The sequence below is a fragment of the Oncorhynchus gorbuscha genome, linkage group LG13, assembly GCF_021184085.1.
Source record: "Oncorhynchus gorbuscha isolate QuinsamMale2020 ecotype Even-year linkage group LG13, OgorEven_v1.0, whole genome shotgun sequence".
Lineage (NCBI taxonomy): Eukaryota > Metazoa > Chordata > Actinopteri > Salmoniformes > Salmonidae > Oncorhynchus > Oncorhynchus gorbuscha.
This window is the reverse complement of record NC_060185.1, coordinates 53308155-53359921: the sequence shown is the minus strand read 5'-3', so window position 1 is coordinate 53359921 and position 51767 is coordinate 53308155. Positions and strand designations below refer to the sequence as shown.

The following is a 51767-nucleotide window of genomic DNA, read 5'->3' as shown; positions in this document are numbered from 1 at the left end:
TCAATCCAATTGAGAATCTGTGGTATGACGTAAAATTGCTGTATATCAGTGGAACCCATCCAACTTGAAGGAGCTGGAGCAGTTTTGCCTTAAAATTGGCAAAAATCACAGTGGCTAGATGTGCCAAGCTTATAGATACATACCCCAAAAGACTTGCAGCTGTAATTGCTGCAAAAAGTGTCTCAAAGTATTGACTAGTTATGCACGCTCAAATCCTGTTTTTTTGTCTTATATTTTGTTTGTTTCACAATAAAAAATATTTTGCATCTTCAAAGTGATAGGCATGTTGTGTAAGTCAAATGATTCAAACCCCCCAATCAATTTTAATTCCAAGTTGGAAGGCATCAAAATAGGCCGTCATTGTAAATAAAACTGTCCTTAACTGCTGCCGTGCCTAATTCGTTGAAGGTAAAAAAAAAAAAAATGTAAGCCTACCTGTCCCCTCCCATTTAGAGACCATGTGCCCCCCCCCCCCAAGGTGATTTTTTAAAACATTTTATTTAACCCTTACGTAACTAGGCAAGCCAGTTCAAAATTGTAAATAAGAACTTGTTCTTATTTAACTAGGCAAGTCAGTTGAACGAATTCTTATTTACAATGATTCATCACTAGGAACCGAACAATGACGGCCTTCCCCGGCAAAACCCTAATGACGCTGGGCCAATTGTGCGCCGCCCTATGGGACTCCCAATCACGGCCGGTTGTGACACAGCCTGGAATCGAACCAGGATCTGTAGTGATTCCCCTCAGCACTGGGAGCAGCTCCTGAACGTGGGTGTGTTGACACCTACGTCCCAGTGTTTGAGGACATAGCAGGGCTGTCAATGGAACAACCACCTTGCTGGGACAGGCAAAGCGATCTGGAGGAGTTCATATGACAGCCGACCACACGACAGGCTAAGAAAATAAATTTAAAATGTACAAGAATTATGGTCAAGATCACTTTTTCCATTGTAAGAGAACTGTGCCAGGGAATAAGTGTTGTGTTTTTATTCAAGCATGTGTTGCATAGTAATTGAGGGTAAAGTCATTCCCTGTCAATGTATGTGTTGTCAGTGTTGTGGACTTCAGAATGGACAGCAGAATGTACTGTAGGCAGAATATATGACTATATTTAAGCACCAGTATGATTTTACAATGTCAAAACATGTAACATTAATTAATACATTATGTAGTGACTCAGTTCGTCCTGAGGGGTATTCATCACTAGGAACCAAACAGAACCATAGAGGGAGGGACCTACCTGAATTTCTCCAATAGAAAACGATTACTGTTTGCAAATGTACCCATACTGGCACAGGCAATGCTTTACTTCTGCCACTAAGAAGCACTGCTGTGTCAAACATCCTATCCCTCCCATTTCTCTTCACCAACTGTTGCATTGAAATAGCCCGGGAGGCAGTCCGGTTCCCGAAACGAATGCAATCACTCTTTAAATGAACCCCCTGTGTCAAGTGACTGACGTAATCTCATTTTTACAGGTACACCAATATGTAGAGAGCATTGAAATAATCGACTAAAATAAGTTCATATTGACAGGTCTGTAGGGAACCATATTCACATGCGCTTGCAGTCCACAACTTTCAAGAACTCAAATTGTGATTGATTATGCATCGGTTTAGAATTGTCACAAAACATTGAGTATTTGTCGTTTGGTAGATACTCTATTGATACATCTTCTCTAGATTGTTATGGATACAGGTTCCATTTTGTCTGAATAATAAAGTAATGAACCATAGAGAGCAGATCAGACCTGGCAGATGGATTATTAAAGCGGTTTAATTAGTATGGTGTTATGATTGAATAGCTCTTAAAACACCTATTTATAAGTTAGCAATGTAACAGGATGATTTAAAAAAATATATATATATTCTGAATTTCTTAGATAAATCAACTGGGTGGTTTGAGCCCTGAATAGCTAACAGTTGTGTTATTTCAGACCGTGTAGCATGGGTATGACAACACATTTTTACTGCTCTAATTATGTTGGTAACCAGTTTATAATATCAATAAGGCACCAAGGGTGTGTGATATATGGCCACTATACCACGGCTAAGGGCTGTGTGCGTAAGAACAGCCCTTAGCTGTGGTATATTGGCCATATACCACAAACCCGTGGTTCCTTTTTGCTTAAATACTTTACTTGGTTGGAGATTGTGGGGAAGAAGCAGCAGAGAGACCTGGAGCCAGCTGCTGCTGTTGTAGAAATCATTGTTTTTGTGCTGATGGTTTCCCATGCTGACATAGATATGGATGTTTCCAGGATTGTCTTCATTCGGGCACGCAACAGGAAACATTTTGCAACAGAAAATGGGCATTTCTTATAGGACAAGTCCACGTAATCCCTCCCTGTTTCAGACTGTTTTATTTAGTTTGGTGCCTAATGAACAAGACCAGGGGTGTCTGAAATGACACCATTTTGACTAGTTGCCAAAATACTACACTATGTTGGGAACAGGGAGTCATTTCAGCTTCACCCCGGGTTCCACTGACAAAAGAGATGCTCCCTCTCCTTCCAAGAACACACATGTTCAGGAGAAAAATCAATCCATATGCACTTGAAATGTATCCTCGCTCTCTCTCTCTCCCACTCAATCACATAAAACACATGCACACATATTCAACACGGATTAAGAAATCAATCATTTTTGTTAATTTTCTGATGTACATATTCGGCCCTAAACTGATATTACTAAGAGCTAAAAGGATGTAGCATTATTCCAAGATGGCTGCCCACATGGGGTTAACAGGGCACAGCACCCCCACCTTCACAAGATGGACTATCCTCCTTGACTATAAGTGAACCAAACCAGCTCCAACTATTATGATGAGGAAGGTTGGGAGTGGGGAGGCCGGAGCAGTTTGAGTATACAGAGTGCACGCACAATTGACATTCCATTTGGACAGAGTTTGCACTCCATGTAGCCTAAAACCTGCCTGCTTCAGGACAATAGACTAGAGTATGTCACTTTGAACTGCCGGGCCGAGCTAAATGGCAAACAAAACACAAACGGTGGTGTGGGGGAGCAGAGAGGATGATGGGAAAGCAGCCAGTAAAACTCAGTTCTCACTCTGAGGATGATGATTGGCAGTCGGGAAATAGAGAGTGGGGGGCTTTAGGTTATTGGGGTTGAAGTCAATTGGTAACTTGGCATGTCTGTCATAGTTGGCGTAATGGGCAAGTTGCCTGGGGTGGTAGGTTTTGGAAAGTCCTTCCTGTCCCTCACAGGTAGCCCTCCTTGCGGAACTGTTCCTGCAAGATATCCCGGTACTCGTCAAAGCCCCCCTCCACTCGCCGCACGTTCCCGTGCTCACAGACCCACAGCTCTCTGCACACCATCCGGATCAGACGCTCGTCGTGAGAGACAAGGACCACCCCACCCTGAGGAGAGGATAGAGTTTAAAAAATGGGCATATATGCACATTAAAACTTCCAAGTGTTCAAGTGCTATCACTTCCATTGATTGTTAGCCAAATTAAGCTTGTAGTGGCTGTTTAAAGAAAACCGATTTCATGGATAAGTTCTCCAGATTTACTCTATTGATTAACATTGTGAGCTAAATAAAGACATTTTCTCAGCAACCTCTAGTTTAATTAACAAGCTTACTTTGAATTTGTTGAGCGCCTTCGCTAGCGCCTCAATCGTTTCCATGTCCAGGTGATTGGTCGGCTCGTCAAGGATATAGAAGTTTGGGCTGAGAGAGAAAACATGAGTGAGAGACAAATTATAGCTGCAAGCAGCAATGAAACAGGATGCTGGTTTATGAGCAGGCTGAAAGAGACAGCTGCATTGAAGCATTATACATCCTTGTACATGTAACAATTCAAAATACTGTGCAAGTGTTCACTAAATACACTGCTCAAAAAAATAAAGGGAACACTAAAATAACACATCCTAGATCTGAATGAATGAAATATTCTTATTAAATACTTTTTTTCTTTACATAGTTGAATGTGCTGACAACAAAATCACACAGAAATCATCAATGGAAATCAAATTTAAAGGCGGAGGCTGTCCAACTTTGATGTAATGTCCTGCTGCTGGGTTGTTGCCCTCCTACAACGCCTGGGCATGCTCCTGGGCCTCCTGAGGGATCTCCTCCCAGAACTCTAAAGCATCTGCCAACTCCTGGACGAAACATGAAACGTCCTCTAAGCACAACCCCCACCCTGTTTCTGACGTCTCCTGATGTACTGTACTGGCCTGTCTCCTGGTAGCGCCTCCATGCTCTGGACACTACGCTGACAGACACAGCAAACCTTCTTGCCACAGCTCGCATTGATGTCCCATCCTGGATGAGCTGCACTATCTGGGCCACTTGTGTGGGTTGTAAGACTCCGTCTCATGCTAGAGTGTAAGCACCGCCAGCATTCAAAAGTGACCAAAACATCAGCCAGGAAGCATAGGAACTGAGAAGTGGTATGTGGTTATCACCTGCAGAACCACTCCTTTATTGGGGAGGGGGGGGGGTCTTGGTCTTGCTAATTGCCTATCATTTCCGCCTGTTGTCTATTCCATTTGCACAACAGCACGTGAAATGTATTGTCAATCAGTGTTGCTTCCGAAGTGGACAGTTAGATTTCACAGAAGTGTGATTGACTTGGAGTTACATTGTGTTGTTTAAGTGTTCCCTTTATTTTTTGAGCAGTGTATAATAAATTATTTAGGGCGTCATGAAATGACTGACGTAGCAATTATTTCTTTGCAAACTTTGTTGGGACTAACAAACGCCGTAATCGCCAAATCTCTTGAAATGCTAGCTGTTGGAGGTTTTTATATTAACACCTGTTTTGAAATACACCTTCCTACTAGAGTCGTCAAGAGCCTTAATCAGTTTAAAGGTGATACAGCGAAGACAAGTTATTCATATTTTTTTTTTTTACAAAGTTGCCATTTTCTCTTCCATCTTTTGACATATTGCTTTTCTCAAACTTTGTAAAGACATACATTGAGTTTGAGTCAAGTCAACCGGATATATGGTTCATGAGAAGATTTGATTTAAAAAATCTAACATGTTGGAAAATTCAATATGGCGGACTTCATGGGTCCTTGAAGCAAATTTGTTCCTTATGAGAAACACTGATATACCAAATTCTGTGGTTATATGTCAAACGGGGTGGTGGGGCTGAGCATTAGACTTTGAATACTTAATACAACGCCACCTAGTAGTAGTGGTTTTGATATACATTGATACCGACAAAGTCTAATTTTTTTTGACCAATCGGGCATTGAGCTATTCCAACAATATTATTAGGGGTGCTTCACTGCCAGCAACCCTAATAATAAATTCTTCGGCGGATTATAACCATCTCATGAATAGGATCTTGACACTTCTCAAAATGAATAGCGTTCTCATGTCCTCTCTCTCCAGTTCTGTTCCTAGTGTTATCACTTCTCTAAATGAATAGCGTTCTCGTGTCCTCTCTCTCCAGTTCTGTTCCTAGTGTTACCACTTGTCTAAATGAATAGCGTTCTCGTGTCCTCTCTCTCCAGTTCTGTTCCTAGTGTTATCACTTCTCTAAATGAATAGTGTTCTCATGTCCTCTCTCTCCAGTTCTGTTCCTAGTGTTATCACTTCTCTAAATGAATAGTGTTCTCATGTCCTCTCTCTCCAGTTCTGTTCCTAGTGTTATCACTTCTCTAAATGAATAGTGTTCTCATGTCCTCTCTCTCCAGTTCTGTTCCTAGTGTTATCACTTCTCTAAATGAATAGTGTTCTCATGTCCTCTCTCTCCAGTTCTGTTCCTAGTGTTATCACTTCTCTAAATGAAGTGTTCTCATGTCCTCTCTCTCCAGTTCTGTTCCTAGTGTTATCATGGCAGTATATTTCTTATTTACAAGGTAAGTTGGTTGAAAACAAGTTCTCATGTACAGCAACGACCCGTGGATGAGTTACAGGGGAGAGGAGAGGTTGAACAAGCCAACTAGAAGCTGGGGATGATAATTAGGTGGCCGTGGTGGTATGAGGGGCCATTAGGGAATTTAAGCCGGACACCGGGTTTATCACTACAACTCTTGCAACAACTACCATGGGTTCTTGAAAAGGCCACAGAGATGGTTTAGCTTCGGAAGGATAGAGAAATGTAATCCAATTATTAGACATCATGGTCAAGTTGTATACTGCCAGGAACAAGGACGTTTTTTCAACTCAACTAAAACCAATTTACTACAATAAAATTACCATCTGACATGGTGAGAAATCATGTGTGAAATATTGCAGTCATGAAGTGTAATTATGAAAAGGCATTACCAAGGCATGGTCATCTGAGCGAAGGCCACCCGGCTCTTCTGCCCTCCTGACAGACTGGCCACCGGCCGAGTTGCCAGCTCACCGGTTATCCCATAGCCACCCAGTTGGTGCCTGTACTCCTCCTCGTTACGACCTGGGAGGGAGGGACGAGGAGAGAGCGAGAGAGAGAAAAGGGGTTACAAATGAAAGATTGCAGGGTATAGATGGGTTGGTTGTTAAGCAACATTGGCCCAAACAGACAAGGTTGGTTTAGATTGTTGTCAGCACGTAAAATAGATTTAGTCTCCAATGTTTATTGAAAACAAATACATTTGCTCACTTCTCTCAAATACATCTTTACAGTTGTTGGTTAGCTAGCTAGCAAATTTGAGTCATATTAGCATATAGTGACAATCAAAACACCTCAAGAACAAGATAAAACTAGCTGAAAAGAGCTACCTACGATTCCTCACGACAGCTTTATGTCATTTTTGCGAGCTATCTGGCCATCCAGAATCACAACACACTGCCTTTTACACCATTGAAGCGTGTGCATTGTCTTTGTGACGTTGTCAGCTATGCCATCTACAGGGATCCGTAACAACCACCAGGGTCGTGTTCATTAGGGTAGGCAACAAAAAAACAGGGCATTTCTTATTGGACCAAGTCCAGGTAGTCATGTTCCAATCAGTTTCCTTTGCATTGGTGCCTAATGAACACAAGCCCATGCTTTGATAGTAATAAGTATTTGTATGTTTTGGTGGTGGTGGTCACCTGGGAATTTGTTGAGTAGCAGCTCAATTGAACACACATTGAGGTCCAGTTGATCCACATGGTGCTGACTGAAATAACCGATCTTCAGGTTCCTGAGCGAGAAAGGGAAATAAAGCTGTCGTTTACTTCCCTGCACGCACACCCACCGAGACACACACTAGCAGCAGAGGAACATGGCTGACGTCAAGCATGGAACCTCACCGATGGGCATGTCTGATGCCGTTGACAGGTGTTAACTCTCCCATCAGTAGCTTGAGCATGGTGGATTTACCCGCCCCGTTCTCACCCACCTGAGAGAGAGAGAGAGAGATCGACTGTAGGTACTACTTTAGCAGTTGGAAGGTTGCACAGAGCATTGTCTGTGGAAGTGTTTCACAGATTTAAAGTACAGTATTAAAGGATGCACAATATATCAGTGACCCGATGTGGGGGCGAAGATATGTTCTTACTAGCCTTATGAACATAGCAACTTGTTTGCAGTTCAGATCTGTGCTAGGATGGTTAAAAATAGCCATAAAATGAAAAAAAAAAAGTCTGAATCAGTCGATATTGCAAAGAAAATATTGGCATCAACCCAGAATGATCACATCTGTGCACCCCTAACTATTAGCAGTGCATGTGATTTAGAACTAGTCATCAGGATTGAGAGCAGTGTGATTAATACGTACGATGCAGATGCGAGACTCCAGGTCTGCAGACACAGACAGCTGTGTGAAGAGGCGCTGGTCAGTGTTATAGTAGAACTCCACCTCATCCAACTGGAGCACCGGGGGAGACAGCTTCTCAAAGTTATCAGGGAACCTGTGGACAGACGCACGTACGCACGTTAGCGCTCAGATTATTATGAGAATTGAAACCTGACTTCATTCGGGAAAGGAGGAGCGGTCCCTTACTTTAAGGTGACTTCGGTTTCCTTCTCCAGAGGTTTGAGTTCAGGCCTGCAGGAGACAAGAGAAGAGTAGTGAGGGAATGGAAGACGGATGACAACAATAGATATTCTTTACAATGACCATTACCTGTGCACAGACAAACAAACACGCAGAGGTCATCATGCATTGGCAAGACAGAAGTTATCCCTTACCTCACCTCGCTCATCAACTTATCCCTGACCGCTGGCTACGTCCCTTCCGACTTCAAGAGAGCGAGAGTTGCACCCCTTCTGAAAAAACCTACACTCGATCCCTCCGATGTCAACAACTACAGACCAGTATCCCTTCTTTCTTTTCTCTCCAAAACTCTTGAACGTGCCGTCCTTGGTCAGCTCTCCCGCTATCTCTCTCAGAATGACCTTCTTGATCCAAATCAGTCAGGTTTCAAGACTAGTCATTCAACTGAGACTGCTCTTCTCTGTATCACGGAGGCGCTCCGCACCGCTAAAGCTAACTCTCTCCTCTGCTCTCATCCTTCTAGATCTATCGGCTGCCTTCGATACTGTGAACCATCAGATCCCCCTCTCCACCCTCTCCGAGTTGGGCATCTCCGGCGCGGCCCACGCTTGGATTGCGTCCTACCTGACAGGTCGCTCCTACCAGGTGGCATGGCGAGAATCTGTCTCCTCACCACGCGCTCTCACCACTGGTGTCCCCCAGGGCTCTGTTCTAGGCCCTCTCCTATTCTCGCTATACACCAAGTCACTTGACTCTGTCATAACCTCACATGGTCTCTCCTATCATTGCTATGCAGACGACACACAATTAATCTTCTCCTTTCCCCCTTCTGATGACCAGGTGGCGAATCGCATCTCTGCATGTCTGGCAGACATATCAGTGTGGATGACGGATCACCACCTCAAGCTGAATTTCGGCAAGACGGAGCTGCTCTTCCTCCCGGGGAAGGACAGCCCGTTCCATGATCTCGCCATCACGGTTGACAACTCCATTGTGTCCTCCTCCCAGAGCGCTAAGAACCTTGGCGTGATCCTGGACAACACCCTGTCGTTCTCAACTAACATCAAGGCGGTGGCCCGTTCCTGTAGGTTCATGCTCTACAACATCCGCAGAGTACGACCCTGCCTCACACAGGAAGCGACGCAGGTCCTAATCCAGGCACTTGTCATCTCCCGTCTGGATTACTGCAACTCGCTGTTGGCTGGGCTCCCTGCCTGTGCCACTAAACCCCTACAACTCATCCAGAACGCCGCAGCCCGTCTAGTGTTCAACCTTCCCAAGTTCTCTCACGTCACCCCGCTCCTCCGCTCTCTCCACTGGCTTCCAGTTGAAGCTCGCATCCGCTACAAGACCATGGTGCTTGCCTACGGAGCTGTGAGGGGAACGGCACCTCAGTACCTCCAGGCTCTGATCAGGCCCTACACCCAAATAAGGGCACTGCGTTCATCCACCTCTGGCCTGCTCGCCTCCCTACCACTGAGGAAGTACAGCTCCCGCTCAGCCCAGTCAAAACTGTTCGCTGCTCTGGCTCCCCAATGGTGGAACAAACTCCCTCACCACGCCAGGACAGCGGAGTCAATCACCACCTTCCGGAGACACCTGAAACCCCACCTCTTTATGGAATACCTAGGATAGGATAAAGTAATCCTTCTCACCCCCCTTAAAATATTTAGATGCACTATTGTAAAGTGGCTGTTCCACTGGATGTCATAAGGTGAATGCACCAATTTGTAAGTCGCTCTGGATAAGAGCGTCTGCTAAATGACTTAAATGTAAATGTAAAAATGTAATCCTTTACAATGAATTGGACGTTCAGGCTGTAATTGCCAAGGGAGCACGACATGAGAGAAAGCAGGGTGGGGCGCATGTTATCTTATTTTGAAATAGACGGTTACTCACAGTTTTTCTAAGAGCTTCAATTTGCTCTGCACCTGTGCCGCTCTGTTGGCGTTGTATCTGAACCGGTCGATAAACACCTGGCACACAGAGGGAGGGGATCAATCCACAATTATAATGTATAGTAATAAGACACTATAATATATATTCTAATAGGCATATCAAGATCTAAAATAAACAAACACTAATCAGCAAAGATAAATGCTGAGAAAGTGCATTGTTATTACACTTGCCATAGGGCTTTTAGTTTGTCTGTATGTACGCAGGACGGTATGTTTAAGCCAGTGTGTGGGCTCCTAACCTGGATGTGCTCTCTGTACTGAAACTGGGCCTCGTACTCCCTCTGCTGGTTCTTCAGGCGGTCCTCTTTGGTCTTGACAAAGTTCTCGTAGTCGCCGCGGTAACTCTCCAGCCGCTGCGAGTGCAGGTGGATGATGTCAGTCACCACGGCGTTGAGGAAGTTCCGGTCGTGGGACACCACCAGGATGGTGGTCTGCCAGGTCTGTGGGGGGCGGAGGAGTTAAACAGGCCATATGGAAGTTGAACTTGTTGCTCATGCTTTATCTCTCCATCCTCCCAATGGAGGATTCGTTCACTTCAATTCACTGAAAATAAGTGGTATAAGAAATATGGTGCTAACTCCACCTAGCCAATACCTCCACCAATCCAATGTAGGTTTGTAGGAAGTATTGAACGAGTGCACACAATTTCATAAGTGGTGAAAGCAAACAATCCATTTGAAGCTAACTATATATGCGTCACTGATGGGTGTGCCCCTCCTGCCAATTTAGCAGAGCCTCTTTTTGTTGTTGCCGGACCCCTTTTTGGCTCAAGAGCACCCCCAGAGGCAGAAGTTGACAGCAAATCAGAATTACCCACCCCAATCTAGCAATGCAAACTTCCATTTGTTCCTATTCTTCACCCTTCTCCCTGAAATGTCCACTCATTCACACCCCTTGCCTTGGACTGGTGTAAGAAATATGACGGAAAGCCCCTCTAGTCCACGCTTTCACCAATCCAATGCGTTTAAATACTGTAGTAAGAATGTGCACACTTTGGGGAGAAGGGAACCCGATTTGATTTGGCATGCAATGTTAAGTGTGTCGGTAAGCAGGAGTAACCTACCTGCAGGTAATTCTCCAGCCAAAGAATGGCTCGGACATCCAACATGTTGGTGGGCTCTGAGAAACAAACAGACAGAAAGACAGAGACAGTCAGTCAAAAGGGCGTTTTGCACTGACTATTGGACACCGCCAAACTGTTCAAAGATACTCAATACAAAAATACTTAATGTGGTTTAATCACTCACCGTCAAGTAACAAAAGATCAGGCCTAAAAAAAGGAATGAAAAATACACACATTATTTGGAGAGTTGAAGCTAGCCTTACAACATTTAGCAGAGCCACATTTGTCTTCATAAACTGTCTGCTGAATTGATGGTCTATAAATTGAGATCCAGGAAACAGCTCATAAGAGTTATAAATGTACATCAATATTGTAATATCTCTGTCCTTGTATTTTAATTGGGTAGACTGTCCTTTGGATAAAATAAGTGACAAGGAGAAACTCACTTGGCAAAGAGAGCTCTTGCCAGAGCTAATCTCATCCTCCAGCCTCCAGAAAACTCCCTGTGAAGAGAACAGAGAGAGATCAATCACACACACACACACACACACACACACACACACACACACACACACACACACACACACACACACACACACACACACACACACACACACACACACACACACACACACACACACACACACACACACACACACACACACACACACACACACTTACTTGGTTGTCTGCGTTTGCATTTTAGGAGAAAAACCTAAACCACATAGGATGATTGAAGCTCTGTGTAAAAGAGAGAGAAACATCAATCAATCATCTCATTAAATCAGAAAATGCATACACCCTGGCTACAATTCTACTGCATAGTCATCGGTTTTAGAAACACCATTGACAATATGTATGAATATAAATGAACTGCTAATAGTGATGCACAGATACTTTCCTTGCAAAAAACAAAACAATAGTTAATGAAGACAAATGTGGCCTTCTGTTGAATTGATGGTCTATACATTCGTCTATAAATTGAGAAATTCCTTACAAAAAAACCCCCGGTACCGATATTTTCTTAGCCAAACCCACCCAATACCGATATTTTCCTTGACAAAAACGCACCCCACCGATACCGATATTTTCACTGACAAAACCCCCCCCGATACCAATATTTAACATTTTTGCGGCCTTTTAAGCATTCCAGTACAGATAAATAGTTAACACACATGGACGCAGTGGTCTAAGGCCCTGCATTTCAGTGCAAGAGGCGTCACTACAGTACCTGGTTCGGATCCAGGCTGTATCACATCCAGCCATGACCGATTGGCCCAGCGCGTCCGGGCCGTCATTGTAAATAAGAATTTGTTCTTTATTTAACTTGGCAAGTTAGTTAAGGTTACACACACACTACCCTTAACAAAAAGTTATTTTGTTGGCATTTACATGTGTCTCCATTACCAGTAAAACATAATCAAAACCTATTTCTTTCACTTACTTGGTGTGCTGTTTCATTGTTCAGTCGTTTCATTCTCAACCAGGATTTCTATGGAACGCTGTTTGGGTCTTTGTGTGTCAAAAAATATACTATTTAACACTGTCAAATAACAATATTTGACATGTAAAATAAGCTTGTTGACCAATTAAGACCTGAATATGACTGCACGTCACATAATACATTTAACGCGTTCATACATGTTTTACTCGTATTTCATATGTCACAACGATTCATCGATACGTATGCTATGATGCTGGTAAAGTTGTCTCGCACACCTACAGTACTGGTCATAAAAGAAAGATAGCTTCCCCAAAAACGTAGCAAAACAACAATCTGTTTCAGTAGCTATAGCTACCTAGCTAACTATATAGCTAGGTGTCATCTAAAATAACCCTCATTTATAAGACAGTTCATATTTGATTAATGGTGGTCGGACCCATCTATGTTAAATTAGCCACATTAAGGATTAGCCACACTAGTGGACTTTGCAGTTAGCCTTCAAAATAAAAGTTTGGCACAAGTTTACTATTTGTATTAATTTAATTTCACTTTTATTTTGAAGGCAAACAGCAAATTCCACTGCAAGCCTAATCCTTATTGTGTCTTGATTCACAACAAAGCTAGCTGGCTGCTTATAACATTAGCTTTGGGCAATTTTCATGATCTGAAGTTCATTTTCAATAGGTGAACAACAAGTACCTACCAAGCTAATACTTAGTCACAAGGATTCCTAAATCATTGCTAGGAATAATGAAAATGACAGTTTCCACTGGTCATTGTTTACAGGCTGGATGTATTGGTGCCCCAGAAGTTGCAGTCAAACAAATAATTTATCAACGCGGTATTGTAAACACATTGTTCGTGGCCAGTGTGTGCTTGTTTGCAGACTTTTGTTGTACAGCTTTGACAGTGCTACTGTATCTTTTTTGACAAGCAAAGATTCAAACGGTGTTCCACAGTATGTTGTGAAGCTAATAGCAGTGACACTATTACTATAGGTAGGGTGACAACTGAAAAATAGCACACTTGGTAGTGTGTACCGGTGCTCGTTCAGTCGGCGAAAGCAGACATCACCCACGACAGAGAACGGTTGATTGTCAAGGGCAACGAAGTCCATTATCTTGGCATTAATGGATTTCGCCTTTGAGTTGTCTCGCTGAATTGTTCATACTCTTTCAAATGACTGCTGGACTTGTTGACTGCTCAATCCACACAGCAGACATTTTGTGGGCTAGGTATGGAATACTATGTGGTAGTGGTGGAGTAGGGGTTTGAGGACACACAGTGTGTTGTGAAATCTGTAAATGTATTGTAATGTTTTTATAATTGTATAAACTGCCTTAATGTTGCTCGACCCCAGGAAAAGTAGCTGCTGCTTTGCATTGTGGGCTGTGTAGAGCAAAATTTGACGTGGCGTTATTACGTCACGTTATATAGGTATGCACGGTAGCTTTGACATCGATTTTTAACATGGCTGTTAAACTTGTCATCTGCCAATACCGATGTTGGCATTTTTAGCTAATATCGTACGATTCCGATATGTTCAGCGATATATCGTGCATCCCTAACTAATGTAACAAACACAGATATATTATATACAGACATGTTAAGTGTGGCTCTTTACCGGGCAGGTGCCTTGTCTGCTTCAATCTCCTCCAGTTTAGCATAGATCTCCGACAGTCGAACAGTTTCCATTCCTTCAGCACTAACATGGAATAGAATAAACTGCGAGTTAAGTGACTATTGCAGTTTCAAATCTAAAATTCCTGCATCAATAACATTTAAGTCTGCCAGGATTGACTCCTTCCAATATCAGCCCTCCGTTGCCAACTTTGGGGAGAATTTGGGCAAGTAAGACTGACGTACGTTCCGTTGGCTATGCGCGCATTGAGCAGGCGTTCCTCTGTCAGGAGACCCTCCCGGACCGTGTCGCTCTCCAGCACACTCTGAAGTGCCCCTGTGTCGTCTCCAGCGACCTCCTGCTCCACGTGCAGGATTGTGATGTGGGCAGGGACACGCAGGCTGCGGCTCGCCAGCATCTTTAGCAGTGTGGTCTTCCCCAGGCCGTTACGGCCAATCAGGCCATAGCGGCGACCTGTTGACAGAGACAGCTCCGCCCCCTGCAGCAAAGACCTGGAAATACAGAGCGAGAGAGAGACAAGTTGCTTGCATATTGCTTTATGTTAGAGACTAAGAAGTGTCTCTCGCCTACTCTGTCTCTCTAGTATTAAGAAATTACATACAATTGTAATTACTCAGTTTGTGATTTATTTAAACATGCACTGCTACTCACCATTTTATATCAGGTAGTTGTGTTGAATTCTTAAGTCATTTGCAGAAAGTAGCGACCATAACCACAACAATGCCTTTTACATGCAAGGTAAATACCGGTGGAAATGGTGTTCAGCTAACAACATTGCATGATGCTAATTAGAATGAATCACCTGCTGGATACAGTAGGAGAAAGCGTAAGTATGGTTTCATCCCAAATGGCACCTTATTCCCTATATGGCGCACTACTATACTTTTGGCCCTTGTCAAAAGAAGTGCACTTAATAGGGATGGGGTGCCATTTGGGACGAAGCCTAAGGGTTAAACCCTCACCTCTCGCCAAACGACACATCAAAGTTCTCGATGCGAATATCGTAGCTGCGATTCTTCCCGGACAAGTCGACGCGACTGTCTTTCTTGCTACTGGCCTGGCTGGCTGATGCCTCCTCCAGTACCCTGAGACAAACAGAGACAGAGGGGATAAAGACAGAGTGAGACAGACACAGAGGGACACGAAGAGATAGAAGTACAGTTGAGCAAATACAGAAGAAGGTGTAAGAGGGAGAGAGAGATGAAACATCAGTCTGACAGTATTACCAAACTTCATCACACATTGGTGAATGGAAAAGTGTATTTTGCTATCGCAATACCAAATCAATGATCAGTGGTGTAAAGTACTTAAGTGAACATACTTTCAAGTACTACTTAAACCATTTTTTTGGGGGGGGGTCTGTACTTTATCTACACACACACACACACACACACACACACACACACACACACACACACACACACACACACACACACACACACACACACACACACACACACACACACACACACACACACACACACACACATATATATATATAGTACCAGTCAAAAGTTGACACACCTACTCAATCCAGGGTTTTTATTTGTACTATTTTCTACATTGTAGAATAATAGTGAAGACATCAAAACTATGAACATGTGGAATCATGTAGAAACCAAAACAATATTAAACCAATCAAAACATTTTATATTCTTCAAAGTAGCCTCTCTTTTCCTTGATGACAGCTTTGCACTCTTGGCATTCCCTCAACCAGCTTCACGAGTTAATCACCTGGAATGCATTTCAATTAACAGGTGTGCCTTGTTAAAAGTTACTTTGCGGAATTTCTTTCCTTTTTAATGGGTTTGAGCCAAATCAGTTGTGTTGTGACAAGGTAGGGGCGGTATACAAAAAAATTACCTCATTTGGTAAAAGACCAAGTCCATATTATGGCAAAAACAGCCCAAATAAGCAAAGAGAAACAGCAGTCCATCATTACTTTAAGACATGAAGGTCAGTCAATGCAGAAAATGTCAAGAACTTTGAAAGAGCAGACTCAAACCATCAAGCGCTATGATGAAACCGGCTCTCATGAGGACCGCCACAGGAAAGGAAGACCCAGAGTTCATTAGAGTTACCAGCCCTTGAAATTGCAGCCCAAATAAATGCTTCTCAGAGTTCAAGTAACAGACACATCTCAACATCAACTGCGTGTCCTCATCAACTCATGCATTAACTCATGCTCTGGAACGCGGAATCCCCAAAGACATGGTAAATCTTCCAGAGGCCCATCCTCAGTAGAACACACACAGATGAGCATTCTAACAACCCCTTATTCTGTTTCATAAAACAACCGTTAGATGCAATAACAGCAATATAACAATCTTGTCATTTCCACAATATGATTCCAAATTTGAGATTTCTGGTTCCAGCCGGCGTGTCTTTGCGAGACGCTGAGTAGGTGAATGGATGATCTCCGCATGTGTAGGCACGGAGATGGTGGTGTGGGGGCTTTGCTGGTGACCGTCAGTGATTTATTTAGAATTCAAGGCACACTTAACCAGCATGGCTACCACAGCATTCTGCAGTGATACGCCATCCCATCTGGTTTACGCTTGGTGGGACTATAATTTGATTTTTTAACAGGACAATGACCCAACACACCTCCAGGCTTAGTAAGGGCTATTTGACTAAGGAGGAGTGATGGAGTGCTGCATCAGATGGCCACAATCACCTAACCTCAACCAATTGAGATGGTTTGGGATGAGTTGGACTGTAGAGTGAAGGAAAAGCAGCCATCAAGTGCTCAGCATATGCTGGAACTCCTTCAAGACTATTGGAAAAGCATTCCAGGTGAAGCTGGTTGAGAAAATGCTAAGAGTGTGAAACGCTGTCAAGGCAAATAGTAGCTACTTTGAAGAATCTAAAATATATTTTGAATGAGTAGGTGTGTCCAAACTTGACTGGTATTGAACATACGTTTTTTGTTTTTGTGGAATGTACAAAAAAATGTATACATACGAACGACAACTTACAGACACATACAATGACTACATATCTTCTGCCTAGACCCGCATGTTCACCCCCCCATCCCTATTGCCTGCATTATCCTGTCACTTGGCCTTAAATTATACCAACTTGTTTTTCCTCAGGCTATTTCAATAAGAAATCCTTAGATGTTTTCCACTGTGTCAATGATGGCGGATTGATTGACGTCTACGTTTTTTATTAACCTTATTTTTTTCTTCTCAGTGATGAGAAAAGAATCGTGCATCTCACTACCTCCCCTGTATGTAATGTCTTGAAATATGCAGACAGATGGATTAAAAGTACATTTACACTAATATTTCTAGCTCCGCTCACAACTTTCAAACTTAATAGCATTCCCAGATAGCATGGATTATTGAGTTATTATTAGTCTTACTATAGACAGGACTCTGCTGTTGTGCTGTAGAACTAGGTTTCGTATAATATATTCTATACATTAGTTTATACTGAAATCATTTAGTTAGTTATGCTCCAACTTCCACTCCATTTTGTACTAACATCAGTTCTTTTAAATCTTGGTTCCAATCATTTACATTTTTTTCAAATAGGTTGTCAGTTGGATATGCTCTCTGCAAGGTTTAGTATATCTTCCCTATCATATGAACATCCTTTACTTACTCATAAGATTCCCTCAAGGTTGTTCTGATGTCCAAAAGATTGCAAATCGAAATTGTGTTGCAATTTAAGTTTCATTGTATTCCAAACCATCTACACTGAACAAAAATATTTTAAAAAACATGCAACAATTTCAAACATTTTACTGAATTAGAATTGATAAGGAAATCCGTCATTTGAAATAAATTCTATGGATCTATGGATTTAACATGACTGGACAAGGGCACAGCCACGGGTGGGTCTGGGAGGGCATAGGCCCACCCACTGGGGAGCCAGCACCAACCAATCAGAATACATTTTTCCCTACGAAAGGGCTTTATAACAGAGAGAAATACTCCTCAGAACCCCCACCCTATCCCACCGGTGAAGAAGCCTGATGTAGAGATCGTGTGCTGGCATGGTTACATGTGGTCTGCAGTTGTGAGTCCGGTTGGACATAATGTAAAATACTCTGAAACGATGTTGGAGGCAGCTTATGGTAGAAAAATGAACATTAAATTATCTGGCAACAGCCCTGGAGGACATCCCTGCAGTCAGCATGCCAATTGCACACTCCCTCAAAACTTGAGACATCTGTGGCATTGTATTGTGTGACAAAACTGCACATTTAAGGGAACCCTTTTATTGTCCCGGTACAAGATGCACCCGTGTAATGATCATGTTTAATCAGCTTCTTGATATGCCACAACTGTCAGATGGATTATCTTGTTGTAATGCTCACTAAGAGGGATGTAAACAAATTTGTATGCAAAATAAAGAAATAAGCGTTTGGAAAATATTTCTGAGATGAATTATTTCAGCTCATGCAACCAACACTTTATATATTGCTTTTATATTTTTGTTCAGTTCAAAATTACTTTTTACATTTTGTCATGGATTTTTTTAAATTTCCTGTTACAAAGTCATTTACGGTTTCCATTCCTTTGGTTTTCCATGTGAACCAATTTAAAAATGGATGAATTCTGAAAAGCTATCCAAGGATTATTCCATAAAGTTCTGATTCTGGTTCTTGTAAAATATATTTCATTTTCTTCCATATTGTTATAATATTCTTAATTAAGAAGTTGTTACTGTTCTTTATCCTTTTTATATATTTCACAACTTTTACTTTATTACATTCCCAAAGACAATAATGTACTTTTTACGGCATACGTTTTCCCTGACACCCGAAAGTACCTGTTACATGTTGAATGCAAAGCAGGACAAGAAAATGGTCCAACTCACACTTCTCAAGAGAACATGGAGGACTCCTAAACAGAGAACATCATCCCTACCGCCTCTGATCTTGTGGACTCTGATCTGGCATTCCTACCGCCTCTGATCTGGCAGACTTACGAAACACAAATGATTCATTTGTAAATGGTGTCTGAGTGTTGGTGTATCCCTGTCTATCTGTAAAAATAAAAGAATGTGCCATCTGGTTTGCTTAATATAAAGGAATTTAACATATCTACTTTTACTTTTGATACTTAAGTATATTTAAAACCAAATACTTTTACTCAAGTAGTATTTTACTGGGTGACTTTTACTTGAGTCATTTTCTATTAAGATATCTTTACTTCTACTCCAGTATGACAATTGGGTACTTTTTCCACCATTGCCAATGATAAACTGTTTGCATAGTCTTCGGGTATAGATGAAAAGCATATGAAACTCACAGTGGATTAGTTGTTTTTTGCGAATCCCGTTCATTCCTTCTCCCTTGTTTTTGCTTCAGCTTGGCTTCGGCCTTCTCTAGCTTCCTCGCGTCCACAGTCTGAGGTGGTGTGTGTGTGGAAGAAGACAAAGTGGATGAAGTTGACAGGAGAACAACATAGCTACAGGGCTGACTTGAACCTTCGACAAAAAACATAATACACAAGAAGCTACAATGCTACAAAAATTATTCTAAAATACTTTACTGTATTCTGGCCCCTCTTCATCATCCAGATCCCTTGGACATCGTTAGTGACAGATACTGAGGCGAGAAAGACAGAAGGAGTGGAATGAGACGCAACAATAAGTCAGGGAGGATATTAAAAAGACATGGGAGAGGGGTAGGAAGGGTAGAGAAAATAGGAAGTACGAGCAGTAGTGGACGGGAAAGATGTATAATAAAAAATGAAATATTTTTTAAAAGGCTAAAAACAGAATACATGTCAACGGGCTACCAAAATTAATATCAAACATTGACCGTAAAGCTAACAAAGAGGAATACCTAAGTCCCCCTGCAGACAAGGGACTCACCACACTCTGCAGATATCTGAGACAACCGCACCGGAGCGTCGAGCAGCACTTGCTTTGAAGCGGCATGGCCGTTACTCCTGATGAAAAAAACAAGTATATTTTTGATGAGTCAGCAAGCGGAAATACATAAAATATTAGCTTTTGGTGTGTGACAATTAGTCTTTGTGTTGTATATTGGTTGTGAAAGAGGTCTCTGGGTCCAATCTCCACCCGGCACAGCCAGATGAGGACTGGTCACCCCTCATAGCCTGGTTCCTCTCTAGGTTTCTTCCTAGGTTCTGGCCTTTCTAGGGAGTTTTTCCTTGACACCGTGCTTCTACACCTGCATTGCTTGCTGTTTGGGGTTTTATGCTGGGTTTCTGTATAGCACTTTGAGATATCAGCTGATGTAAGAAGGGCTTAATAAATACATTTGTTTGATCAGTGTTAAGGTTGTGTGTGTGTGTGTTGCACTTACAGTTTAAGAGTGTTGAACATCTGCTGACAGATGTCCCGAATGTCATCCTCGTTTTTACAGTCAGCCGACGACCCCTGCAACAGCCCTCCAATCGCATCATACACCTCCTCTCCATCCTCAAACTCCACCCCTCCACAGTCCAACACACCTATCACAGAGGAATGCCACAGGCTAGAAATCAGAGGAGCATTTAGAAGGATGCAGCTTTTAGAGCCTTCAGATAGAGAAATGCTAATCATGTGGCCCTCTGACATGTAGAATAAGGAAACACGTTGGTTCTATTAATTAATTCTCCCCAATTTCGTGGTATCCAATTGGTAGTTACAGTCTTCTCTCATCGCTGCAACTCCCAAATGGACTTGGGAGAGGCGAAGGTCGAGAGCCATGCGTCCTCCGAAACATGACCCTGCCAAGCCGTACTGCTTCTTGACACAATGACCGCTTAACCCAGAAGCCAGCCACACCAATATGTTGGGGGAAACACTGTACACCTGGCGACCGGGTCAGCGTGCATACACCCGGCACGCCACAGGAGTCGCTAGTGCGCGATGGAACAAGGACATCCCTGCCGACCAAACCCTCCCCTAACCAGGATGATGCAGGGCCAATTGTGCGCCACCCCATAGGTCTCGCCAGTCGCGACAGAGCCTGGACTCAAACCAGGATATCTAGTGGCACAACTAGCAACTGCGATGCAGTGTCTTCGACCACTGCACCACTTCATGAGATTTCTAACTGCAGATTTCAGCTACTGAACATGGCTCAGGATCAATCTTACCTGTAGATTCTCAGACAAAGTAACACTACGCAACATGTTATCATGAAGCAGTCTTGTAAGCAGCTAGACTTAGCCTGGTTCCAGATCTGTTTGTGCTCTTGACAACTCCATGCGCTGGTGTACAAAGATTTTTGGTGTCCATTACTGGGGGTTACAGGAAAGCCACACACAAACCACAGGCATATATTTTTCACCTCAAGTTCAGTGGGGCAAAAAAGTATTTAGTCAGCCACCAATTGTGCAAGTTCTCCCACTTAAAAAGATGAGAGGCCTGTAATTTTCATCATAGGTACACTTCAACTATGACAGACAAATGAGAAAAACAAATCCAGAAAATCACATTGTAGGATTTTTAATGAATTTATTTGCAAATTAAGGTGGAAAATAAGTATTTGGTCAATAACAAAAGTTTCTCAATACTTTGTTATATACCCTTTGTTGGCAATGACGGTCAAATGTTTTCTGTAAGTCTTCACAAGGTTTTCACACACTGTTGCTGGTATTTTGGCCCATTCCTCCATGCAGATCCTTCTAGAGCAGTGATGTTTTGGGGCTGTTGCTGGGCAACACGGACTTTCAACTCCCTCCAAAGATTTTCTATGAGGTTGAGATCTGGAGACTGGCTAGGCCACTCCAGGACCTTGAAATGCTTCTTACGAAGCCACTCCTTCGTTGCCCGGACGGTGTGTTTGGGATCATTGTCATGCTGAAAGACCCAGCCACGTTTCATCGTCAATGCCCTTGCTGATGGAAGGAGGTTCACACTCAAAATCTCACGATACATGGCCCCATTCATTCTTTCTTTCACACGGATCAGTCGTCCTGGTCCCTTCGCAGAAAAATAGCCCCAAAGCATGATGTTTCCACCCCCATGCTTCACAGTAGGCATGGTGTTCTTTGGATGCAACTCAGCATTTTTGTCCTCCAAACACGACGAGTTGAGTTTTTACCAAAAAGTTATATTTTGGTTTCATCTGACCATATGACATTCTCCCAATCTTCCTCTGGATCATCCAAATGTTCTCTAGCAAACTTCAGACGGGCCTGAACACGTACTGGCTTAAGCAGGGGGACACGTCTGGCACTGCAGGATTTGAGTCCCTGGCGGCGTAGTGTGTTACTGATGGTAGGCTTTGTTACTTTGGTCCCAGCTCTCTGCAGGTTATTCACTAGGTCCCCCCGTGTGGTTCTGGGATTTTTGCTCACCGTTCTTGTGATTATTTGGACCCCATTGGGTGAGATCTTGCGTGGAGCCCCAGATCGAGGGAGATTATCAGTGGTCTTGTATGTCTTCCATTTCCTAATAATTGCTCCCACAGTTGATTTCTTCAAACCAAGCTGCTTACCTATTGCAGATTCAGTCTTCCCAGCCTGGTGCAGGTCTACAATTTTGTTTCTGGTGTCCTTTGACAGCTCTTTGGTCTTGGCCATAGTAGAGTTTGGGGTGTGACTGTTTGAGGTTGTGGACAGGTGTCGTTTATACTGATAACAAGTTCAAACAGGTGCCATTAATACAGGTAACGAGTGGAGGACAGAGGAGCCTCTTAAAGAAGAAGTTACAGACCAAATACTTATTTTCCACCATAATCTGCTAATAAATTCATTAAAAATCCTACAAAGTGATTTTTCTGGATTTTATTTTTTCTCATTTTGTCTGTCATAGTTGAAGTGTACCTATGATGAAAATTGCAGGCCTCTCTCATCTTTTTAAAAGTGGGAGAACTTGCACAATTGGTGGCTGACTAAATACATTTTTGCCCCACTATGTTAGAAATGTCCGTTTCTGGAAAAAGGCATTTCTAAGATGCTTCTTCGTTCTCAATTCGGTGAAAAGGGTGTCACCAAAAACAGGTTAGTTAAATTGATGGTGGCAGTTTCTATGGTTATATCACATATAGCATTGGCTTGCGTAACTTCTAACTTCCTTCATACTGTACAAAGAGACACAAAAATGGTATCCACAACTTCCTCTGACTACGGTGAAGAAGATAAAGTAGGGCCCTATGAGTTCCGTGATGCAGAAAATGGGGACGGAATCGCGGAATTTGGTCATAAAAATGGAATCAACAGTAAAACGTGGAATATTGAAGAATTTTCCAAAATTTGTCTGAAATGTATTAATAATCACAAGTAGGCCTAATTATTGTAGTAACCAGCCAAGTCGCCAAAAAAACTAAAATTCAACCCTAACCCCTAAATTCAGAGCAGAGCAATACCCAAAGGAATATCATGAGTCAGGGATAGGCTGTTTTGCAAATTGTCAACATACTAATGATTGGAGGCGTAAAAATCCTTGTGAGGACTACTTAAAGTCTAAAGCCCATGTGAAAACAAGGAAAAGCACCGTGTTAAAACAACCATTACCAGTGTAATGAGCATCAGCAGATTCAAGACGATCATTTATTCAGTACTTTGTGACTGTGTTCGCCGAGTCTGACATCCCCTTAGAAAAGCTTCCAGTGAAGCATTGCAAACAGGGAGGAGCGTAGCCCGAAAATCACAGCAGCCTCCGTCAAACTCACCTGCCCCGTATGTTTGACCGACATATGACTGCCGTTCGACAGAAGATCAGCGGGAAGAAGTTTGCGGTGGTTGTTGACGAGACAACAGATGCAAAGGGATTGCAGCGTTCTAAACATTGTCATTGGTGAGTTGAACTTAACCTATTAATATACAGTTGCAATAACCTACATTTACATTCTGCAATGTGAATTGTCCACATGCAAATTGTGTTATTCCAAACGACGAGCTACCGTGGTGAAATATAGTAATGCATTATGTCAGCAGCAGTCTGCCTCTCCATCTAGCTAACTATCGCTGTATCAATATTGTGTTAACACTTCATTTAAATAACACTTATTTAACACTTAACACTTATCACAATATTATTTTAGGTTAAAACAAAGTTGTTCCTTATCTTTCATTGCAGGTGTTGAAAACCAGTACTTTCTGGCAGATGTCATTTTCATGGACAGATGCAACTACTCAATGTTCTCCCAAGCAACACTAGCCTCCCTCCACAGCAACGATCTGAATCTGAATGATGTCTGGGAAGTGGTCACAGATAATGTCTCCTACTGCCTGAAGACATACAAGGAGGTTCTGATAGGAGTGATGCCCAACAGTGTCCATGTAACCTGTCTCTGCCATGTCATCAATCTGGTGGGTGAGACCTGGCAGCGCTACAAATACTTCTCTGAAGTTGCATCTCTTGTGACATGGATGAGATCGGTCTCCTTCAAGAAGCCTGCCAGAAAGAGAAGATAGGTGAGCTTCCTCATTATGAAGGAGTTTGTGCAGGCCAAGGCTCCTCCTGAAGCAGTGACCTCCAGATGGAATAGCTGGTTTGAGGCAGTGAAGTACCATTCAGAGCATGTTCATCTGTAGAGTTTTTGTTGGCAGAAAAGTCATCATCCCAGGCAGTTACAAACATCCTCAGTCAGCTGGAAAGGCCCTCACTGATAAGATAACCTTCCTCTCGGACAGCTGCTCCAAACTGAAGACAGCTCTGTCAATCCTGTAAGGAACCCAACGTCCCACAGCAGTGTCTGCTTACAATGTCATGGAGGACCTGGGCTCTTACCTAGTGAATGGAACGGAAAAAACATGTGGGTATGGAGCCAAGACAGATGAGCTATTGAGAAAGATGGGGATTGGAGAGAGGAGGGAGGTGCTTGACCATCTCCATGATGCATTCCACTTGGCCTTCAAAGTTGTCAAAGCACTGGGACATACATCCAGCCAGAGAGGTCTACAGGCTGGCTAGGGTGTTCGATCCTAGGCAGGCTCCAGCCATGGAAAAGCAGATTGAAGTCTACACACAACTGAAACCCATGGCAAGCCCTTCAACAGAGCTCAGTGAAGAATGGATTGCCTATCAGCACTGTCCAGGGAGACCTCATATGCTTTGGAGCTTGTTGATTACTGGAGGGGCCTGAGTGCAAGATTCCCAACAGCTGCAGAAGTTGAAGTGCCCTACAGTCAGCTCAGTCGACTGTGAGGAGATCCAGCAAATACAAGACTCTACTCACAGACAAGCGAGGCTCTCACCGAGCTCAACACAAAGTGGCTGACAATCATGTACTTCAATAGAGATGTCTGTGATAGATGGAAATGGACAGACGTAGGAGCTCATAAGATAGTCCCATAGAGTTTGCCTATTGCTGCATTATTTCCTAGATTCTTGCATGAATCTTTATTTAATTGTAAATGAAACACTTATGTGAAGCACTTTATGTTACAAAAACAATGAATGCAAGTTACACAAGTGTAAGTCTTGGTTTTGCCTATTTCTTGCTGCGTTGTTTCCTAGATTCTTGCATTACTTTTTTCATTTATAATGAAACACTTAGTAGAACTCTGTATTGAAGCACTTGCCTTGATAAAAAGAATAGTGCAATGTATTGCATCATTACACATTTGCTGTTATATCTTATTCAATGTTTGCTGTTTTATTTATTCACATTATTAGACACACTATCTGATGATCAAATGTGCGTAAATCACAGAAATCAGAAAAAAATAACAAAAAAAGGTAATTTCGGGGGAAAAAAAGGAGTTCATAGGGCCCTAATAAAGGGCCTTACTGCCAAAATCCTGAATAATCCCTTTAAACCACATTAGGAGCCGTTTTGGGTGTAGTTACCCATGAAGAGTCTATGCCTGGGGGGTTCTACTAAGCAATATAGAATTGTTTTATGGTCATACGAAGGTTATTTTTTTCTATTTCATTTGGAATTTTAAGACCCCTTATAGTATCAAAAATATCTATATTTTAACTCCTTATTTTTGGCACTAAACAGTCCCTTATATACACTTCCATTAATTTTTTCAACTGGTACCGGGGACTTTGAAATGAGCAAAACAACCGACATGTACATTTTTGTGTGAGTCTCACCTTTGCACAGAATGGTCATATTAGTGTGTAATCCAAACTATACGGACGCTACAGACAGAAGTTGGCAGATCGGCTGTACCGACTTCAGATGAGTTCCAAGACGCTCCAGACGATTTTGTGAGAATACTGATTTTAATGATGTTTCATGGTCTGACAAACACCACTCTAGCTCTGCGAAATAGGCAGATGCAGTGAATTGAGACGCAGCCAATGCAACAAAAAAAAGACAGACTACATGACCAAAAGTATTTGGACACCTGCTCGTCAAATCTCTCATTCCATTAATATGGAGTTAGTCCACCCTTTGCTGATATAACAGCCTGCAATGTTCTGGGAATGCTTTCCGTTTGCCACAAAGTCCCATCATTGGAACTAAGGGGCCTAGCCCAAACCATAAAAATAAGCCCCTGACCATTATTCGTCCTCCACCAAACTTTATAGTTGGCACTATGTATTCGGACAAGTAGTGTTCTCCTGGCATCCGCCAATCCCAGATTTGTCCAGTGAACTGCCAGATGGTGAAGCGTGATTCATCACCCCAGAGTACTCGTTTCCACTGTTCCAAAGTCCAATCGAACTTTACACCACAAATGCCGACACTTGGCATTGCGCATGGTGATCTTAGGCTTGTGTGCAGCTACTCGGCCATTGCTCCCGAAGAACAGTTGTTATGCCGATGTTGCTTCCAGAAGCAGTTTGGAACTAGTGAGTGTTGCAACCGAGGACACAACTCGGTGCTCCCGTTCTATAAGCGTGTGGCCTATCACTTCTTGGATGAGCAGTTGTTGCTTCTAGACGTTTCCACTTAACAATAACAGCACTTACAGTTTACTTACAGTTTACTGATTAGAAATTGGACTAAATTACTTATTGGAAAGGTGGTATCCTTTGACGGTGCCACGTTGAAAGTCACCGAGCTTGTCAGTAAAGCCATTCTACTGTCAATGTTTGTCTATGGAGATTGCATGGCTGTGTGCTCAATTTTATACACCTGTAGGCAACGGGTGTGGCTGAAATAGCCAAATACACCACTTTGAAGGGGTGTCCGCGTACACAGAGCATTCGGAAAGTATTCAGATACGTTAGACTTAAATTAAATTCCTCAATCTACACACAAAACGACATAATGACACTGCAAACAGAGGTTTAGAAATGTGTTCAAATTCATTAAACACACAAATCTGAAAACGTTTTTTACATAACTATTCAGACCCTTTGCTATGAGACTAATTGAGCTCAGGTGCAACCTGTTTCCATTGATCCTCCTTGAGATGTTTCTACAACTTTATTGAAGTCCACCTGTGGTAAATTCAATTGATTATTTGGAAAGGCACACACCTGTATATATAAGATCCCACAGTTGACGTGAAAGTTAGAGCAAAAACCAAGCCATGAGGTCGAAGGAATTGTACGTAGAGCTCCGAGACTGGATTGTGTCGATGCACAGATATGGGGAAGGGCACCAAAAAAAAATCTGCAGCATTTAAGGTCCCCAAGAACACAATGGCCTCCGTCATTCTTAAATGGAAGACGTTTGGAACCACCAAGACTCTTCCTAGAGCTGGCCCCCTGACCTGCCTGAACAAACTGGGGAGAAGGGCCTTGGTCAGGGAGGTGACAAAGAAACCAATGAACCCAATGGTCACTGACAGAGCTCTAGAGTTCCTCTACGGAGATGGGAGAACCTTCCAGAAAGACAACCATCTCTGCAGCACCCCAATTAGATGTTTATGGTAGAGTGGCCAGACGGAAGCTACTCAACAGTAAAAGTCACATGACAGCCCACTTGGAGTTTGCCAAAAGGTAAGAAACAGGTTTCTCTGGTCTGATGAAACCAAGATTAAACTCTATGGCCTGAATGCCAACATCACATCTGGAGGAGACCAAGCACCGTCCCTATGGTGAAGCATAGTGGTTGCAGCATCATGCCGTGGGGATGTTTTCCAGAGCCCGGACTTCAACCCGATCGAACATCTCTGGAGAGACCTGAAAATAGCTGTGCAGCGACACTCCCCATCCAACCTGACCAAGCTTGAGGATCTGCAGAGAAGAATGGGAGAAACTCCCCAAATACAGGTGTGTCAAGCTTTTCGCTTCATACCCAAGAAGAATAGAAGCTGTAATTGCTGCCAAAGGTGCTTCAACAATGCGCTGGGTTAAGGGTCTGAATACTTATGTAAATGTGATATTTTTGTTTTTACTTTGTCATTATGGGGTATTGGGTGTAGATTGATGAAGGGCCTCTGTCATAACCGCCATTTGGAGCCAGCGACCAGATTTTTGGATTAAGCATTAATTGGCTTTTAGTCTAAATTAGTTCACGGAGATAAAGGCATATTTATTTTTATTTGAACCTTTATTTTTAACTAGGCAAGTCAGTTGAGGACAAATTCTTATTTTACAATGACGGCCTACCCCGGCCAACCCCTCCCCCAACCCGGATGACGCTGGGCCAATTTAACGCCCTATTGGAATCTCGACCGCGGACGAGACACAGCCCGGGATTGAACCAGGAAAGGTTGTGACACCTCTAGCATTGAGATCCAGTGCCTGAGACCGCTGCACCACTGGGAGACACCACTCGAAAGTTTGGAAGTGTAAGTGTATACTCGTCAGACGTCATGATAGTTTATCAGTGTCCACCAAATTTGAGGGTTGAGGGTGTGTCTTAAGTGTTTGGACCACACACCATGACGTCTGACGAGTATTCACTTGTTGGGCAAGGGGCGAGGAATTTATTTTTTAAATGGACCGCCCTTGCCAGGACTGCTCAAAAAAATAAAGGGAAGACTTACATTTTTTTTTCTACTGTGTTATTGACTTGTTAATTGTTTACTCCATGTGTAACTCTGTGTTGTCTGTTCACACTGCTATGCTTTATTTTGGCCAGGTCGCAGTTGCAAATGAGAACTTGTTCTCAACTAGCCTACCTGGTTAAATAAAGGTGAAATAAATAAATAAATAAAAACAACACAATGTAACTCCTAGTCAATCACACTTCTGTGAAATCAAACTGTCCACTTAGGAAGCAACACTGACAATACATTTCACATGCTGTTGTGCAAATGGAATAGACAACAGGTAGAAATTATAGGCATTTAGCAAGACACCCCCAATAAAGGAGTGGTTCATGCAGGTGGTGACCACAGACCACTTCTCAGTTCCTATGCTTCCTGGCTGATGTTTTGGTCACTTTTGAATGCTGGCGGTGCTTTTTCTCTAGTGGTAGCATGAGATGGAGTCTACAACCCACACAAGTGGCTCAGATAGTGCAGCTCATCCAGGATGGCACATCAATGCGAGATGTGGCAAGGTTTGCAGTGTCTGTCAGCGTAGTGTCCAGAGCATGGAGGCGCTACCAGGAGACAGGCCAGTACATCAGGAGACGTGGAGGAGGCCGTAGGAGGGCAACAACCCAGCAGGACCGCTACCTCCGCCTTTGTGCAAGGAGGAGCACTGCCAGAGCCCTGCAAAATGACCACCAGCAGGCCACAAATGTGCATGTGTCTGTTCAAACGGTCAGAAACAGACTCCATGAGGGTGGTATGAGGGCCCGACGTCCACAGGTGGGGGTTGTGCTTACAGCCCAACACCATGCAGGACGTTTGGCATTTGCCAGAGAACACCAAGATTGGCAAATTTGCCACTGGCGCCCTGTGCTCTTCACAGATGAAAGCAGGTTCACACTGAGCACGTGACAGACGTGACAGTCTGGAGACACCGTGGAGAACGTTTGGCTGCCTGCAACATCCTCCAGCATGACCTGTTTGGCGGTGGGTCAGTCATGGTGTGGGGTGGCATTTCTTTGCGGGGCCGCACAGCCCTACATGTGCTCGGCAGAGGTAGCCTGACTGCCATTAGGTACCGAAATGAGATCCTCAGACCCCTTGTGAGACCATATGCTGGTGCGTTTGGCCCTGGGTTCCTCCTAATGCAAGACAATGCTAGACCTCATGTGGCTGGAGTGTGTCACCAGTTCCTGCAAGAGGAAGGCATTGATGCTATGGACTGGCCCGCCCGTTCCCCAGACCTGAATTCAATTGAGCACATCTGGGACATCATGTCTCGCTCCATCCACCAACTGTACAGGAGTTGGCGGATGCTTTAGTCCAGGTCTGGGAGGAGATCCCTCAGGAGACCATCCGCCACCTCATCAGGAGCATGCCCAGGCGTTGTAGGGAGGTCATACAGACACATGGAGGCCACACACACACACTACTGAGCCTCATTTTGACTTGTTTTAAGGACATTACATCAAAGTTGGATCAGCCTGTAGTGTGGTTTTCCACTTTAATTTGGAGTGTGAATCCAAATCCAGACCTCTATGGGTTGATAAATTTGATTTCCATTGATCATTTTTGTGTGATTTTGTTGTCAGCACATTCAACTATGTAAAGAAAAAAGTATTTAATAAGAATATTTCATTCATTCAGATCTAGGATGTGTTATTTTAGTGTTCCCTTTATTTTTTTGAGCAGTGTATATTAACTATATAATTATTAATATGCCTACTGTATGATAGCTAGCAAATTAATTAGCTAACTAACGTTAGCCTGCCTAGTTGCTTCTGAAGAAGGAAAAACTTTTATTTCCACAATTTCCAAAAGCTAACCAAACATTACTTTTATGGGACTTTTGTGCATTAGTTGCACAATTTCTAACTTATTTACATTAGTTTTTACTTACACTTGTATGTTGACTACATGTTGAGGTTTTATGTTTTGGCAGAATTTTCTTAGCGGATGTACAATCATGGCGAATTGAATTATGGGGCGTTTTAGGCCCTGAAGTGAACATGATTGTACACTCGCAAACTCCATTAAAAACGAGGGCTGAGCGGCTTACTTGGCATACTTCCCTTGCTTGGCTAATCATTTGGACCGACGACATATGGCCGAGGGGACACCCCCAAGGGCTGAGGGCTGTCTGCTTTGAGTTTGAAACGCAGTCCGGGTTCATATCCAAACCCCCAACCTCCCCATACACTGATAAATTACGCTTTCACTAACCTGAGCCCACCCCTCTCCTTGTTCAGGTTTAGGCTGAGGTTGTTTTAACTCCCGTTTTGTTTTGCGACTTTGGGCCCATGAAAATCGCAATATTACTAGTCCATTTAATTATTATTATATGCCGGTAAACGTCCACCTTTTGTTGGCTATTAATTGAAGGCAAAAACATGGCTAGCCTAGCTCATCTGGTTAGTGGTTCAAATAGGCCGATTATTAGCTAACTACCGGCATGTTACGTGTAGGCTAACGTTAGATAGTCACCCCTTGACTGTGCCTCAATGTTGTGTGGTACGGCTATGCTAGCTAACGTTACTTCGCGTGGCAAAGAAGTCGTCCGCCACTCATCAAGCCCGTGGCATTTTAAAGTGTACGGGATCTACACACCATCTCCATTAATTTACAGTCTCTTACCCGTGATATATTCGAACACTTCGGTGTCAATTTCGGGAAACTCGCTCTTCAGAATATCCACGTATGTCGCCATGATACACCGGCTCTTCCACAAGAACAGCGCATGTGCACACAATGTGCGTCAAGGCATGTCCGCAAACTATGCATTATGGGTATTGTAGTATTTTGTTTAATGCGATTTTATGATTTTAGCTTTTACCTCCCTCCACCTCTAATTTGTGTTTGGTTCCGTCAACCTCTCATGTAATGACATCAAAGTTAATTATAACTGAACTAACATAGATCACAGCCCGTCGTTTCGAATGGAAACAAATGAGTCATAGTTGGCAGAACAAGCACGAGCGAGCTTTCCTTACTTCCACCAACTGCACTTAGGGATCGTCAACATAGTGACAAATCAAATTTTTCAAATTTCAATAGCTGTTTAACCATTACTCCTAACACTCAAAACTGGTTGTAGCTAACCTAATGGCATAGACACACATTGCACACCCTTTAGTTTGTCAATTTTCATGTCACAAGATTAAAGGAATTTTTACAAATGTAGAATTTCAATAGCTCCTTGGTCATGTGACCTGGTGACAAGGTTCAGAATGTCCACTCAGTGGCGCTACACATTGCACACCCTTGAGGTTGTCTATTTTCATCTCACATAATTGTACATTTTTCAAAATGTAAAATTTCAATAGCTCCTTGGTCATGTGACCTAATGTCCACTGACAACCCTCCTATATTGCACACTCTTGTGTACTGTAAAATCACACAGTGGAAGTTACATTTTTCATAGTTTCAAATTTGCAATAGCTCCTTGGTCATGTCAATTGCACACCTAAGAAGCATACAGTGGATATACACCCATATTGCATAGCCTCTAGTCATGTATCTTCTATGTTGTTGTACATTAATATTTGTTTGACAATTAGGGGGTTCAGTCCAGTGTTGTGTTTACCCTTTTCTTTAATATTTATGTACAATAATAGGAGGTAGTTCTAAGTACTTAACATTCATTTTCTGTTTTTATTGTTGCTGCATCATCTTTCAACTGAACAAGAACATCCAAACATACAGATGGGATGCTGTGGGTGGTAGAAATGGAGAACATAAGATGGCAACAGTGTTTGAAAATAGTTTCAGAAAGATATCTTCAGGAATGAGTGAGCTACATGACATTGAGCATGTAGTCACCCAGGTGTCCCACACAAGGTGCCCAAATGTACCCAAGTGGCCGAATTGGTACAGTGATACATTGAAGTAAATGACTATATACAAAACACTCAAATGCCATTCTAACATACACCCCCAAAAAATTAACATTTGAAACATTTTCAAATAACAAGGGTAAACTATTTACACACATTCAATGTATAATGTACAATATTGTGAAGACCCTCAGTCCTCTACACAATATTGTTCTTCTGATGCCATGCCCAATAGCAGTCTCTTTCTGCTGTAAAGCAGAGGGTTACTGAACAGCTGGTGCAGGTGATGGGGCATTTCCTGTGACAAAGGACACAACGACGTCTCCCTATTGTGCCCTTTTTGCCCTGAGGCACATTCATGCCTGCAGAGATGAATCTGGGCAGGTGAACACTACTGGTTGGAGCAGAGGGGCCAGACGTAGAGGGAACAGAAGGTGCTACAGTGGACTTGCTGTAGCTAGCAAGCTCATGGATGAGCAGCTCCCTGAAGGCTAGCTGTGAGATGGGGGGGGTGTCCACAGCTCTGAGCCATTTCCTTCTGGAGGATGAAGTCATTCACCACAGCAATGTCAATGAAATGATAGAAAAATGTCTTGTACCAATTCATTGTCTTGTGGAGAACATTGTAGTATCCTATAAGCGCATCAGAGAGGTCTACACCTCCCATGCTCTTGTTGTAGTCCTTGATTGCTTCAGGAATGGGGACATTTTTGGTGGTCCATACCCCAGCAGCGTCCTTCACACGCCTGACGACGTGATCTCCAGTGAAGGACTTGTGGATACTGGAGCACATGACCACCTCTCTGGTGTCCATCCACTTCACAAAGAGCAGGCCATCTTCACGGATCCATCTCATGGTACCCCGCTCAGCCCGCTTAGGCATGTCATTCACGTTGGTTTTCGGAAAGCCCACTCTATTGGGCCGAATGGTGCCACAAGCCCACACATCCTGCTTCCTCAGTACTGTAAAACAGGGTAGGGCTTGTATAAAAGTTGTCCACAAAAAGTTTGTAGCCCTTCCCCAGCAGTTGAAAATCTAATAACTGCATAACAGAGTCATAACTAAGTCCATTACCGGTCGCAAAACTGCTCTTCCCCTCATAAACAAAAAAATTGCATGTGTATGCACACACCGAATCAGCCAAAACAAACAGTTTGTAACCCCATTTAGTTGGTTTGTTGCACATGTATTGTTTTAGGCCAATTCTGGCTTTTGAAGCTACCATCCTCTCATCGATGGAAATGTTCTGGGCAGACTGAAAATAGGCTTTGCAAGCCTCAACGATGCTGGGGTAGAGAGGTTTTATTTTGCACAGCCTATCAAACCTAGCTGTGCCTCTCTTCTCGTTGTCCTCATCAACTTCTGGGTCACTGATATGAAGCGCCCCTGAGATTGTCATAAACCTTTTACATGATATGACCGTGGATGGGAAAGGCAGTTGATAGAGGGAAGCAGTTTTCCAGTAGTCTTTCAGGGATTGTAGCTTCACAAGACCCATGTAAATGACCATTGACATGAACCCCAAAAAATCTGAAATGGAAATGGGCTTCCATCCCTCTTTCTTGCCCGCCTGCTTCTTAGCACCATACTTGTTTGTGTTCGACACCAGGGAATCAACAACTGCCGAGGTGAAAAACAGCTGAAAAAGTTGCATGGGGCTGTACTTAGAAGTCATGTCCAGCTGAGGCCCTGTTGGCCTCTTCGGTCTGAATACTGGAGGTGTAGGCAACACATCCTCCAACACAGAGTGCCAACGACCCTCCTCCTCTCTGATTGCAGGTTTAGCCCTTCCCCACCTCCGCTTCTTTGTCACAGACTTCACAGACTTCACACCTTGCAGGGCGGGGGTAAGTGTGGAGCCGGAGACAGCAGGGGTCCGGCTAGATGGTCCAGCTCCTTTCAGTGGGGGCTCCCAATCAGAATCAGAGGGACTGGGACTGTGAAATAAAGACACAGAAACAGATTATATTAGAGTAGGGAATGTAAATCACTCAGGTGAGGTTCAGACACAAGGCAACGGGAAAGCCATGTGGCCACCTCTACAAGCATTTCATGTTTAGATACACACACACACATATATACACACACACACACACACACACACACACACACACACACACACACACACACACACACACACACACACACACACACACACACACATATACACACACACACACACACACATATACATATACATACACACACACACATACATATATACATACACACACACACACACATATATACATACACACACACACACACACACATATATACACACACACACACACACACACACACACACACACACACACACACACACACACACACACACACACACACACACACACACACACACACACACACACACACACACACACACACACACATATATACATACACACACACAATGTGTGGTCCTTCTGTAGCTCAGTTGGTAGAGCATGGCGCTTGTAACGCCAGGGTGGTGGGTTCGATCCCCGGGACCACCCATACGTAGAATGTATGCACACATGACTGTAAGTCGCTTTGGATAAAAGCGTCCGCTAAATGGCATATAATAATAATAATAATAATAATAATAATAATAATAATAATAATAATAATAATAATAATACATATATATACATATATATGTCAAATATTTCAAACAACTGCATGAGAAATACTTACCAATCGAGAATGGCATCCTCACCATGCATAAACATGTCCTCAAACTCCAAACTCGACACACAATCTGATAGATCATCTGGGAATTCTGTGTCACTTTCTCGTTCAATCTCGCAAATAATCTCATGGAGATCCGTATACTTGGACTTTGCTTTTACAGATTTACTCGCCATAATTACTTCAATAAAAGAGCGGAAAATTATCTTGACTAAATACTGCGTCGCGCAAAGAAAATGTCTCCTTCTGGTAGAAATTCCAATGGCGAAAGACTGCGTTACGCTCGTTTCGGTGAAGAGCTGGTCTTCCCCGATACAAACATTCGCTATTTCCATTTACCTCAGCCCATTGGCTATCTACCAAGCAAGATTTCAAGAGGATCAGTGGTGATTGGGCAGTAATACAGTCATTCAAAGAAGCACAGGTGAGAATATTGGAATGGGGACATTTTTGGTGGTCCACACCCCAGCAGCGTCCTTCACATGCCTGACGACGTGATCTCCAGTGAAGGACTTGTGGATACTGGAGCACATGACCACCTCTCTGGTGTCCATCCACTTCACAAAGAGCAGGCCATCTTCACGGATCCATCTCATGGTACCCCGCTCAGCCCGCTTAGGCATGTCATTCACGTTGGTTTTCGGAAAGCCCACTCTATTGGGCCGAATGGTGCCACAAGCCCACACATCCCGCTTCCTCAGCTCTGTAAACAGGTCATTGTTTGCTGGGTTCAAATCACCTCCTTTCGGTCTAACATGAGCCATCAGGTGTCGTTGTGTTACTAACAAACAAAGGATTTCAATGAAACCAACCATGACTAGATAACGTCAATGCTGTGTGACTGATTGCATCCCATGTCTCGTTGAACGTCGAAGGACACGGAATTCACGACACAAGCCTTTTACAAAATGTGTCGTTTTATGCATAAAAACATGATTTAATCGAACAAAGCAACCATTTATTGTGAAGATTGGACCTTTTGTATTGCCAAAAGAAGAAGATCTTCAAAGGTAAGCGTTTGTAGACTTTAAGAAAAAAATATTAAGTGACAGTTTCATCAGTACGTGCTTATTATGGAAAGTCATATCACAAAGATCACAGATGACAGTGCTCACCAAGTCCATGACAATAGAGAATGAATTGTAAGCACCAAAGTGTGTTTGTCAAAATACTATCTGAAAATGTCAGTTGAACATAATACTTCTATTTGCTATAGCAATTTATGATATATGCAGTTGAGGAATATTCCATGTACCAACACTACATGTAGGATGGACATAAGACATTCCCACATACAGTATTTAAAAAATGTTTTATTTCACCTTTATTCAACCAGGTAAGCCAGTTGAGAATATGTTCTCATTTACAACTGTGACCTGGCCAAGATAAAGCAAAGCAGTGTGACACAAACAACACAGAGTTACACATGGAATAAACAAACCTACAGTCAATAACACAATGCAAAAGTCTATATACAGTGTGTGCAAATGAAGTAAGATTCAGGAGGTAAGGCAATAAATAAGCCGTAGTGGCAAAATAATTACAATTTCGCAAATAAACACTGGAGTGAGATGTGCAGAAGATGAATGTGCAAGTAGAGATACTGTGGTGCAAAGAAGCAAAAATATATAAATAACAATATGGGGATGAGGTAGTTGGATGGGCTATTTACAGATGAGCTACGTACAGATGCAATGATCTGTTAGCTGCTCTGATAGCTGATGATTAAAGATAGTGAGGGAGATATGAGTCTCCAGCTTCAGTGATTTTTGCAATTCGTTCCATTCATTGGCAGCAGAGAACTGGAAGGAAACGCGGCCAAAGGGGGAATTGGCTTTGGGGTTGACCAGTGAAATATACCTGCTGGAGCGCGTGCTATAGGTGGGTGCTGCTATGGTGACCAGTGAGCTGGGATAAGGCAGGGCTTTACCTAGCAAGGACTTATAGATGACCTGGGGCCAGTGGATTTGGCAAAAAATATGAAGCGAGGGCCAGCCAACGAGAGCATACAGGTCGCAGTGGTGTGTAGTATATGGGGCTTTGGTGACGAAACGGATGGCACTGTGATAGACTGCATACAATTTGCTGAGTAGAGTGTTGGAGGCTATTTTGTAAATGACATCGCCAAAGTCAAGGATCGGTAGGATGGTCAGTTTTACAAGGGTATGCTTGGCAGCATGAGTGAAGGATGCTTTGATGCAAAATAGGATCCAATTCTAGATTTAATTTTGGATTGGAGGTGCTTATGATGAGTCTGGAAGTTTAAAGTCTAACCAGACACCTAGGTATTTGTAGTTGTCCACATATTCTAAGTCAGAACCGTCCAGAGTAGTGTTGCTAGGTGGGTGGGCAGATGCGGGCAGCAATCGATTGAAGAGCATGTATTTAGTTTTACTTGCATTTCAGAGCAGTTGGAGGCCACGGAAGGAGAGTTGTATGGCATTGAAGCTCTTCTGGAGGTTAGTTAACACAGTGTCCAAAGAAGGGCCAGAAGTATACAGAATTGTGTCGTCTGCGTAGAGGTGGATCAGAGAATCACTAGCAGCAAGGGCGACATCATTGATGTATACAGAGAAAAGAATCGGCACGCAAATTGAACCCTGTGGCACCCCCATAGAGACTGGCAGAGGTCCGGACAACAGGCACTCCCATTTGACACACTGAACTCTATCTGAGAAGTAGTTGGTGAACCAGGCGAGGCAGTCATTTGAGAAACCAAGGCTGTTGAGTCTGCCGATAAGAATGTGATGATTGACAGGGTCCAGATTGTCTAGCCCAACTGATTTGTAGGGGTCCAGATTTTTCAGCTCTTTCAGAACATCAGCTATCTGGATTTGGGTAATGGAGAAATGGGGGAGGCTTGGGCAAGTTGCCATGGGGGGTGCAGAGCCCTTGACCGGGGTAGGGGTAGCCAGGTGGAAAGCAAGGCCAGCCGTAGAAAAATGCTTATTGAAATTCTCGATAATCGTAGATTTATCGGTGGTGAGAGTGCTTCCTAGCCTCAGTGCAGTGGGCAGCTGGGAGGAGTTGCTCTTATTCTCCATGGACATTACAGTGTCCCAGAACCTTTTGGAGTTTGTGCTACAAGATGCACATTTCTGCTTGAAAAAGCTAGCCTTAGCTTTCCTAACTGCCTGTGTATATTGGATCCTAAACTTCCCTCAAAAGTTGCATATCACTGGGGCTATTCGATGCTAATGCAGTATGCCACAGGATGTTTTTGTGCTGGTCAAGGGCAGTCAGATCTGGAGTGAACCAAGGGCTATAATCTGTTCCTGGTTCTACATGTTTTGAATGGGGCATGCTTATTTAAGATGGAGAGGAAAGCACTTTAAAATAATAGCCAGGCGTCCTCTACTGACTGATGAGGTCAATATCCTTCCGGGATACCTGGGCCAGGTCGATTAGAAAGGCCTGCTCGCTGAAGTGTTTTAGGGAGCGTTTGACGATGATGAGGGGTGGTCGTTTGACTGCGGACCAATTACGGGCGCAGGCAATGAGGCAGTGATTCTTAACACAGTGCGCATCCAACACGGAAGCCAGCCAAACCAATGCGCCGGAGGAAACACCGTGCACCTGGCCACCTTGGCTAGCGCACACTGCGCCCAGCCCGCCACAGGAGTCGCTGGTGCGCGATGAGACAAGGACACCCCTACCGACCAAGCCCTCCCTAACCCGGGCGACGCTAGTCCAATTGTGCGTCGTCCCACAGACCTCCTGGGCGCGAACCCAGGGACTCTGATGGCACAGCTGGCGCTGCAGTACAGCGCCCTTAACCACTGCACCACTCAGGAGGCCCTGGAATAACCATTTTAACTCTACTACACAATGTTGTGTGTTTTTTTCCAACTTCATGACACTTATTCGGAGTATGTGATTCAAGTGATTTGAAAGCTATTGAGGTTTGAAAGTGCGAATATCCAACTTGAAATTGTCTTTACCTAGGTGCACCACTTTCTAACATTAATTTGCATATTTCCTTTAGGGAACCCATACTTTGTGAAGCCTTCCATCTTCTCCCACTACCGGCTATTGGGTAGTAAGTGGAAACGCCAGATGGATGCTTCACATTTTTACATTCGGTGAAATATCTGTCTAATTGTTATATCTGTGATGACATTACATTCACCAAAATAAGAGTTGTTTTGTGCTGTTATTGAATCCCACGATTAAATTGGGTGGGGACTGTGGAACTCTCCATCGGTTACGTTATTACTTTCAATATCTCAGACCTGGACCGATTTGGCGGAACCAGGGTGAATGATTCTATTTGTCATAGATGACTTAGCTGGCAACGTCACGAAAACGATGCCCACGCTTCAATGGGGAAGAAGTCCATGAGTTGTTGTGATTCTGAATAGCCAGAGAGCTACCAACAATGACGAGAAACTGCCACGTGGGGAATCATACTGACTCGTTTCAGACAGTTTCATCTTGTTATTGATACCATGTGTTGTTTTGTGCTGTTTTGACTGATTTCAGGTCAATGCTAATATTTCTAGATTTCTAAATTTACTAGCTAGCTAAACAACTGTAACAATGTATTTGAGATATATGTGCTCCTTGTGCAAATGTATTCATTTTTAATAAATATTTGAGGCGAAATATAGTTATTCTTCTTTAAAAATTGGGTTGGCGGATCGCATCCAATGTTTAAGGTGCATACAGCGCCACCTACTGTACTGGAGTGTGAGGCCAGTCACAGCCTACCTCATTAAATTCTCTTCATTTGTCCTGTTCTAAGAAAGTGAAATAGAGCCCTAGACAACACTTCCCTTCCACCACTACACCACCCCAACCTCTCTAACCCTTTCACACAATCTCACCCTATCTAGGCCATACCGTTCACAAAATATCAACACATGCTCCACCGTTTCCACCACTAAACAGTCATCACACAGACCTGTTTCATGTCTCCCTATCATCCACAACGAGGCATTCAAACCTGTGTGCCCAAACCGTAGTCTACTCCACATAACTTCCTCTCTCCTACATCCCACACTCCCCACCTCTTCCTTAATTGACTGGTGCACGCAATAAAATAGCTTCCCTTTACTACTAGCATCCCACTCCCTTTGCCAAAGATCGAGTTATTTTGCCTGGATCAAGAACTTGACTTCCCTTCGGCCCAATGGGACCTGAATATCTACCCCCTTACTCCACTCTTAGTCACCACATCAGCCTTCTCATTATCCTCCACACCCACATGGGTGGGAACCCAGCAAAAGCTTACCACCACACCCATCCTCTCCAATCCCATTAATAGCACCATCATCTCCAGAAACTAGTCTCTCCTGTCCGACCTACCCGTCACACTACTCAACACTGCAGCTGAATATGAGCAGATCACCACTGTGAGTGGTTTCACCTCTTCCACCCATCTCAGACCTATAATCATGGCCATCAACTCAGCCGCAAACACTGACAAATAATCAGTTAACCGCTTACATACTCTAACATTGATATCTGGGATATACACATCTGCCCCTGCCCTACCGCTGACTGGATCCTTTGAATCATCTGTATATGTCCTTAAAAAATGAATAAAAACAATTATCTATGTATCTCTCCATGCCCCGTCTCACGTCCTCACTCCATTCTCTCCTACCCTCAATCATTTCCACATCTACACTTGGTTTCGGAAACAGCCATGGAGGAACGTTCCCCAATGCAATTGCTGGCCCTATCCCAGTCCATATTCTACAACTTTCTGCGCAATTGTTCACCCGTACGCCCTCTGCTTACCCACTCCTCGCAGGATGTCCTTTTGAACTCCCTTTCAACCTCGCCAAGTACGCTAATCCAAGTTTGTCCCACCTTATTCTCAGTGGCAGTTCCCCACTATCCACCTGCAATGCCTCAACAGGTGTCGTCCTGAAGGCACCCACACACAATCTCAGGGCCCTTGACTGTATCCTACCGAGGCGCTGTAGTACCATTTTGGCTGTCAATTCATATACAAAGCACCCATAATCCTTAAAATGACCTGATCAATGCCCCAATCATATACTGCCACTGCCCTCATGAGGTTCAGCACCTTCCTACACTTCCATGTAAGACTCTCATCAAACCACATACCTACCTATATCAATATAATGTATTTTTAAAGCCCTTCTTACATCAGCTGATGTCACAAAGTGCTGTACAGAAACCCAGCCTAAAACCCCAAACAGCAAGCAATGCAGGTGTAGAAGCACGGTGGCTAGGACAAACTCCCTAGAAAGGCCAGAACCTATGAAGAAACCTAGAGAGGAACCAGGCTATGAGGGGAGGCCAGTCCTCTTCTGGATGTGCCAGGTGGAGATTATAACAGAACATGGCCAAGATGTTCAAATGTTCATAGATGACCAGCAGGTTTGTAAGTCGCTCTGGATAAGAGCGTCTGCTAAATGACTTAAATGTAAATGTAAAATAATAATCACAGTGGTTGTCGAGGGTGCAACGGGTCAGCACCTCAGGAGTAAATGTCAGTTGGCTTTTCATAGCCAATTATTCAAAGTATCTCTACCGCTCCTGCTGTCTCTAGAGAGTTGGAAAGAGCAGGTCTGGGACAGGTAGCAAGTCCAGTAAACAGGTCAGTGTTCCATAGCAGCTGGCAGAACAGTTGAAACTGGAGCAGCAGCATGGCCAGGTGGACTGGGGACAGCAAGGAGTCATCAGGCCAAGTAGTCCCGAGGCATGGTCCGAGGGCTCAGGTCCTCCGAAAGAGAGAAAGAAAGTGAGAAAGAGAGAAAGAGAGAGAGAATTAGAGAGAGCATACTTAAAGCCACACGGCTCACCGGATATACAGTGGGGCAAAAAAGTAGTTAGTCAGCCACCAATTCTGCAAGTTCTCCCACTTAAAAAGATGAGAGAGGCCTGTAATTTTCATCACAGGGACACTTCCACTATGACAGACAAAATTAGAAAAAAACATCCAGAAAATCACATTGTAGGATTTTTAATGAATTTATTTGCAAATTATGGTGGAAAATAAGTATTTGGTCAATAACAAAAGTTTCTCAATACTTTGTTATATACCCTTTGTTGGCAATGACAGAGGTCAAACGTTTTCTGTAAGTCTTTACAAGGTTTTCACACACAGTTGCTGGTATTTTGGCCCATTACTCCATGCAGATCTCCTCTAGAGCAGTGATGTTTTGGGGCTGTTGCTGGGCAACACTGACTTTCAACTCCCTCCAAAGATTTTCTATGGGGTTGAGATCTGGAGACTGGCTAGGCCACTCCAGGACCTTGAAATGCTTCTTACGAAGCCACTCCTTCATTGCCCGGGCGGTGTGTTTGGGATCATTGTCATGCTGAAAGACCCAGCCACGTTTTATCTTCAATGCCCTTGCTGATGGAAAGAGGTTTTCACTCAAAATCTCACGATACATGGCCCCATTCATTCTTTCCTTTACACGGATCAGTCGTCCTGGTTCCTTTGCAGAAAAACAGCCCCAAAGCATGATGTTTCCACCCCCATGCTTCACAGTAGGTATGGTGTTCTTTGGATGCAACTCAGCATTCTTTGTCCTCCAAACACGACGAGTTGAGTTTACCAAAAAGTTCTATTTTGGTTTCATCTGACCATATGACATTCTCCCAATCTTATTCTGGATCATCTAAATGCTCTCTATCAAACTTCAGACCGGCCTGGACATGTACTGGCTTAAGCAGGGGGACACATCTGGCACTGCAGGATTTGCGTCCCTGGCGGCGTAGTGCGTTACTGATGGTAGGCATTGTTACTTTGGTCCCAGCTCTCTGCAGGTCATTCACTAGGTCCCCCCATGTGGTTCTGAGATTTTTGCTCACCGTTCTTGTGATCATTTTGACCCCACGGGGTGAGATCTTGCATGGAGCCCCAGGTCGAGGGAGATAATCAGTGGTCTTGTATGTCTTCCATTTCCTAATAATTGCTCCCACAGTTGATTTCTTCAAACCAAGCTGCTTACCTATTGCAGATTCAGTCTTCCCAGCCTGGTGCAGGTCTACAATTTTGTTTCTGGTGTCCTTTGACAGCTCTTTGGTCTTGGCCATAGTGGAGTTTGGAGTGTGACTGTTTGAGGTTGTGGACAGGTGTCTTTTATACTGATAACAAGTTCAAACAGGTGCCATTAATACAGGTAACAAGTGGAGGACAGAGGAGCCTCTTAAAGAAGAAGTTACAGGTCTGTGAGAGCCAGAAATTTTTCTTGTTTGTAGATGACCAAATACTTATTTTCCACCATAATTTGCAAATAAATTCATTAAAAACCCTACAATGTGATTTTCTGGATTTTTTTCTCATTTTGTCTGTCATAGTTGAAGTGTACCTATGATGAAAATTACAGGCCTCTCTCATCTTTTTAAGTGGGAGAACTTGCACAATTGGTGGCTGACTAAAAACTTTTTTGCCCCACTGTAACAGACTGATCCTAGCCCCCTGACACATAAACTACTGCAGCATAAATATTGGAGGCTGAGCCATTCCCACCTTTAACCTTCCTCCTAGAAAACACCAAGCAGGACTTGGCCACAGACTTCCTAAAACCTTACGTTAGCGGCCAATCCTCCACAGCTTCTTGAATCTTCCTCATCACGTATATCACATTCCCACCTCTCTTCCATACAGCCCAATCATCAGCATACAAGATCACACTCACCCCCTGTCCCACCTTTTTATAAATACAGTTCCTTGCGAAAGTATTCGGCCCCCTTGAACTTTGCGACATTTTGCCACATTTCAGGCTTCAAACATAAAGATATAAAACTATTTTTTTTGTGAAGAATCAACAACAAGTGGGACACAATCATGAAGTGGAACGACATTTGTTGGATATTTCAAACGTTTTTAACCTCTTAGGTCGACCCGACACGCAGGCGTCCCATCTAGACATCTGGAAATGCAAATGCGCTACACTAAATGCTAATAGCAATCGTTAAAACTCAAACGTTCATTAAAACACACATGCAGGGTACTGAATTAATTAAATGAATTAAATGTGGCAAAAGGTCGCAAAGTTCAAGGGGGCCGAATACTTTCGCAAGGCACTGTATCATCTATCATCAGGGTGTACAACACCAGACTAACCACACTTCCATGAGGAGTATCATTGTCCAATTCGAACCTAATTGACAATTCTGACCCCACCCTCACCCGCATGATCCGATCAAACAGGAAATCCATGATCCAGTTACACAACACTCATCACCTCTTTTATCGTCAGGGCCTTGGCCATCTCTGTACTGACCTCGCCTTCTGGATGATAGCGGGGTGAACAGGCAGTTGCTCTGGTGGTTGTTGTCCTTGATGATCTTTTTGGCCTTCCTGTGACATCGGGTGGTGTAGGTGTCCTGGAGTGCAGGTAGTTTGCCCCCGGTGATGCGTTGTGCAGACCTCACTACCCTCTGGAGAGCCTTACGGTTATGGGCAGAGCAGTTGCCATACCAGGCGGTGATACAGCCCTACAGGATGCTCTCGATTGTGCATCTGTAAATGTTTGTGAGTGTTTTTGTTGAATAGCCAAATTTCTTCAACCTTCTGAGGTTGAAGAGGCGCTGCTGCGCCTTCTTCACCATGCTGTCTGTGTGGGTGGACCATTTCAGTTTGTCCGTGATGTGTACGCCGAAAAACTTTCCACCCTCTCCACTACTGTCCCGTCGATGTGGATAGGGGGGTGCTCCCTCTGCTGTATCCTGAAGTCCACGATCATCTCCTTTGTTTTGTTGACAAAGTGTGAGGTTATTTTCCTGACACCACACTCCGAGGGCCCTCACCTCCTCCCCGTAGGCCGTCTCGTAGGCCTACCACTGTAGTGTCATCTGAAAACATGATGATTGAGTTGGAGGCAGGCATGGCCACACAGTCGTGGGTGAACAGGGAGTACAGGAGAGGGCTGAGAACGCACCCTTGTGGAGCCCCAGTGTTGAGGATCAGCGGGGTGGAGAGGTTGTTACCTACCCTCACCACCTGTGGGCGGCCCGTCAGGAAGTCAAGGACCCAGTTGCACAGGGCGGGGTCGAGACCCAGGGTCTTGAGCTTAATGACGAGTTTGGAGGGTACTATGGTGTTAAATGCTGAGCTGTAGTCGATGAGCAGCATTCTTACATAGGTATTCCTCTTGTCCAGATGGGTTAGGGCAGTGTGCAGTGTGATTGCGTCGTCTGTGGACCTATTGGGGCGGTAAGCAAATTGGAGTGGGTCTAGGGTGTTAGGTAGGGTGGAGTTGATATGGTCCTTGACTAGTCTCTCAAAGCACTTCATGATGACGGAAGTGAGTGAAACGGGGCGGGTCAATTTGCTCATTTACCTTAGCTTTCTTGGGAACAGGAACAATGGTGGCCCTCTTGAAGCATGTGGGAACAGCAGATTGGGATAAGGATTGATTGAATATGTCCATAAACGCACCAGCCAGCTGGTCTGCGCATGCTCTGAGGACGCGGCTGGGGATGCCGTCTGGGCCTGCAGCATTGCGAGGGTTAACACATTTAAATGTTTTCCTCACGTCGGCTGCAGTGAAGGAGAGCCCACAGGTTTTGGTAGCGGGCCGTGTCAGTGGCACTGTATTGTCCTCAAAGCGAGCAAAGAAGTTGTTTAGCCTGTCTTGGAGCAAGACGTCATGGTCCGTGGCGGTGCTGGTTTTTCTATTGTAGTCCGTGATTGACTGTAGACCCTGCCACATACCTCTCATGTCTGAGCCGTTGAATTGCTACTCTACTTTGTCTCTATATTGATGCTTAGCTTGTTTGATTACCTTGCGGAGGGATTAGCTACACTGTTTGTATTCGGTCATGTTTCCGGTCACCGTCACAAGAATTTCTATCTCAATGTTCTAAATGAACTATTTTATAACTCTATCTGTATACGGGAGGTTGTAAAGCTCCAGTTGTAAGAAACAGACATATTCCCAGCATACAAAGGATCAGATCTTTATTCAGAGAGCGCTATGCCCCCCTAGTGCAGAGCAAGTCTTTTTATACACACACACACAATTTCTTATCTTAAGCTTCTCCCTGCTTAGAAAGGCAGTATTTTCCCACCACCCCCATACATAGTTATCTCGTCTCACAGTTGCACCCTGCTTGCATAGCTACAAAAGAATACAATGCCCTAGTTATAATTCTTACCAAGCTACACACATCATCAGACTATATTCTTATGATTCTAACACATTTCACACAGTTATACAGGTTCGGGTTGGAATACCTTAGTCACTACCTTAAACATATACATTATTCACCTTGCCCTGATTAAAAGCAGTGGTTCGCTCTTTCAGTTTTGCACAAATGCTACCATCTATCGATGGTTTCTGGTTGTGGAATGTTTTAATAGACGGTGTGGGTACAACATCACGATGCACTTGCTAATAAACTTGATCATCGAATCAGGGAATTCATCAGTTGTTGTTCGACGCTATGCGGAACATATCCCAGTCCACGTGATCGAAGCAATCTTGAAGCGTGGAATCCGATTGGTCGGTCCAGCGTTGAACAGACCTGAGCGCAGGTGCTTCCTGTTTTAGTTTCTGTCTATAGGCTGGGAGCAACAAAATGGAGTCATGGTCAGCTTTTCCGAAAGGAGGGCGGGGGAGGGCCTTATATGCGTCGCAGAAGTTAGAATAACAATGATTTAGTGTTTTGCCAGCCCGGGTCGCGCAATCGATATGCTGATAGAATTTAGGGAGCCTTGTTTTCAGATTAGCCTTGTTAAAATCCCCAGCTACAATAAATGCAGCCTCAGGATATGTGGTTTCCAGTTTACATAGAGTCAAATTAAGTTCTTTCAGGGCCGTCGATGTGTCTGCTTGGGGGGGAATATACACGACTGTGATTATGATCGAAGAGAATAGCTCTCTTTCCTTCCCATATTTCTGGCACTGAAATAGAACATGTTCCACTGTCCTCCCGAATGGCACAGTGGTCTAAGGCACTGCATCACAGTGCACGAGGTGTCACTACAGACCCGGGTTCGATCCCGTGCTGTATTACAACCGGCCGTGACTGGGAATCCCATAGGGCGGCACAAAATTGGCCCAGTGTAGAGCGAGTTCGGGGAGGTTTGGCTGGGGGGCTTTACTTGGCTCATCATGCTCTAGTGACTCCTTTTGGTGGCCGGGCGCCTGCAGGCTGTCCTCGGTTGTCAGGTGAACCTTGATTTCTCCGACAAATTGGTGTGGCTGGCTTCCGGGTTAACCGGGCGGATGTTAAGAAGCGTGGTTTGGCGGGTCATATATCGGAGGACGCATGACTCAACCTTCGCCTCCCGAGCCCGTTGGGGAGTTTCAGCGATGAGACAAGATCGAAATATATCGAAAAACGTGTTCCATTGTCTCCATCTCCTCCTGACAATGAGCACCCTCCCAGTTGGATGTTTCTTTGCCAATTTCAATGTACTATTGAGCATTCTGGGTCCCAGTCTCAGCCGTGTGATTACACTTCTCTCTCGGCCTGATGACCTCCCTGACCCAACCTTTTCCTGAATCTTAAACAGGTATCTTCCCTTTCCCTCCCCTTTCCACAACAACTCTTGCCACTGTTTTTATCAAACCCTTGACTTTTCCTTTACTGATTGACAATTCCATCTTAATTAACAATAGGATGTTTCAGAGCCTGCTTGGTGATACCATTCACCTCCTCCTTCCCTTCTACTCCCACATGAGCTGGTACCCAGAGGAACATCACAAATACCCCCATCTGCCTATATAAGCACTGAAAAACCACATACAATACATCCTGTCAAAAAGGCTCATCACTGCTGTACAGGAGTCGGGGCAGGTGACTACTCTGTCTGGCCTCACCTCCTCCACCCACTCTGCAGCCAAGAGTATGGCCTTCAACTCCATTGTGTAAACAGATAAATTATCCATTTCTCTTTTTGTCACTGCCACCTTAAACTCAGGATGCATCAGTTTTGTTCCTAAACAACCAACCCGTAAATAGAAATCCGTGTCCATTGAGGTCATTTACAAAATTAGAATGATTGGCCAGATGGTGGCGCTATAATAAGAGATTGAAAATGCTTAATTTGACAGGTCAAGGTCCTAACCCCGTTTGACCTAAAGTCTTTCAATTTGGTAGATGTGTTCCTTGTGAGGTGAGGGACCTATGTTCCAAAGACCAGGGACCAATAAGGTTCGCCATGATGAATTTTCCGCCATTTTGAATTTTGTGAAAAACACAACCGCTACCAAAGATTTTTACAACTGTTCTGTCTGTGACGGTACTCTTCTGGCACCGAATGTCCGATCTGCACGAAAGTATTCACACCCCACGACTTTTTCCACATTTTGTTGTGTTACAGGCTGAATTGAACATTTATTCACCTTTGATTTTTTTTGTCACTGGCTTACACACAATACCCAATAATGTAAAAGTGGAATTATGTTTTTTAAATGTTTCAAAAAATTTAAATATTAAATGCTGAAGTGCTATCTAACCTCCAAACGAGCTTCAATGCCATACAACACTCCTTCCTTGGCCTCCAACTGCTCTTAAACGCTAGCAAACGCTAGCAAAACCAAATGCATGCTTTTCAACCATTCGCTGCCTGCACCTGCACGCCCGACTAGCATCACCACCCTGGATGGTGCTGACCTAGAATATGTGGACATCTAAAAGTACCTAGGTGTCTGGCTAGACTGTAAACTCTCCTTCCAGACTCATATCAAACATCTCCTCTAAAATCAAATCTAGAGTTGACTTTCTATTCCGCAACAAAGCTTCCTTCACTCACGCCGCCAAACTTACCCTAGTAAAACTGACTATCCTACCGATCCTCAACTTCGGTGATGTCATCTACAAAACAGCTTCCAATACTCTACTCAGCAAACTGGATGCAGTTTATCACAGTGCCATCCGTTTTGTTACTAAAGCACCTTATACCACCCACCACTGCGACCTGTATGCTCTAGTCGGCTGGTCCTCGCTACATATTCGTCGCCAGACCCACTGGCTCCAGGTCATCTACAAGTCCATGCTAGGTAAAGCTCCGCCTTATCTCAGTTCACTGGTCACGATGGCAACACCCACCCGTAGCACGCGCTCCAGCAGGTGTATCTCACTGACCATCCCTAAAGCCAACACCTCATTTGGTCGCCTTTCCTTCCAGTTCTCTGCTGCCTGTGACTGGAACGATTTGCAAAAATGGCTGAAGTTGGAGACTTTCATCTCCCTCACCAACTTTAAACATCTGCTATCTGGGCAGCTAACCGATCGCTGCAGCTGTACATAGTCCATCGGTAAATAGCCCACTCAATTTACCTACCTCATCCCCATACTGTTTTTATTTATTTACTTTTCTGCTCTTTTGCACACCAGTATCTCTACCTGCACATGACCATTTGATCATTTCACTCCAGTGTTAATCTGCTAAATTGTAATTATTCGCCTACCTCCTCATGCCTTTTGCACACAATGTATATAGACTATTTTTTTATTTTTCTACTGTGTTATTGACTTGTTTATTGTTTACTCCATGTGTAACTCTGTGTTGTCGTTTGTTCACACTGCTATGCTTTATCTTGGCCAGGTCGCAGTTGTAAATGAGAACTTGTCTCAACTAACCTACCTGGTTAAATGAAGGTGAAATAAAATAAAATAAAAATAAAAACATGATCAAGTTATTAATTATACTTTGTATGGTGAAGCCTAGCGGTTAAGAGCATCAGGCCAGGAAAGGTCACTGGTTAGAATTCTGCCATTCTGCCCTTGAGCAAGGCAGTTAAGCCACAACAACAACTGTTCCCTGGGCGTCGATGACGTGGACGTCGATTAAGGCAGCCCCCCGCACCTCTCTAATTCAGAGGGGTTGGGTTAAATGCAGAAGACACATTTCGGTTGAATGCATTCAGTTGTGCAACTGACTAGGTATGCCTTTTCCCTTTCCCAATACACCCAGTAACTACAAAGATAAAGGCGTCCTTCCTAACTCAGTTGATCGAGAGGAAGGAAACCGCTCAGGGATTTCACGATGAGGTCAATGGTGACTTTAAAACAGTTACATAGTTTAATGGCTGTGATGGGAGGAAACTGAGGATGGATAAACAACATTGTAGTTACTCCACAATACTAAGCTAATTGACAGTGAAAAGAAGGAAGCATGTACAGAATAAAAATGTTCCAAAACATGCATCCTTTTTGCAACAAGGCACTAAAGTTATACTGAAAAGAATGTGGCCAAGCAATTAACTTTTTTCCCCCTGAATAGAAACTGTTATTGTTGTGGCAAATTCAATACAACACATTACTCTGTGCCACTCTCCATATTTTAAAGCATAGTAGTGGCTGCATCGTGTTATGGGTATGCTTGTAATCATTAAGGACTGGGGAGTTTTTCAGGATGAAAATTTTACGTAATGGAGCTAAGCACAGGAAAAATCCTAGAGGAGAATCTGGTTCAATCTTACTTCCAACCAGACACTTGGGGAAGAATTCACCTTTCAGCAGGAAAATAACCTAAAACACAAGGCCAAATCTAATCGAATAAATAATACACTGGAGTTGCTTACCAAGAAGACAATGAATGTTCCAGAGTGGCCGAGTTACAGTTTTGACAAATCTACTGGAAAATCTATGGCAACTCCTGAAAAATGGTTGTCTAGCAATGATCAACAACACATTTGACAGAACTTTGAGAATTTTGAAAAGAACAATGGGCAAATATTGCACAATCCACATGTGGAATGCTCTTAGAGACATAGCCAGAAAGATTCACAGCTGTAATTGCTGCCAAAGGTGCTTCTACATAGTATTGACTCGCATGTGACTACTTATGTAAATTCGATATTTCTTTATTTCAATACATTTGCAAAAATGTCGAAAAGCATGTTTTCACTTTCTCATTATGGGGTATTGTATGTAAATGGGTGAGAAAAAAAGATTTAATCCATTTTGAATCCAGGTGGTAAAACACAACAAAATGTGGAACAAGTCAAGGGGTATGAATGAAAACTTTCTGAAAGCATCTATGTACAGGTCTCTCAAAACACAATATTTTCCAGACTTGTACCTAAAACAACATCATTCGTGGGGGTCAACATGTTTACTGTTGACCAATAATAATTCACATGGTCTGGCACATAAATGCATATAAATCAGTCAAGGATATTCATATTGTAACAAAATTTGGTGCACATGTTGCAAACACTGTCAAGACTCAACAAGATTCATATCGACCACATGGTGGCGCATGGGCACAAGCAAGGGCACAGAGTGATGAAATTTTGGCTACATAGCCCACCTACGAAATATCTCAGACACCACTGGCCTGATTTTGACTAAACGATGTTGACAAAACGTCTTGTCATAGAGATCCATCATTTACAAAATTACACTGAGAGGCCCAACATCATTCGTGGGGGGACAATATGTTTACTGTTGCCTTGTTTTTTATTAACTTTGTAAACATTGTCTTATTGTGGTTATTCTCATTGATCATTTGAGCACTGACTGATACCTGTTGAGTAAACTCTGTATTGTTGCAATACAATTAATTAGTACTGTAGTGGGATAGTGGACAGTTCAGTGGAGGATGTTTTTATGTTTTGTTTGTTT

The 51767-nt window shown here is 43.5% G+C and overlaps 2 protein-coding genes across 2 annotated transcripts; both read right to left on the bottom strand.

Moving 5' to 3' along the window:
• Positions 1 to 2348: 2348 nt before the first annotated feature.
• Positions 2349 to 31533, bottom strand: LOC123993155 (ATP-binding cassette sub-family F member 3-like). Its single transcript, XM_046294999.1, has 21 exons — positions 31383 to 31533; positions 20288 to 20435; positions 19831 to 19907; positions 19506 to 19561; positions 19263 to 19360; positions 14961 to 15083; positions 14223 to 14489; positions 13981 to 14061; positions 11594 to 11653; positions 11359 to 11415; positions 11097 to 11119; positions 10913 to 10968; positions 10089 to 10289; positions 9791 to 9867; positions 7898 to 7942; positions 7673 to 7805; positions 7206 to 7294; positions 7005 to 7096; positions 6252 to 6384; positions 3608 to 3695; positions 2349 to 3382 (listed from the first exon to the last, which is right to left on the bottom strand). The coding sequence occupies exons 1-21, from the start codon at positions 31453 to 31455 to the stop codon at positions 3224 to 3226; spliced, it is 2136 nt and encodes a 711-aa protein (XP_046150955.1). The 5' UTR covers positions 31456 to 31533; the 3' UTR covers positions 2349 to 3223.
• Positions 31534 to 32379: 846 nt separating this feature from the next.
• LOC123994042 (piggyBac transposable element-derived protein 4-like) lies at positions 32380 to 36039 on the bottom strand. Its single transcript, XM_046296524.1, has 2 exons — positions 35259 to 36039; positions 32380 to 34519 (listed from the first exon to the last, which is right to left on the bottom strand). Exons 1-2 carry the CDS (start codon positions 35585 to 35587, stop codon positions 33496 to 33498), a joined length of 1353 nt encoding a protein of 450 aa, XP_046152480.1. The 5' UTR covers positions 35588 to 36039; the 3' UTR covers positions 32380 to 33495.
• Positions 36040 to 51767: the final 15728 nt, after the last annotated feature.

Excerpts from the sequence above, each read along its gene's own strand:
- LOC123994042 (XM_046296524.1), bottom strand. The coding sequence starts at position 35,587 with ATGGAAATAGCGAATGTTTGTATCGGGGAAGACCAGCTCTTCACCGAA. Across the intron at positions 34,520-35,258 it reads GAGGATGCCATTCTCGATTG|TCCCAGTCCCTCTGATTCTG; the intron begins GTAAGTATTTCT and ends TTTATTTCACAG.
- LOC123993155 (XM_046294999.1), bottom strand. The coding sequence starts at position 31,455 with ATGGCGACATACGTGGATATTCTGAAGAGCGAGTTTCCCGAAATTGAC. Across the intron at positions 9,868-10,088 it reads AGTACAGAGAGCACATCCAG|GTGTTTATCGACCGGTTCAG; the intron begins GTTAGGAGCCCA and ends TCTGTGTGCCAG. Across the intron at positions 7,943-9,790 it reads TTGAAGCTCTTAGAAAAACT|GCCTGAACTCAAACCTCTGG; the intron begins GTGAGTAACCGT and ends TGTCTCCTGCAG.